Source organism: Rhipicephalus sanguineus, chromosome 7, assembly GCF_013339695.2.
Source record: "Rhipicephalus sanguineus isolate Rsan-2018 chromosome 7, BIME_Rsan_1.4, whole genome shotgun sequence".
Taxonomy (NCBI): domain Eukaryota; kingdom Metazoa; phylum Arthropoda; class Arachnida; order Ixodida; family Ixodidae; genus Rhipicephalus; species Rhipicephalus sanguineus.
Window position 1 is genome coordinate 78,508,211 of NC_051182.1, and position 72,089 is coordinate 78,580,299.

At 46.1% G+C, this 72,089-nt stretch overlaps 2 long non-coding RNA genes across 2 annotated transcripts; one reads left to right on the plus strand and one right to left on the minus strand.

The window, feature by feature from the left end:
- Positions 1 to 12,063: 12,063 nt before the first annotated feature.
- Positions 12,064 to 12,419, minus strand: LOC119400737 (uncharacterized). The gene is made up of 2 exons (XR_005185195.1): positions 12,275 to 12,419; positions 12,064 to 12,244 (listed from the first exon to the last, which is right to left on the minus strand). It is a non-coding gene; the product is annotated as an uncharacterized LOC119400737 (long non-coding RNA).
- Positions 12,420 to 14,188: 1,769 nt separating this feature from the next.
- On the plus strand, positions 14,189 to 27,855 carry LOC119399546 (uncharacterized). Its single transcript, XR_005184885.2, has 5 exons — positions 14,189 to 14,940; positions 16,856 to 16,925; positions 21,567 to 21,625; positions 26,668 to 26,743; positions 27,681 to 27,855. It is a non-coding gene; the product is annotated as an uncharacterized LOC119399546 (long non-coding RNA).
- Positions 27,856 to 72,089: the final 44,234 nt, after the last annotated feature.

The following is a 72,089-nucleotide window of genomic DNA, read 5'->3' on the forward strand; positions in this document are numbered from 1 at the left end:
TAGACTGCTCAGAACCAGTGGTTGCTGCACCGTCTTCCCTGGACAGACTAGGTGATGGCGATACGAGAGCCCTTATTCTATATTAGATGAGTGAGCCGTTCGCTCAGCACCCGCAAAAGTTCGGCCAATCTTCCTGTAAAGTCCAAAGTAGGATCTTATTCTCGTTCTCTTCGAAACACATGTAATGATACCTGCAGCAGTTTTGAATCACTCTTATGGAACTCCTTCGTGACTTAACCGCCAACGACAGCAGGATCGTTTGCAAATACCTGTGCGTTAATGCTCTCCTGTCGAAAAGTAATACTGTCGCGTCCAGTAAATTTCTCGAAGTTTTTTTTCAGTTTGGATCGGGATCCGTGTGGTAACGACTTCCCGGGACATTGCCGAATATGACGCCGTACAGGCGGTTCTCCAAACATTTACCAATGACGTGACCACTAATGTATGGTAAAGAGATGGTAACCTCCCCCTCTGTAGCTTCAATGGGACTCTCATCCGCGAGCAGCAGCTTTGCTTTGGTGCCGAACAAAGCTCTATCGTAAACCAAAGACCTGCGTACGACCAGATTGTTGCTACCCATGTCAAGTAGCACCCTAACCTTCTCTCTGTAGTATAAACCTGGTAAAACCAGGCACGTTGTAGACTTCAGTGGCTTGACTCCCAGACGTTTGCCCCGTGTTTTCACCGCACCACGTCGACCTCTCTTTTCCTGAAACATCTGCTGGTGACGAACGACACGCTGTCACTTCTTTCCCACTACCACTTTTCCGTCTGCGCGCCTGAGTGGCATGCCCCACTTTCCGGCGGTAGCCAAAATAGGCTTGATTGAACTTCGTTTGACAGTCTGACGATTGGCGTCCTGATTTGCCAAAAACGAAACAATTGGCTGGAGACTTGCCAAGTTCACCATGCTCTCTCTGACTGATTTCTTATTTGTCTCCGAAAACCAAGAAGGTTATTTTGCCGTTGGGCGCCATGAACTGGTCAGCCACTTCCTTTATTTGTTGAACCGTTTTGCAATTATTTTGTGGCGGTACAGTTAAAGGTGACTATGACAATTGTTCAGAAGCTACTTCGCGACCATCAAATCATGCACTGCTTCAAAAGTCTGATCATACTCGGCCCTCTCTAGTCATCGAAACAGCGTAGCCGTGTACGGCTTCGCGGCCCCATCCTTGTAGGGGTTACTGCGACGGACACCCTGGAGCGAAGTCCTTTTCGAGTTCTCATAGTTTAACGAGTCCTGAGGCGACAAGCGGCCAAACACCTTTAGTGATTCAACATCCGGCCACAATATTTGGGCAGTTGCGTATTTTTGGGGGTCTTGCTGACAAATAGCAACAAGCTCAAATTGATTTAAATAAGCGCCGTAGTCATCCCGGTTCTTACTGAACTTGGGAATTAGACTGTGAGCGTTTACGAATGATGGATGTGTTCCATCTGATTCGCGGACTGCAGTTGTTAACACTGTGGAACCTCCAGCCTCAACTATCTTAGGCCTGGTTCCAGTGAAGCTCTTGTTAAGGCGGACCTTCATTGACAAAACATCGAATAAAAGAAAGCAAGTGAATGCTGACGCGCGTTGAGAAACTATTAATAGAGGCGAAGCATGTTAATTAAGGCAAGTTGCGCTGAACGTTCCAAAAAAAATAAAAGTTGTTCCGATGCGTGTGTTGACCGCAGCAGCGGATTCGTTGTTCGAGGGTGGACTCTTTGGTGGCAGGTGGCGCTTCTGGAGTGGACGAGGAGCCCAGTCTGCCCAGATGTCGTAGGCAGGTGCGCGTTCAGTCACAGTTGGCAGATGACCCCGAAATGCGAACAGACAGATCTACCTCTGTATGTACCTTGGTGACTGGCGGTAGACCCTTGTTCTGGTCCCGCGGCTGGCAACCGGCGCCAGGAAACGCGTTCGTCAGCCTGAATGGCGAAGACTGCCCTCCACGGGGTGTTTCAAACGAGGATCAGCAGCCAGAACAAAGAGAACGCCTCGAATATGCCAACACCCGGTTCTGAGAACATCTGGGGACGCTTTCTCGCTGTCGGGATCTTCGTGCTGTAGCCCGTAGAACAACAACACGACCCCTGACAAAAGCGTGCTCTCGCTCCGGGTTCTCCGAGTCAGCCCCATCACGTTCCAGCCTTTCGTCTTCCTCTTCTCTCATTCGCCTCTACCACCAGCCATGCCATCTTCCAGTTCATCATGGCTCTTTTTCTCCCTCGTCGCTAACACGTGCCATCCTTCGCCAACGTCGTCCTTTTCTGTCGGACACACGTGTCTGTTGCGTGGGGCTGCTGTCCTGTCCACATCACCGCGTTTCGCTCCACTCGCGACACTAGAACACTGCACTAAGAGGTTGTCCAAAGCGTCACAAGGTGTCACTCCTTCACGTATACCGGAAGGCAGTAAACTCTGAACTTTTCTAATACAGGGAGCATGGTCCAAGCGTGCGTTCCCAGGCACCTCCTCGTCGCAGCTTCGAAAGACGTCAATTTCTCAATCACTGCTTAGCAAAGGGTTCAAACTAAAATGATCCGCGGCGTCGCGAATCGCGGCGATCCTTTAATCGACGCTGTTGTCGACACTGTTCTCGGCGACGACGGCGATGCTAGGGACAACGACATGACTCTATGTGTGCGCCTGGTAAACGTAATGTCCAGATTAGCCTCCCATCACTTCTTTCTGTGGCCTCGCGATTAGCTAGGCCGTGGTCTGGAGGTGACCGCTAGGCAGCAGTGCCAGTGCTACAAATTGACGACCTTGGCACCCGTTTTCACTTGTGCTCAATACTCGTCGTAATATTATGTATTACACTACTTATTTGTCCATCCGTTGCAGCTGGAGTCACGAATCGCTATGTGGAGGTCAGCAAGCACTCGTGGACGCAAAAATATTGGCATGCGTAAATTTCAACCCTACTCACTGATTTTGCACACTTTCATGCAGTACTCATTTTACAGCGAAAGCTGTTATGAGATCATTTCACCGGCCGTTTTACAGCGAAAGCTGTTATGAGATCATTTCACCGGCCGTTTTTGGCGCCGTAGTTGTCCGCCGCCGCCGCCGCCGCCGCCGCCGCCGCCGCCGCCGCCGCCGCTGCCGCCGCCGCCGCCGCCGCCGCCGCCGGTGTCCGTAACCAGTATCGCTCGAAATAAGAAAAAAAAAACGAAATAAGAAAAAATTCTAGGATGGAAGGAGGTTCGAACCTGGGCCCTCTGCGTGTGAGCCCAGTATTCAACCTCTGAGCCATGCCGGTGGTTGAAACTGCTTTGCAAAAAGGTCCTATACAGGCTTCGTGTCGGGAACGAACCACATAAGCATATGCAATATAGCGTGGTAGAAGAGTAAAATAAGCACCAAGCGTCGCACAACGCGAATTCTATAACCAGGCGTCACACAATGCGAATTGCGCAACGAGTACGTTGTTGATTGCTTCCAACCCATTACAAAGGTCTCTGCCATAATTCTTCGTCGTCATCAGGCACAGCATCAACAAAGTGCGCATAATGCCTTGCATGAGTTTAGCAGATAGCACGGCTCTCCGTAGAATGACGAAAAGTGGCACAGTGCCTGCTGCCCTACTTCTCAAAAATTACAATGATTTATAGCGTAGCGGGTTCCTCGCAAGTGCACTTGTATTGGTTGCCAAGGAAGCCCATAAGCGCATGATCCATTTCCTCGGGGTCTCAGTAAAGTTCTTCGCACCCCTCCCCCGTCTCTCTCCCGCGTCAGCGTATGTTATACAGCATGACGGCATAGGGAAATAGCGACCGGGCGTCACGCAGTGCAAATTACATAACTGGTGGGCCGTTTAAAGCTTCCAACCCATTACAAAGGGCTGAGCCGTAATTCTTCATCGTCATCAGTCGTCGCGTCAACAAAAGTGCACATAATCCCTTACAGACGTGTAGCTGGTGCCTCGCTTCTCCGCAGAATGACGAATAATGGCTTAGTAGGCGCTTCCCAACTTCACGAAAATTTGATTTATGGCGTAGTGGGTACCTTTCTAGTGTACTTGTATTGTAGCCCCAAGAGAACTTACAACGGGCTCTTGAAACGCCGCTCTTCCAGCTTTCGCTGTGACTGTGCTGCGGTTTCAGCGCAGGCCTGGCGTTTTTTTTGGTGCCGTAGTTGTCCGCCGCCGCCGCCGCCGCCGCCGGTGTCCGTAACCAGTATCGCTCGAAATAAGAAAAAAAAAGCCGGCAGATCCCACTCGTTCTGGGAATCGATGTAATGCGAAGCAGCCAGCCAAGAGCTGCATATATCGTCTTGTATGTCCTGGTTTTCATGTTAACTCCTATTATTTATGTCCGTCACACAGTAACGTCGCGCAATACCAACTTCGGGGTCGATCAAGCTAGAGAAACGGCCGCCAGCACCCCATAAGCGTGGCACGTAAGTCATGCTGTACATGACATGCGTGTCATGATTTTCAAGTTAACTCGTGTTTTTATGTTCGTCACACAGTCACGTAGCGCAAAACCAATTCCGGGGTAGATCAAGCTAGCGAAACGGCCGCCAGCGTGCCATGATCGTGGCACGTAAGTCATGCTGTACATGACATGCGTGTCATGGTTTTCATGTTAACTCGTGTTTTTATGTTCCCCACACAGTCACGTCGCGCAACACCAATTTCGGGGTAGATCAAGCTAGCGAAATGGCCGCCAGCGCTCCATGAGCGTGGCACGTAAGTCATGCTGTACATGACATGCGTGTCATGATTTTCATGTTAACTCGAGTTATTTATGTTCGTTACACAGTCACGTCACAAGATACCAATTTTGGTGTATATAAATCTAGCGAAACCGCCGCCAGCGCCCCATGAGCGTGGCACGTAAGTCATGCTGTACATGACATGCGTGTCATGATTGTCATGTTAACTCGTGTTTTTATGTTCGTCACACAGTCACGTCACAAGATACTAATTTTGATGTATATAAATTTAGCGAAACGGCCGCCAGCGTGCCATGATCGTGGCACGTAAGTCATGCTGTACATGACATGCGTGTCATGGTTTTCATGTTAACTCGTGTTTTTATGTTCGCCACACAGTCACGTCGCGCAACACCAATTTCGGGGTAGATCAAGCTAGCGAAATGGCCGCCAGCGCTCCATGAGCGTGGCACGTAAGTCATGCTGTACATGACATGCGTGTCATGATTTTCATGTTAACTCGAGTTATTTATGTTCGTTACACAGTCACGTCACAAGATACCAATTCTGGTGTATATAAATCTAGCGAAACCGCCGCCAGCGCCCCATGAGCGTGGCACGTAAGTCATGCTGTACATGACATGCGTGTCATGATTGTCATGTTAACTCGTGTTTCTATGTTCGTCACACAGTCACGTCACAAGATACCAATTTTGATGTATATAAATCTAGCGAAACCGCCGCCAGCGCCCCATGAGCGTGGCACGTAAGTCATGCTGTACATGACATGCGTGTCATGATTTTCATGTTAACTCGTGTTTTTATGTTCGTCACACAGTCACGTCGCGCAATACCGATTTCGGGGTAGATCAAGCTGGCGAAACTGCCGCCAGCGCTCCATGAGCGTGGCACGTAAGTCATGCTGTACATGACATGCGTGTCATGATTTTCATGTTAACTCGTGTTATTTATGTTCGTTACACAGTCACGTCGCAAGATACCAATTTTGGTGTATGTAAAGCTAGCGAAACGGCCGCCAGCGCACCATGAGCGTGGCACGTAAGTCATGCTGTACATGACATGCGTGTCATGATTGTCATGTTAACTCATGTTATTTATGTTCGTCACACAGTCATGTCGCAAGATACCAATTTTGGTGTATATCAAACTAGCGAAACAGCCACCAGCGCAGCATGAGCGTAGCATGTAAATCATGCTGTACATGACATGCGTGTCATGATTTTCATGTTATGACTTGTCATTTATGTTCGTCATACAGTCATGTTACGCCATACCAGTTTTGGTGCACATTCGATGAACCAAGCGACCAGGAGAGCACAAAGTCGTAGGCGGCTAGATAGATAGATAGATAGATAGATAGATACGCTCAAAGTCGCAGAAGTTCGCTAAGAAATGCTTCGCATTTAAAACGAAACAAGAAAAAATTCCAGGATGGAACGAGGTTCGAACCTGGGCCCTCTGCGTGGGAGCCCAGTATTCAACCTCTGAGCCATGCCGGTGCTTGAAACTGCTTTGCAAAAAGGTGCTATACAGCCTTCATGTCGGGAACGAACCACATTAGCATATGCAATATGGCGTGGTAGAAGAGTAAAATAAGCACCAAGCGTCGCACAACGCGATTTCTGTAACCAGGCGTCAAACAATGCGAATTGCGCAACGAGTAGGTTGTTGAATGCTTCTAACCCATTACAAAGAGCTCTGCCATAATTCTTCATCGTCATCAGGCACAGCATCAACAAAGTGCGCATAATGCCTTACATGCGTTTAGCAGGTACCACGGCTCTCTGTAGAATGACGAAAAATGGCACAGTGCCTGGTGCCCTACTTCTAAAAAATTACAATGATTTATAGCGTAGTGGGTTCCTCGCAAGTGCACTTGTATTGGTTGCCAAGGAAGCCCATAAGCGCATGATCCATTTCCTCGGGGTCTCAGTAAAATTGCAATGATTTATAGCGTAGTGGGTTCTTCGCAAGTGCACTTGTATTGGTTGCCAAGGAAGCCCATAAGCGCATGATCCATTTCCTCGGGGTCTCAGTAAAGTTCTTCCCCCCCCCCTCCGTCTCTCTCCCACGTCAACGTATGTTATACAGCATGACGGGCGAGGGAAATAGCGACCGGGCGTCACCGAATGCAAATTACATAACTGGTAGGCCGTTTAAACCTTCCAACCCATTACACAGGGCTGAGCCATAATTCTTCATCGTCGTCAGTCGTCGCGTCAACAAAGTGCACATAATGCCTTACAGACCTGTAGCTGGTGCCTCGCTTCTCCGCCGGATGACGAATAATGGCTTAGTAGGTGCTTCCCATCTTCACAAAAATTGTGATTTATCGCGTAGTGGGTACCGTTCTAGTGTACTTGTATTGTAGCCCCAAGAGAGCTTACAACGGGCACTAGAAACGCCGCTCTTCCAGCTTTCGCTGTGACTGTGCTGCGGTATCAGCGCAGGCCTGGCGTTTTTTGTTGTCGTCATAAGACTGGTACTTGTAGTCCTTCTTTAAAACGTCAAGCAGCACGCGTGAAGAGTGTAATTTCTGCAATATCGTAAGAAACTTCGTAATCCTGCCTGCAAAGGGTGTCAGCAATTTATGCTTAAATATCAGCAATTATAACTTTGAAGGATTCTTGGAGTACTTGCTTACATTTCCACCAAAAGTTTTTCGGATTCAGTAATTTAAACACAAATTTCGCACTCGTTCTTGTGGATGCGTTGATACTCTTGGCTGCTCTCAGTGCCCTTGCAACATGCTGGCTCCATGGGCTAGTTTTTCAAAATTCTAAGATATATTTTCTCTCTTCGACTGGCAACCCTGTATCGCACGGGCTCATGGCAGTAATATATGCTGGAATTTCTAGTGCCGAAACGATGGTATGAATATGCAGCACGCCGCAGTGGAGGACTGCGGATAATTTTGACAACTCGACGTCTTTATTGTGTGCTCTCATCGCACAATATAACGGTCTCAGCACTCAGCCTCTATCGAAATGCGACTGCCGCTGGCGGGGTCGAACCCGCGTCTCTTGCGTCGGAAGCGGTGTACCGTGACTACTAAGCCACCGCGACGTCAGAAGACAAGGTTATAGTATAGCCTAGAAGTAATTAGCAATAAGCTACTTCCCCATTCCAAAAACGATCAAACATAATAGAGGTATCGGCAATTGGAAGTTCGGAAAACTGCAAATGAGAAAACAAATTTGAATGAGGAAGTATGAAATTGAATAAGGAAGAATGAAGAATTCAATGGGTAGTATACTGCCATTACACTATGCAACTTTATTGATCACAACTTTCCCATGATATTAGTTCCTTAGAACGGTTCCTTACTGGCAGCCACTGCAACAGCTTTGATCTTGGTGTAAAATTAAGGAGACCATGTTGAAGATGACGTACAGCTGACATTTTAACAATAGCATTATATCAACGGGCATACGGCAACGCTTTCTGATGAAATGTTGTACGGCTGCTGACAGCACTGTTCAATTATGAAGGCACAGCGCCATGACAGCTTGGCAGAGTCACTTTCTGGCAACCACACCATACAAGGCGTTTTTGCTGAAAAGAACAAAAAGAAGTTGCTTTCTTCCGGCGAAAATATGGTTAGCTTTATACAGGGCGTACGAAGCACGTCAACCTGCATGTCACCGTATCTCATCGATGGCATAGAGAGTTACAGGACACATGCCATTTAATGTACACTGCTCATGCTCTCAATAATTCACAAAACGGCGAGCTGTTTTGTTGCATGTACACCCATGAGCAAAAGTATACGGATCACCGGAATGCGTGCAAAAATGTATCGACGCAACATCTGCCGGCGCGGCGCCTGTTATCGAGAGCAGCGCTAATTAAGCGGTGCGCATGCGCGTCCCGTCATGTATGCTGGCTTGTCTAGTGACTGCCTGGCATAGTCACGGTGCTCCTCAGCGTAAACTTGGTATCACCGTAATCATCCTATCATGAGTACTGGGACTCTGTGGCCATCAATGGACTTTGAGCCCCAAATCTCCCTATATCATCAAACTTTGTGTCGCTTTCTCTGCTCCGACGCATCTGCAATGGTTTTACGTTGCGGCTGCTCTGGTTCGCGCGTCAAGCAAGCACCGCTTTCTTTCTTTCATATTTTTTGTTTCGCTGATGGCGCAGCGAGCCACTTTCTTTCAATACTTAAGATGATTCGCGCAAAATGACTCAATTCTTTCTGAGGCGCTGTTTTCTCGCAAACGCTTCCCGTGATTTATTATTTTTTTTGCAGTGTATCGAAGCACCGCATGTCGATGTGCGATAAATAAAAAAAGCGATGCCCAGCTGCAGCCAGCCCAGCTGCAGCCGCTACGAATAACAGCGGCACAGATCTGACGCAGCAGAAAAAGCGGCACCTACTAGATGGTGAATAAACGAGCACCATAACTACGTAAGGCAAAGCTACATCACAGCAAGCAGATGTGATGGCACGCGCATGCGCACCGCGCCGACATTCTTGGGGCCCTCTCGACAACAGTCATCGCGCCGCCAGATAGCGCGTCGACGGCATTTAGCACGCGACAAATGTGTGCGTAACGACAACTAAATGTTTCACGTCCTCAGCGCACGTCACTGCATTTGCGTATTTCAGTACTTTGTTATGCGGCTGCTTACAGTGGCTGACATGGTCTGCCCACGTCAAGGGACTGAGACAGAGGTCTAGCCAAGGGGGGGGGGGGGTCCAACCTCCCCCAAATTTTTCAATTTTGCTTGCGTATATATGCACGCACACATACAAACGCACGCACGAACATATATAAAGTATGGTTGAACCCCTCCCCCCCCCCCCGAAAAAAATTTCTCGCTATTAATAATAAAAATTAATCGCAAAATACATTCTTGATAGCTGGTGGCATCTTTCCACTTCCGCGCCTAACTTGTGAATATAGTAGGGTCCGTCTAGCAAAAGCTCATACCAGCAAAAAATATATCGCAAGAAGGAAGCTTATCAGCCCACAGTCGACGGGGATCATGCTCGGGCTTAAGACTTGTAGACATGCCTGAAATGTATCGGCAGCATCGTATGTATGCATACTTCAACGATGCACGTATTATACCGGCGTCACATTGGCACTTTTGATCGCGAATGGGACCGATCCACGTCAAACTTGTTGATCACGGTAACAAGAACTTGAAAACGGGGGTTCCGGTTATTATTAATTATGCTTGCAATCTCCTACTAAACGATCTCGACAAGGTATCTGAGACGGGCAGAAAGTGGCGCATCCTTATTCACTACAAAAAACTGTGCATATGTGCTTTTCGAGGAAGAGAACACCTCTTGACTTCTTCTACCCTGTTAATTCAATCAGACTAATTCATCTTAAAAATAATGTCATGTTCTATGCTTTATGTGCAGAAATTCAAATGCTCATGATCCACACAGGCTGAAATACAGCTGTGTAAAGCTAACGTGCGATCTGTACTAGATTACGCGTGTGCTGTGTGGGAACCGTGCTGAACCTGCTATGTGGTCAGTCGAGGAAAAATTCAAAATTTAGCGATTCGTTTCGTGTCTTGAGATTATACGAGATATTTCGGTGTTTCAACACCTACAGGAAGCCTGAATTCAAAACCTCCGGAAAAACGTTGTGAATTTATTAAAACCAGTTTTCTTTTGCAACACTTTTCAGTCGCGCACATTCATCGACCCTGGAGTTATTTGTCTTTAACGTAATTACGTTTCGCGACGGCTGGACTACCAAAACAATGTAAAGGAAATCACCCGCAAAACTGAACATTTAAAACATCGTTCTTCCTGAGAACTACAAGACTGTGGAATTGCTTGCCATCAAAATTATAAATAATTTGTAGGGAGAAAGCCTTACATCAAACGCGACCCTATTGAAAATCCCAGCATTGCCCATCATAAAATTTATGATGGAAATGGTGGAAATTCTGGTGGGTATGATGGACAACGTGGTGTACATGGTGGGAGTAATGGTGGACATCGTGGGACCCTTGGTGGGCGTGCTGGGAAAGTTGGTGGTTTGGTGGACACTCGGTGGGCATAATGGGTGGGTGGTGGAGACACAAAGTTGGTGGGCGGTGGAACAATTGGTGGGTGTGCTGGGTGGATGCAGGGATGCTTCGTGTTTGGTGGGAGACCCGGTGGGCAAAGTGGGTGGGTGGTGGCGTACGTGGTGAGGTGCCGGGTGGATGCTGGGTGCAATAGATGTGATAATAGAAACATGAGGAGCCTCTGTCGATGGGCACGTACGTTGCTGATTATGGATGCTTCGTGATCAGCTGCATTTATAATGCATAGAAGTACTCATCCGAGAAAACTGCCGAATTGTTGTGATACAATTTTGAACTCTAGGGCATTGTGCATCAACTGTCAACGTGCATCTCTAGGTGTTTCCTTGCAGGGGCGTAGCCAAGGGGTGGGGGGTTGAGGGGTTCAACCCCGGCCCTCCCGAAATTTTTCAATTTTGCATGTGTATATATACACGCACACATACAAACGCACGCACGAACATATATAAAGTATGGTTGAACCCCCCCCCCCCCCCCCCCGAAAAAATTTCTGGCTACGCCCCTGTTTCCTTGCATTGAAAATGGAAGTGAGAAGAGTTTACTTCTGAACCAACGAGCGAGAGGCAAGCGCTGCACATGACAATTAACTGACGAAAGCCCTAACTAATTGGAGAAAGCATAAGCGACAAAGTGCAACACTTCTAAAATTACATTTTGCGTCGCCTACATGCTTGGCCTAATTTCGCATAGACACGATGTCCGTTGTCAAAGATTGTTGTACGCGACGGTTACAAGCAACTCGATCGACCGCTAGCGTATTGGTTCGTATTGTTAGCTCGGCGGTGCACTTGCACGAGTACATCTTTATTACTTGCCCGGCTCCTTACCGTGTTTCAAGAAAACACTTTATCGTCAGCAGCCCCCTTTAGACAACTTTACGAAAAGGAAGCCTCCGTAAGGTAGCTTTCGAAGTACCTAGGGCTTATGCTATCCAGCATGGCGATATGTGTGTATTTGCGTACAAAGCACGACATCCGCAACAATAAAAAGAAAAAAAAAAAGCTTCGAAGCAATGTGCGAGCAATCACACGTGTCGTATTTCATCGAGGATACATATCACGCGTGGAAAGGCGATGAAGCTGGCACGATTGAGCCACAATTTGAACAAACATCAGGAGCCTCAGTATTGGCAAAATGCTGCTGTCTTCGCTCCTCGAAAGTAGCAAGATGCGAAAACGGAGCTCACCTGTCGTAAACGCTTCTTCCGTGTGGTCAGCCTTTCGACTTCTTTGGAATAATCCCAACTAGTCCGCTGGTAGTCCTCGGTGCGTAAACCTAACGACAAAAGTGCTAACACCGACCGAAATAAATAAACACAAGTAAGGCAATGAGAAAACCTTACCCATTTATTAGCATAAAGCTGAATTAGAACACATTCAGAAGGAGGTAATATTCACCACACAGGCACATCGTTCACGCGCATTCACTTCGGTTCGCACAGACCGTCCGTTTCTCTACCGCTGTCACTGACGGCCGCGAGAACGGCCAGAACACGGCCACACAACACGTCTCTTCCTCCACATAAGCACAAACAACAACAACACGGGGACATTACGGGAATTCAGCCTTGAGACATCCCCCTTTCCCTTGAGGACGCAAGCCGAATGGAGGGAAACAGGCGGGAGCCTGGGCTCAACGAGGGGACCGCACACAACGCCGTGCAACCACCAGCACACACACGTGCATTGAACGTACACAAATACACAAATGAAACGACGGGAAATTTAGCAAACGCGTTATTGTGACGGCTAGTGTTTAGCCAAAAAGAAAGTTTAGCCAACAAGAGTCAGCGAGTCAGCAACGCTAGCAACGCTCAAAATGCCCGTCTAACACTAGCGGTATTTGCTTTCAGTAGCTTAAATGCACACTTGATTTAACCTTTTGTTGTAGGATTAAGTTATACGCGCATGAATGGATGATTTCAAGCGTAAAAACGTGCATAGCTTCGCTCCCATAACAGTCACTCATACGGATAAAGGCGTCTTTGGTTAGGTGCCCTTAAATTGTCCTAAGGTGGGTCTTTGAAAGGTCGCTCTACCTTTCCTTCCACTTTACCTGAAGTTCTCCTTCGAAAGGCCGCCTTTACGCGTAAGAAAAGAAACGTTTGTGATTACGAGTGGGAGCTGCAAGTATAACCACTAGCAGCTCACGCTTGACGACTATGAAGTCTAAGCTAACAGTTCGAAATAAGGCAACAATTTCGCGCAGTGCGTTCACATTCTTCCAATATTAGGATTTCCCACGGCTCTGATGTCATCAAAAAGTTGTTGGAGTAACATGTGCCCTTCGCGCGACGGGCACGTGACGGCACTGGTGAAACAGTGAGAGCGCCCAAGGCACAACGCGAAGCGGCAGACATATGCTGTTTTACCCATGCATTTACAGCGGACACAATTCTTCATAACTTACTTCCGGCAGCTGTGTCACAATTTCCAAATGCATGTTGCACGAACGGTGTGATTTCGTGCATTAAGAAACGGCACAAAAATACATCGCACAGCGCATTTGCACTGCGTACTACGTGCACCCGTGGGCACCGAGATGAAAACGTTTCCGTGTATTTTGAACCACGTATACAACACGCGAAAAACGCAATCACGGTTAGTTATCTTTTCTATTGTGTTTCCGCGTGATGGGTATGCTATATCAACGCCCCGCTATAGCCCCGCGATGAAGCAAAACGCGTTGAGCTGTACCAAGCGAGAAGCAATGCATAGTGCAATAGCGCAACAAACAGGGACACAGGCAAGAGAGACGATACAGGCGCTAACTTTCAACTGACGTTTATTTTTTTCGGAAACGCTCATGTATATATATATACAAACAAACAATTGGTCATGCGCAGTGACTTCGTCCGACAGCAAAAAAAAAAAAAATCTCACTATCCCTGTCACAGCCCTGAGACCAGGAAATCTATTTCTTTATCCGACAGGGATAACGATGGGTGGCTTATGCACTTATCTTTGAACCGTGCAATGAAAAACGCTTCGGCTACCTCTCTAGCTGTTTCATCGCCGTTCTGAAATAATATGCTTGTGTCATCAAAACACGGTGTACATTTGCACACTGCGCAGTGAAGGGACAGGTGGCTACTTGGCCTGCATTTCAACGAAGAATGGTGTTCACGAAGGCGAACGTTTACGGAACGTCCAGATTGCCCGACATACGTGCGACTACATGACATTGGTAATCGATTACCAATGTCAGTTGAAAGTTAGCGCCTGTATCGTCTCTCTTGCCTGTGTCCCTGTGTTTGTTACGCTATTGCACTATGAATTCGTACCAACTAGCTCGGCTTTCCATACTACTGCGAGAAGCAATGAACCACATGGTTCAGAGCAGACTCGCTTTTGTATTAATAAATGAAGTTAAGGCTGAAGGTAAGTATTCATTAAGCTGCGGATGTAATTACATGACAAAATGTTCTTGAATACATGATGTGCATTTTCACATCGCAGTCAAAGGCCGACCTCCCCTGAACAACTTCACTAACTATTCCGCTACATCTGCATAACTTGCTGTAAATTTCAACGACAGATTGATGAGACAAATATATAAGATAGCGCATTTCCTTCTTGCAGCGTTAGCACTCGTGTTTGAGCTATTTGTAGCAACGTACACACGATTTTTCTGTTCATATGTCGATACCGAAACTGAAACTGAGGTGGTGGTGGCGCTAGTGTCGCCAACATCGCCCTGTCGCTTTTTTTTTTTTCTTCGCAGACATGGCGGCGTCCTGCATTTCGTGTGTGCGTCGTAGTGTCGAGTTTTGTTCATGCGGTCGACCTTTACTGCGTTACCTCGCATTGTGTGTTCTGTGTTGCGGTTACTGATGTAAGCGCAAGTTCTTCACTGAGTATGATCCGCGGCACCGTGCAAATAGTCACCAGATGCCGGCCGTGCGACTCCGTTCTCTGCGACTCCTTTGTTCGGTGTGATGGAGGGACGTGATTCATAGCTTTGGAGACCCTCTTTGCACCGTGCCCTCTTCAAACGTTTCCACGCATCAGTGAGTAACAGCACCGCAATCTTTACTCGACGGCACGCTCTGTGGGCCCAGAAAATGCCTTGACGTTCGAGCAGTTCGGGAGCTATACCGGCGGACAGCCGGATGCGGGTAGCTTGGCCGTTCCTTGCTCTGCGCATCGCTTGAAAACCGGCGGTCATCCTGCAGTGTACGCTGCCAGCGTGCTTTCTTGCCAGAGGTAAGTGATTTTGAATGTTACGCTTCGTACGTTGTCAGTCGTTCTTATTCTGGTATGCGTTGTCGCTGAAGGAAATCGCATAACTTGTTGGTACCACATATCGTTGTTGTGTGCATGGTGCTCGCGCACGACGTTTGTCCAAGAGCGTAATCAGTAGCTATATAAAGTTTTGGTAATTAGCTCGTGCGCACGCACTGCGCTATGTTAAAATTTGCTGAAAGGAGACATTTTTCTCAGACACACCATCGTCATGTGTTTTATGCGTGCATTTTACACTTGTCAACTTACTTGAGGTAAAGCAATGAAATCGAAGCTTGATTTATTTTTTTCTTTTGAACGAACTCCAAAGGAATGATCTCCAGCCACCGTGTTGAGCGATGAGCCGTGAATCAGTACAGTGGGAGAAGTAAAGTGTATGTAGGGATATTTTCTTTAGGCGTGCATTTTGTGCGTCCTTAAGGAACGTGACCGTCAAAAGCGTTTAGGTTAGCACTCTTGGACATTGTTTGTCGTCTTTTAAGCAATAGCTAAGGTAGATTTGCTAAAAATGCAATTTTTGCAGCATGACACCGTATTTAGTTTAGTCAGTTTGACCCATTTTTATGCGTGTTGACCTAATTTGGCAAGGCGTACTCTCATCTGAATTTGCTATTGCTTTCGGCACTGTATGTGCGTTCGTGCATTGCAGTTACCTGTGACAGTGGTATTACGTGCAAAATTCGTGAACACGGGGTGTTGCTGGCACCCCGTGTTCACGAATTTTTCATTTCAAGCTCCCATCTTACCCTCAACTTCTGCCTTTATTGGATTGGTATTACTTGTTTCCTAACTTCTGCAGTTATATAGCTTGTGGTAAGCACTCATCACTGTGTTTATGTGCTAGTGCGTTTATGTAAAACCATTCATACGCTATTCGCGGTCTACTGGTGGAGTGATAGGTGGACTGCAGTTTTCCATGACGCTGGCAAGTATCATAAAGCACCACTTAAACAGCGCTGTAATCGTACCCATGAACTGGAGCTCAGGCTCTGTTACGGCACCATAAATCTTATTTGCTAAAGTATGCTAAATTGCATAAAGTATGCTATAAATGTGGTTGCACATTGTGTATGTTGCTAAGGGCACAAACAAGCCACCCTGCATCTAAGGTAGATAATATGGCACTCACATGGCTTGTTTCGTTGAACGTGCAACGTGGCATAGACCAGGAATGAAGCGCCGTGTCATCCAATTCTTCCCTCACCTATGCCGCGCTACACGTTCAGCTGAATATGATAACATACCAACTCGCCCAACTTCCCGTGCTAATGCACTGACATGGCACAGTGAAACACTGGCATGCGGAGCTTTGTTGGATGTAAAAAGACATGTAGACCACAGAAATTCTGCAAAAACTCGGCAATTTTGGTCAAGCACAAAGTGTATTTCTCATAAATTATGTTGAAGGCAGCAAAGCACATGCTGTCGACATTCATTCAGTAGAATCCATGGGAAAGTGTATTGAGCAATAATCACATGTACGATGAGGCTTTGAAAATTTCAGATAACATTTATTCACATTTTCTTAGATGGGTAATTGTTGAATGCCCATTATAGCATGTGGCTGACAAGGATGTGTGTTATTAGTGAAATATATTGACCTCCCTCATGTTATTTTCTGTCTAACACATAAGCTAATCAGTGCATAATGTGTTAGTTCCACGATGAACAAAGTTAAAAATATTCCTGTATTTGTCAGTCCCATTTATTATTCCGTGTATGGTTTGCGTGAGACCATGCCTGCTTGGCATAACCTCTGAGTTGACTGGTAACAGCCTTATTACACAACTTTCTCTCAAAGCCTGACCTACCAGATTTCTTTGACAACAAACCAGACCAAATTCTCGGCAATGCTTTAACAAAGAAATTGTTGCAGCCACCTCCCCTGCTGGTGATGACCATATGCAGCCAATGCTGATGTGAACCCGAGTGATGAACAAATGCAGGTAGGCCACAGCTCTGTTGTAAACAATTTTGACATTATTGTTGTCACAGATCAAACTTGCGATTTATGTGTGGCTACACACATGTGGTGAGGTTCAATAAGTTTCATCTGCTACGCGCAAACATAGGAACATGTAGGAGTGCTAATGTGGAGTAGGAATCTTCTACAATACGTAGGACATATGTGCCACACATCAACATCAAATTTAAAATGCATTTAGATCTGAAGCTGCTCAATACTAAAGTGTGGCGTTTCATTTCTAGGTCTAGTTTATTCTATAACAACAACCCATATCAGGCACCAAAACAGCCAAATTTGTCAAGTCTAGAAACCGATTACAGTGTTGTGTTGCTGTTCCGTGTGTCCCTGTGTATCAAGGATTATTCCTGTTTCCATTTGCATGTTTAGTAGCCCACAATTCCTGCATTGATTCAAGGAAATAGGGCCACATTCAGGAAATTTGGCTTTCATGTATACACCCTTGTACAGCAAAGAGATTTGTGTGTTATTGCTACAGGGTCATAATGAAGATAGCCCAGAATACCACACACAAACACACACCATGCAGGGGCCTAGCCAGAAAATTTGTTAATGATAGCGGTCTTGCTATACTTCATGTTTTTTTGTGCATGTGTTCGTATGTGTGTGTGCGTTTATATGAACATGCAGCATTTCAAAATTTTGAGGGAGCTTGAAATCCCTCCTCCAGTTATGACAATCACGCCATGACTTGTGATGTTTTGTGCAATATTTCATTATTTTTTGCTGTTTTCATTTCAACATGTGTGAACGTTCCTGGAGCACCATTTTGAAGCTTTCCTACATATTCAAAGTTAGATGGTGTTCTCACGGCGCTCTCTTTTTTATAATGCTGCAGCACATTTGGGCAATACAAGAAGCACAATTACAGACACTATTGACCCTTTAGCATTTTCCATCTCATTGTGAACCAAGTAGGCTTGCAGTCAATCCTTGCTTTTGTTGTTGCATTGAACGTTACACATGACTCAGAACATTCTCTCCTAGAGTTGAATTTTCGTGGTACTTTGGCGACACCTCATGCCAGCGCAGAGATACCCGTGGCATAAATGCATTTGTTGCAGATAGGCACACAAAAGCAATGCTTCCTGAGGCGTACAGTGCCTATCCATACTTTGTACACACATCTTCAAAGCCATATGATTTTGGTCACGAATGCCAAGTGGAACACGACAAAGAGATTCCTCCTATTGCGGTCTCCCTGGTACCAGCGAGTGGCACCATGGTGAATCTCTACCATACTATGAACTCCTTTAGCGCCGAAATTCAATCAAGGATGGAGATACCCTGTTGGAATCTATACCAGCCAGGCTAAACTTTTTATAATGCATTGAGTCACACGTGCCAAGGGATGCGGATTTGTTGAGTTTGACATCCCAGAAATTAACAGTAGCACATTTGTTCTTATAAAATAGTATTTTCGGTGGCCTCGAACCAAGCATTGGTGAGAAAACACATTCCACAAATACACAGCAGCAATGCACAGCAGGGTGATTCCACGAGAGATCAAACATGCCTATCCGGTCGATATTTTTATTTTGCCTGGGTTTTTGATGTGTAATGTGGGCACACTCAAAGTGCAGTGAACCGAAAATTTTATTTCCAGGAAACTCTCCCAGCGCGGCAAAAAATATTTGAAGGTGGTGGTGCGGCCCTCCTGTTTTTGCTCACTGCAATGTTTTCGGATTTCACGGCAGAATTTAACGTGAACTATAAATGACGTGTTGAAAATTTCTTTTCCTGGTTTTAAAACGCAATACTGTGAATTACATCCATGCATATTTTATGCCGTTCTCAAAAGGAAGAAAATTTGAAAAAATGGCAAACACGGTCGAAATGAAAAAAAGTGTGCTAAGCTTGAGGCACCTTGGCGCCTTTCCTATTTCAAACAGAAATTTCAAAACAGTGTAAATATAGAAAAGAACCTTTGCAACATTTATACGGAAGATCATTTTCCTACGGGCAATGCAAAAAAAGAAAAAATAGTTAAAGAAGCGAGTTTTTTCAAAAAGTTCATTTTCAAAAATTAAAAAATCCGGTCTCAATTTTGACGACAATTTTTTATTGAAGAGCGCTTCTGTCAATGAACACACGGATTTAATATCATATGTCCTCATTTGCTTTGTTCACGAGATATAACGGTCCAAAATGACCTTTGCTGTGTGTGGTCACTTTAGTGCGACTGATGGTTATCAGCTTGCATTGTGCGTAAATTTCAGTTTTAATTATTCTGATGCAGCAAAACCATGCTCTGGTGGCTGTTCGTCAAGAAGAATATGTTCTCAGATTTTATTGGTGCCTAGCGTATGCGAAAGTGGGCTGCTGCTGCCGTCTAGAAGGTGAATAGGACTCTCTGTGGAACAATTTGCAGTCAATAACTATCAGTTTTTAAGTAGTGTCAAAACAATGCAACAATTCCAGCTTTATGAGAATGCACATTCAGGCACTGCAGGAATGACCATTGTTTTAAGATATGGTGTCATTCTTTATAGGTTAAGCGATGAGTCACTCACACACATTGCCTTGTGCCATATGGTGCATCACTACAATTTTCCTTCTTTGGTTCTTGTATTTTTTAGAAATTTGCTACAAGGAGAGGGCAAGCAAACTTCTTACGATGAGCAACAGCTGTAACCTTCTTTTACACTCTTTTTATGAAACTCGCTCTGTTATTGAAATGTTGCATTAATTGAATAGCTACTCAGCCAGACATGATGAATGCACATTAGCTTGTGTGCTTATTAGTGTCTGGTTTCTTCAAAATCTAAAAACAAAAAAACAAAGATGTATATTCTACAGAAAAGGCCGTCAATAGGTGCATCACATATACTTCATTTTGCCCATCAAAACAACATATCTTTTGCGACTCACTTCTGCGGAATCTGTGTGGAAGAAGCGTAATAATGAAAGACAGTTTTCTCATTCAAAAAAAGTCATGTTTGTCTAGATAATTGTGCCTTGCATTTTATTTTGCTCATATTTGTTAACCACATTTGCATGCTTGAAATGCACAACTCAATCAGTAGTGTGCTTGATTGGGACTGCACTGGTTGGTGCAATATAAAAGGCAATAAAACAGCATTAGACAAGAAGATGTGAAGATGACACACACGCCACTAGGAAACAAGGCAGTCAGAGCCAATGTGAACTTTTCTAGGTCTTTGGCCTAAAATGAAGTATATGCAATAGCAACCTCCTATCTACTAATACATATAAGCCAACGCAAAGAAAACTGGTGGTGTGGCCGACGTATCATTTTATTTTGCGCTTCTCTGTTGACTGTCATTGCAATGTCGTAAGCAACTATCTTGGCAATGGGGTTTAATAAACTGTTCACCATGCTCATCAACTTTGTCTCGGGTATTTAGCTGGGAGAGAGCGATAGCTTGAGCCATTTTCACAGCTGATTGGGGAAGTCATGTATGTACTGTTGATCATTATTCAAAGCCGCATAACATTTCTATGTCATCGACGTTCGTAAATATTAATCGTCTCACAGTTCCAGATGAAGTGCATTTATAAAGTTTTTTGCCCAGGTATTGTTCTAAAAGTTGCACGCAGATAACCTAGTAGGTAACAGCCAAAATGCATTCTCACACACTGACGATGCATCTTGTCAAATTTACTTATGTTTAGAGGTGTGCGAATATTCGAGTTTCGAATTCGAATCGAATAATACCGTAACGAATAATTCGATTCGACTTTCGAATAGCTAGTATTCGAAGTTTCGAATAATTCGAGACCGCGAATATCTAAAACGCGACGAAGGCCAATGGTGCAACTTGGTTAGGGTGGGGTGGATAAAGCTAACGCTGACGTCGTTACTGTAGGTCTTTCAATAAAACTTTCAACGAAATCCTGGTTCAAAGCGAGCGGATGTTTATTTTAAAGGAGATTGTGTCATTTCCGCGCTTCATGGCTCCAGCAAAATAGGCCAGGGAGGTCTGGGAGACTGTGGAACTGCTAGCGCCAAAAAATAACCAACACACTGAGCTACAGTCAAGAGGTTAAAAAATACTTCATTCAGTCCCTGATCCCAAGAAAGGATGATCATGGGAAATACTGGAAAGAGCATGGGGCTGCACTTTATCCAGGTATCGTCAAAATTGCTTCGCGATACATTCCCATGCCTGCTACAGAGGTGCCCAGTGAGGGCATATTTTCAACTGCAGGAAACACCAACCCATCACGGTGAGAGAACCTCAAGCCAGGTCGTGTGGAGCAGCTTGTGGTGCTGCATGAAAATTTGTAGCATTTCAGTAGCAGCAACTCACCGCATTAGGTGCTCGATGACATGAGCAGATTTCACTTCCTTGTTCTTTCTTTCAATTTGCAATAAAATCTTTTGTATTCGATATTCCATATTTTTGTCCACTATTCGGCACTATTCGATTCGAATTCGATTCGAGATGAAATTCCACTATTCGCACACCCCTACTTATGTTTGTAGCTTGTGGATGCTTCGAGAATTTTTTCTTGGAAACTTTTTAAAATATGTGACTAGCAGCTTATACGAGCTCGTGCTTTTTAACCTATATGCATTTTTACAGTAAAAACATTTGTATTGTTTTGTTGAATATTTTGTATTGCGTTTTTGCTCTAGATCTGCAAAGGAGCTGTCCTGAGGCACCATGCTTACTCAAGTCATGCAGCGAGAGTCAGGTAAGTGTTATGTTTCACCTTCCTGCAGCTGTGTTCGTTGTTCACTTGCAAAACTGTCATATTTTCATGAATTGGCAATGTGGGGACATTTTCTTCAAGACTGCGGTTGAGCAGCAAACGGTCGTGCCACTCTTCACCATCCTAAATGAAGGTAGGCATGCAAACACAGGCACAAGAGAGAAATCGGGACAACTGAATTGCTGACTAACAGCTGAAGAAATGCAGAGCGGCTGAAAAGAAGGTAGACACAAACACTTACCTGCACACTGGTATGGGGTGACACTTATTAATCTGGCAGATGTGGGGCTTTACCTGAGAGAAATGTGTAGGCATTTGATTCATTCTTTATACAAATTATTCGACGGCTGCCTCAAGCATGCGCTTCCACTGCTATTAATATGCCAGGCATATCGATACTAGGTAATAGTACCTTGCATTCATCGAATTTTGGTGTGCATATACACCCTCGACAATGCAAAAATAAACTAGTGTGTTAGCCACTGGTTTACGACCTCTTACGTTCCGTTAATCTCTGAATAACACAGCAGCCCATCTGTCCTATGAAGAAACAGCCACAGCTACAAAGAACTGTATAAACCAGAGCTACACAGCAATCAGTAAACTAGTGGGTGTCTTGGAAAAAATATTTGAGTCTGCCTTTGTCTATTCCCTGCTCATTATTTCTCAGTACAGTGGCGCAAATCTTACCTGGCCCATTGGCAGCCATAAGGGCAACATTAATGCCTTATCTACTTCCCACTTAGCCTATGAGATAATCACTGAATGTAAGGAACACATAAGACACGCTTGTTACTATTGCTTTCTGCAACCACGTTCAGACGTAACAAAATGTGCTTTAAACATTGAGCTACCGAGGCTATTACAACGCAAGAATGACCTACATCTAATAGATGCCTAACCAGTTCATTAAAGCTGGTGCTCATTGTGTTCACGCAGCACTTGGTGAGAAAATACTTATGGCATGACACAGCAAAGCCAGTACTATTCCTTAGAAATTTAGAATGCTTGGACGAGAAGTTGAACAGTAGTTTTGAAGATCTAGGAGCATACTGCCATCACACGTGGTTCCACAGAAACACTAAGGTAATGTCCTGAAATTGTACTATTCTGTCATTCTGAGCCAGTTATTTAGTAAGGTTCAGCCCTCGTTCAATTACATCAAATTGTCTATTCACTCAGGTAACCGCGGTTTCAAGTTTATCACCGCTACAAAAAAATCAATCATGTAATTGTACACGTAATGAAAAACCTCAATAATATCTTTGCCTAAGGCCTCCTCTAAGCGTTTGTCAACTGTGTTAAGGTATAAATCACTGAGCATTGGGGCATCTTTAAACCAATGCGTGTTCAATTCTGCGCATGTTATGCTTACTTGATATTTTGTTGTGGTTACCAATTTGAATCCATGGTTACCTCAATGATTGAACAATTTGAGTTAAATGGAGGATGGCCGAAGTTTACTGAAGCATTGCTTCAGAATGATAGTATACAAACTTTAGGCATTAACTTAACATTTCAGGAAAACCAAGTTTGCTAGCAGTATTCTTCTGGATCTTCAATACTGTTGTCAGACTTCAACTCCAAGCATTCTAAGCCTAGAAAAAAACGCTATTTTCATGTCATGCTTAAACTCATCTCTCACCAGTCTGTACACAAAATGAAGGCCAGCTTTAACGCACAGGTTACGCGTCCATTAGATGCAGGTTATCCTTGTTTTGCAGTAGCCACTGTCACTGAACGTTCAAGAAGCCGACTGTGTCACGTGCAAACATGGATGCAAAAATTAACAGTAACAAGCGTGCCGTAGGTATTCTTTACACTCATTGCTTATCTCACAGGCTAAAGAAAGTGGGAAGTGCATACAGTGTCAATGCTGCCTTTACGGCTACGTAAGATTTGTGCCACCTTGCAGAGAAAGAATAAACAGATAATAGACAACAAGTGCACTAACATTTGTTTCGTAGAACACACCAGCAACTTTACCGATTGCCGTACAGGTGTGGTATAATGTTTCTCTTCGCTGTTGCTGCTTCTCCAAAGAGCAAATGGGCCGCTATGTTTACCAGAGATTAACGAAACATCAGGAGTCATAAACTGGAGGTTTACCATCTTATATAACCTTGCATTGTCGAGAGTGTAAATGCACGCCAAAATTCGATGAATGCGTAGTTTCATACAAGAGTGGAAATGTAAAAACCTGTAATGGTAGAAGCCTGGCATATCGATAGTAGTGGAACTGCATGTGTGAGCCAGCTGTCAGCTGACTTGCATGAAGAAGAAATCAGATTCCTGAAGTGCTATCTCTCACGTAAAGCTCCAAGTGTGCCGGATTGATTAGGTGTCTCCCTATCCCTGCAGATGCGTGTAAAGGTATTTGTGTCCACTTTCTTTTCCACCACTGTATGCCTCTTCATTTGTTTGTTGGTGTTTGTGTTGACCCCACTTCTTTCTTGTGTCTGCGTTTGCATGCCTACCTTCATTTCAAGATGAATCATTACCAATTTTTTCAGCTTTCTGTCATTCTAAATATTCTTCACCAGCTTTGAATAGGTTAACATGAGTCCAGTATTGCCGTACGAACTGCAGAAATGATGCTGAGCACATGTGGTAGCCTTTGAACTGCATATGAAAGCCCAAGATTTCTGTGTCATCATTGCATGGCACTTATATTCATAAGTTCTAGCCAGCACATCAGCCCTCGTCAAAAAGAGCACAGGACAAATCTACCTATATACCTTCTAATTGCAAAATAATCCAGATCTCGGAGTTCGTTTATAGTTCACAGTCAATCTATTCGAAATGAATGGCACGGTTGACATGACCTCGGAACTTATACATTTGTGTGACATTTGTGTGAAGACATCATCCAGCCATCACGTCACTGTAGATCCACAGTAAACAGGCAAAAATTCAGCAAATGCACCTGTAAAGATCTGAAAGGTGTTCTGAAAAACACAGTAATGCCGAGGCTTTTTGTAAGAAATGTCTGTATACATATCACTGATATTAAATGAAAGGGTGGCAGGATTGCATTGTCACACAAAAGTATGGCATATGTATGGGTTCTAATGTTGTGTAAACTTGGTGATGTTTAAGAATGGTCGACAAAGTATACTTTCTCGTTGATCACTTAATACACTAGACAAGAACGAAGAAGAGACCAAAGCAACACCGGCAAAATTTCAATGATGAATCACTACCACCTTGCCCAACTGTCAGTTCTGATGGTGCCCTGATTAGAATCTTTAGGTCAGTAGATGATTACCTTTTCTTTATTGAGTGCTGATGGTTCGAGGCTGCGGCAAATGCGCTCACTTTCTACGAAAAAAGTGATGCTAGTTTGAATGTCACGTCTGCTGTTCTGAGCAATGAATGCATTCAAATTGGGTACCCTAGCATATAGGTCAGTGGCTGCTACACATGTTGGACATAAGCAGTCTGTTAGGCCAATTATATACTTCAATTTGACCCATTCAGTGCTGGTGACAAATGGCATCAATGTTTGTTCCCTAAGACCTGTGTTGAATATTGAACAAATATGCTGTGTCCATTTTGCATATCTGCCATTTCTCAGACTGATTTTGTCACATTTTTCTCTAGTTGCCATTATTTTTATTGCACTCAGCGAGTAATGCTGCTATTGTTTGGACGAAGAGGATGAAAAGCAATAGGCGAGCCCAGTTTTCGTTTAACACTACCATATGAAAAAACTAGTAATGGATTCAAAGAAAGCATGGGGAAAAACAATTTAAACCTTTTTAATTGCGCTTTATGGCCATTTGATTTCATTCTTATGCTGCAGCATTCACAGCCATACAGTTAAACAGGACACTTATGATTAATGAAATTTGTAAGATATGGCCTGCCAGAGTAATCTATTTACTTAAGTATAAGTACTCTGTAGTAATCGCATTGTGTTTGAGCACAGGAATATGAACAAAAAATATAAACAATTAAGACCATTCACCTTACTAGGATGACGTGGTTAGCTGTGCCTGTCCTCCACAAAGTTTTCTATAAACTTCATGCCTTCCCATAGTGCCAAAAAAGGAAAGTTCTGCACGCAGCACATTCACGGCACACTAACGCAACATGCTCACACCATCGTGGACATGAAGGGCGTTAGCATACATTGTACCATCTTTTTCTGTGCTGTTTCACTTAGATTTGCGAACTCAAGTGCCAGTGCACTTGTATTGGCACAAACAATCTGTAGTGAATTGCATCTGATGCCAGCATATGTGTATGTGTATTTGTGTATGTGTATTTTTAAGTCTATTACAAGAAATGAAAAAGAAGTTATTTCGAGGAGTGTCTCCCCTAAAGGACACTAAAGTGAAACCTTAGATCAGTTTAGACAAATAAATTATTCTTTAAGATCTGTAATGTCATTCATTTTACCTTCATAGGTAAATTAGTAGAAGAGGAAATGAAGGCCAGTGTTTAACTTGTTGAATTTCATGCTAAAACTGATCACATACATATCAACATGACGTTGCAAATATCACGTCTTTTATCGTATTTCGGCCACATTGGTTCGCTAAAATTTTGTGAAACTTATGTTAAGATTTAGGTATGTAGGAACACAACGTAAAAAATATTGCCCGTAGCAGGTGCTGGCAAAATCTGATGTCACGGAGAGCTGGTGTGGGAACGTCTGTGCAGCGTCGCCTCGTCTCTTTTTTTTTTTTGCGCATTGTCTTGCTTACCAATGCCCGAAAGCAGAGCTAGTTGGTAGGAATACATGATAAAAGATGGTAGGCATACAACACGGACACAAGAGAGAAGTTGGGACAACACAAACGCCGACTAACCTTATTCGGCTAGTCGGTTAGTCAGCATTTGTGTTGTCCCGACTTCTCTCTTGTGTTCATGTTTGCATGCCTACCGTCTTTCATGAATCGCCTACCAAGTACCTTCTCGTGTGAAGAGTGGTGTCTTTGGTACTCTGAAGTTGTTTGCACTAAATGACAGAAATTGTTTTTCTCTTTAAAATCCTTTTAACCCGTTTCCTACCACAGACGATCTGAGTTCGTACACAGTTTGTACTGCTCCTACCGAAGAACTGGGCTCGTCCATGCTGAAAGAAGCGTTTGGGTGCGCTGCAATTAAGATACTCTGATTCAGTTTGCTGTGTTGTCTTTGACTTACACAGATAGTGCAGTAAAAAATATAAAAACACGGTCAAAGCATGCATTTTATTGAGGACGGGCGAGATTCTGGCAACTTGAATTAGAAAAGGGTGTACGTGCGCGAGTGCTGGCAACAGCTTTGTTCAGTTTGTTCGCTTAAGTTTTGTGGAACGAAGAATATCAGTGCCCCGGAAAGTGTGGCAGCGATACAGAGAATATTTTTTTTCTGAATCCTCAGATTCGGATGAGCACCGAATCTCAACGTATCGACAGTGCACGGCAATAGTTGTAAAGAAACCCCCAACGTCACGACGTGTTCACGGCTTTTTTTACGGGCTCCTTCTCCCCGCAAATTATTATTTTTTTCATTCCAGACATTTTCTGCACCAAAGACTGAATAAAAATTAGGGCACCTTCTGTGTTGCAGGGCAGTGAAGCCAATCTTCCGGATACTTTCAAAAAATATTTTTCTTTTATCTTGCGAGTAAAGTGCCTTTAAATAGTTTTTTAGTTGTTTCGGGATACATGAAATCGAATGGGCAAATAAAAAAATTGTATTTTTATAGTTTTTTAACAAAAAACTCTGTAGGGAAAGAGTTGAAGTTGTTGCTTGCATATTTTTGTCAAAGATGGCTGGCATAAGAAATAGCAATATGGAGTCTCAAAGCGCACAGCAAGGACATCCCTTGACGTACTTTGTAGCTAATGGGGTTTGCACACCAGCCTTGGCAATGAACAACGTACTAGAACGTTACGGACATGTGGACTGATTACGTGCTGCCTTTTATTTGACTTGATATGGTTTAAGCTTTTGGTCAAAGCGATTGCAACTGGTTTCATTGATGTTATTGCTCCAAATTTAGTGAAAGCAGTTTATTTGTTTTTATTCAATTCTGTTGTAGCATGCCTGGAAAAGTACATCAAAGCACACCCCATCTGGCTGACTGCACTACCTCAAGGAAACTGCCTTTCTCCCATCTGCAAGTTCCTAAGAAGTTACTAATGAAGCAAGCCAGCAGGGCGTACGTGTTAGGCATGGCAGCATGGAGAACAAATAAACATGAGTATTTGGTGCAAGATGCATTCATTGATTCCGTGCTGCATCAACATGTGGCTGCATGCTTGGCCACGTGTAGACACAGCAAGTAAACTCGTTAACCTCAATGGTAAAAGGTTGTCTATAATCACGTTAAGAAGCACGATGTCTTATTTTTGTAAAAAAATTGCATGGCTCGACTTTGCGTCCAACACCCATCGTTATCTACCCATTATCTGCCCATCACCCAGCATACACCCGGTATGTCCATCACCCACCGTCCACCCATCATCTGTCCATCACCCAATATCCACCCACCATCCGTCCATCATCCACCATCTGTCCACCATCCGTCCATCATCCACCATCTGTCCACCATCCGTCCATCACCCACCATCTGTCCACCATGCGTCCATCATTACCCAGTACCATAATCCACCAAGATGATGGGTAGTGGGTCCCATCATGCCCACCATTGGGCAAATTTTCAATAGGGGAAAATTGACCATCTGCATCCTACGGCGTCGGCGTCAACACAAGTGATGCGAAACATGTAGTGACATCATTATGTGACGCCAACATGACAACAAATATCGACAAAATTTGCCACTATGGCTTGACGTCGCTATGGCGTCACGTAAAGCGACGTCACATGAGGACGTCGTCATATGAGACCACGGCTCAGTCAAAGGTGGGCCGATCACAGAGGGTGTGTAAATCCACATTTGCGCAGAGATTTAGGAGGGTGGCGTGGGAGAATCAATAAATTGACTGACAAGAAAAAGAAGAATGCATTCGCCTTCCATGCGACTCAGGCGAATACATCAAAGTATTTTCAGACTTGGTAAATTTACTACATCAGCGTTTTTTTTTGTTTTAGTGTGAAAGTGCTTGGGAATTTAATTCTTCCTGCGTGCCCTGTGTACTATCCCCTGCGTTCTTTTTGTTTTCTTTTCAGCCCCTCCCCATTGTATTGGCCAAAGGCGCCGTGGGTACTCCGATAATCAAATAAATAAATAAAAAGCACTAAAAATTACAGATAAACTTGGGCGATACCCCGGAGGTTGATATACACGAAGTGCATATACACGAAGATATACACGAAGTGCAGCATAAGGTCTACACGTTCAATTGTGGGAAGCATTGCCAGCTATACCGTGCATTTTACAGCATTTTCATTGGAGCATAATTTAGCAAAATCTCTTTGGATAAAAAGAGCTTGGCGAGTAAGGCAGAATTGCTGTATTGTTGTAGTGTGCGTTTAGCAGCATGGCGCAGTGCCCCCCAACATATTGTCATTGATTCTGTGCTCTTCGGCACGATACACTAGGCAAAAAGCGCAGGTACGAAGTCACAATCGTGCACATATAGGCTTCCCAAGCAACGCTTAGTGGCGCTGCTGCTCTTGACAGGCAGCGCCATCTCTGGCAAAAAAAGAGAAACTGGGGTGTAAGCAGCGCGCGTTTTCCCTTATCTCCACCGCGTTTCCGCTCGATTTTGTGCACGTGCAGAGCTCTCGCGGTGCACTTGCGGCGCCTCACAATGTACCGCTTGCAGTGCGGCTTCAAAAGGATTTTCAAGCTTGACTGGCACTTCCGAAAAGCGAACTTGATAAAATGAGAAAGGCTCGTGAATCACGTTAACGGTGAAGAGCAGACTATCGACGACAACGACGCCCGACTCAAAGCGAAATGCATTTCCCAAGTCACGATTACACCGTGTAGGACGTACACCTCGAGGTAAGTCTCATTCTGTCACTTTAAAGATTAATAATGGTCCACGTGCACTCCGAAATGAAGCCGTACACGCTACCGATGTTCTGCGGCGTGGACTACGAATCATATGATTGTTGTTTTTATGTGGCATGCTTGCAGTAGCAGCCGTGTACTTTCGTGAACAAACGTTTGCGGCGTGTGAAAAAAAGATTATACGGCCATGGCACTGCTTCCTGAGAAGGTTAGAGTCAAGTCCTTCGTGCCCCTGGAGAATCACCCGCCGATTAAGACGCGAGGCAGCTAGCTGAGCTTTAACCACTGTGAAGCAAGATGAACTGCTCGCCTCGTTTTCTCGGCTCTCGCGTCATGCTTGCAGTCTCTTTCTATGATATCGACTTGACAGGCGTATAAAACCTGCTGCGTGAACGCGGCGAGAAAATCGCACAAAGTCAGAAGGTGGTTACTTCAAGGTTGCAATTGCAAAGCATGTATTAAGTGCCAGTTATATTTAGCGGCTTAAATATATATCACCCTAATAAAGTGACAAAAACAAAGCAAACCTACAGAACGATGTCAAAGCTTGCTGAAAATGCACATACGTCCGTTCCGGCGTGATAAAGCAGCCTTCCCGACGCGTGAAATGCAGGCGCCGAACATCTAACAATGTGCCGAGTTCAGTTGAATTCAACCAACCGCGCAATGCTAACGGTATAACGCGAATGTGAACGTTCAACAACGGCGGGTAGGTCTCAGGAACACGGGGAATCAAAACACAAAGCTGTTTCACCTACAACTGTAACTGGACTTTAACATTACGAGAAGACAGCGACTAATCATTAATGTAGTCGCTGCGTGCATGCGTCGCGTTACTTACCGATTCAGGTAGTCGGAACGAACGAAAGCGATGAACTCAGACAGCCAAAATAGAAGGCGAGACTGCGCTGTCAGCTATCCACGCTTGCCGTCTTTATTTCTCGTACGACACGCCCGGGAACCGATACAGTTTAACGCGTGAATCGTGTGCCTTGGAGTTGTCTGCACTGTTGTGGCTGGCCACTAAACCGCAATACTTCGGACCACGCTTGCGCTTCCGCGGGGTCGCTTCTGCTATCGTGGAAATGCGCAGCTTTGCACAGCAAGCCTCTTGGTTCAACGTAGCCAGCTGACGGCCCCCCAGTTACCCGCACCGAGAGAAGAACGTGTGGGCACGTGCGCTACCGCTACCGTGAAAGGGGCTGAGTCGGCCGTGCATAAGGTTCAGAGCTTTCCGACAGAGCCGCAGCGCGGCTGGCACGGCACTGTCGTCGCGCCGCGAACTTGAGCTTGGGTTCCCTATATGCGATGAACGAAACACGTGTAGGACAGAGGCAAAGAGAACCACCTCACCGACAGCTATTGAACCATTGGGTCCTTTCGAAGCAATACTTCGCAAGCCGTGAAGGCACATTACGCATCGCTTCCAGGCATTTCCACCGTTGGAACAACCATGAGTCACGGAGAAGGACACCAGTACCTATCCTTCTTAAACCGGCGAGTGCCGGCGGTGGCTTTGAAACATCTACCTACCGTTGCCGAGGCGGACACCCAATCTACTAGGCCACGACTATGGTGAAAGCCAGGCTACTTATCGTAGCTGTCTGCAGCGATACATCAGAAACACCTGCCTTCACCTTGCCAATAAACCCCGCTCCTCCTAAAAAAGTTTCCTTGTAAGGGTGAAGCAATGAATGCGATAGCAACAAACTAGAATGTCACGCGAAGAACAATAAGCAACTCGAAAGTTGCAGCGCGCTGCTCAAGCACACAGAATACCAGAGAAGACGACACACAGGACGAGCGTGAACTACCAATGGATGTGAGGTGTAAGCATGAACGTGAGTGACTGCCTATGAGTATGAGTAGGCGTGAGTATGAACGTGAGTGGGTGGGTGTGGGCGTGAGCTGGCGTAAGCATGAACGCGAGTGGGCGCTTATAAGTGTGAGTAGGTGTGAGTATAAACATGAGTGATGTCTATGAGTGTGAGTAAGCGTGAGTATGAACGTGAGTGAGAGTTTATGAGTGTGAGTAGGCGTGAGTATGAACGTGAGTGAGTGTCTATGAGTGTGAGTAGGCGTGAGTATGAACGTGAGTGAATGTCAATGAGTGTGAGTAGGCGTGAGTATGAACGTGAGTGAAAGCCTATGAGGGTGAGTAAGCGCCAGTACGAACGTGAGTGAGTGCTCATGAGTGTGAGTAGGCGTGAGTATGAGCGTGAGTGAGTGCGAAGGGGGGAAAAAGCTGGGGTGAGTGAGTATGAGTGAGCATTCTCGTAGAGTATCGACGTATGGATTTTGTGACTGGCTTCAGTATCGTTGGTCATTTATTGCAAAATATTGTATGGTCATCGAGAAAAATTCATCACGTCAGTATAATTATCGCTTGTGGTTTGAATCCAGGAACGTTAATTGCTCTTCTACTAACGCATCATTTTACACCTACATTACACTTGGAAACACTTTTCGTGCTGTTTCAGTCAAATATTTATATTCCCAACAATGGACAGGATCAAACGGCACGAGAAGGCTACAGAGAAAGCATTAGGAAACTGTCGCCATAGTGGATGTCGCATACAGCTTCACGTAAGCATTCTTTCAATGTGACATATTTCCAAGTGCTGTGTATTTCTTTATCAGGTAGCGATGACTAGTAGGCATGGGCGAAGACAGACTATCACGATGTATTAGCACAGTTAGCAGCGATAACTGCTCTCGCTTCCACCGTAGCGGTGGCCTAGTGGATTGTGCGTCCGCCTCGGCTACGGCAGGTGGCTGGTTCGAAACCCACCGCGCCAACATCCAGCGGGTTCAGAAAAATGATTACAGGTATCTTCCTACCCAACGCCCGGTTGTCACAGGGGTAGTAATGCCTGGAAGTGTTGCGTAAAATCCCTTCCCGCCTTGCACCGCCATTGCTTCGAACTTGCCGGAATGTGCCCGGGTTTAATGTTTGTAGTTGTGCCTGTACTATATGTGTTTCCCTGCTGACACCTGTCTCGGGAATGTTCCGTGGTGTCCGCGAACGTTCCATACAGTGCTAATTGCAAAAGCACAAAGTCCATGGCAGCACGTAAGACGGGCACTGCTCCATGTTTTTACTCGCACATTTTTTTTTTCGTCACCAAATCATTATGAACGAACACTTCAATGACCAAGCAACATATGTTGCAACATTTTGGCCAAAAACTTCTATATTCCTGATTTCATTGAATGACTTTTACGAAGGTTAGGATACAGGGTAGGTGTTGGGAAAGGCATTCGATGACAAGTTTTAATACCCAAGTTTTGAGCAATTATTCTCACAGTACAGGTTTTTACATATCTGAGCCGAACTTCCTGCTTACTGCAAATTCACATCTCTGAATTGGAAAGCTTTCACGCTCCTCATCAGCTTACAGCTCTTCGAGTACTTAGCAGCCAGGATTGCACAGCAATGGTAAACATATTTACTATAGGTTACATAGCCAACAATTTTTGGGAATGGTTTTTAAGGACTTTAGAAAGAGTTGCCAGTTGCCAAATTAACTTTTTTTGAATTTTATTATTCCCTCAAAAATATCTCCACTTTTGCAAATGGATAAAAGTTGTTTTGGTGTGGCCGCCAAGAGCTCGTGAGTGAGCAGCGTGAGCGCCTCAGCTTCCAAATCAGGAGCACCGATAACATCTCTCATCTAAAAGGAATTTTTCCATGACTGGCAGCAAAGATTTAAAATTTTGCGAAAGGATCAAAGCACGTAAAAACGACCTTGTCAGTGTCTGTCATAGTATTTTATTGCGGTCTTTTGATGCCCGTAACTCAATTTATTCTTGTTTCTAGGTTGCAAGAATAAAAAGTTTCACCATACTTTTAAGTTAAAATACATGGTGATATATTATGCGCAAGCCGCATTTTACCTTTCTCGGCGATACTTTTGGGAGAACAAGTAAATTCGTCTATTTTCAGTGCGCCCATAAAGTGACACAGCTCTTCCTAAGGGTGCTGTAGTAATTCATGCTAGAAACCTCATCATGAATCATGAACAGAGACTGTTGAAAACATAGGGCAGATATACTAATGCCGATAGACCATGTTTACTCGAATGTAACGCGAGTTTTTTCTTTCAGATTTTCGCTACCTAAAGTCCACCCTCGCGTTACAATCCAAACCGAAAAATCTATTTTTTTTTCCTGGACACAATCAAAAAGTCACAGTTTCGCCGCAACGGCGAAGCAATGAATGCGATAAGCAACAAATTGGAATGTAACGCGAAGAGCGGAAAGCAGCTCGAAATTGCCAGCGCGTCGCTCGAGCCAAAAGGACGAACTAAACGTCGCAGTTGTTACTTATTTCTGTTTGAACAGTGCGCTTCTTTCGCAAACGCGGCCGCTGCAGCGAGCAAAGTTACCTTCGTACGCTCTGTGACTTCAGCACGGACATCGCGGGGAAAGCGCAAGACATACAACCCCCCTTGTTCTACCCCACGCCCGCCCCCCTTCTTTCCTTGAGATAAGCGCACGAAGACAACCACGGCCTTTAGGGCAAAGAGCATCGGCGTTCGCAGGAGCGGGTCGGCGACCTTAAATGCCCAGCACCCAGCGCGCTCCTCGCGCCATCTCGCTGATAATGAAGAAATGCCTATAACCGCCTGCCGTCTCTCAGTCCGGCCAGCGGTAAAGGGTGTGTATATAACGCTCGCCGTTAGCTACGTGGACGATCTGCGTTTCGTGGCGTAGTGGCGAGCGCCACGCGCTGCCGAGCGAGAGGTCCCTGATTCTATTTCGCGCTTCGGAAGCATTTTTCTGAATCATTTTTCTTTGGGGCCTTTATATATATATATATATATATATATATATATATATATATATATATATATATATATACTGTCATGACGATGAGCAGCGGCCTAGCTTGGGCCCTCGTGCTGGACCAGCACGAGGAAGAGAAAGAGGAAGTCAGAATAGCACAGCCGGCCTAGTGAATAGGCGTTGTCTCTGTTTCTCTCGTCACAATGGCGCAGTCGTCGAAAGGCTTCGGCGAACCCCAGCTGTTAGCTTGAGGCAACGCGTCTTCCAGAGGATCGCCGTCACGCTTCCTCGCTGACGGAACCTGCAAGTATGCCACCGCGGCAAGCATCCATCGGACCACCAGCGGACGGCGTCCAGGCCTCCATTGTGGTTCCGGGGAACTACTTGTCCGGTGACGTGCTACTTCGCGGCAACAATGCGCACGGGCTCCTCTCGCCCAGGGACGGCGTACATGCCTCCTCGCCACCACCTGCCAATCTGTCGGCGCTTCAGGCACCGTCCGTAGACGGCGTCCAGGCCTCCTCGGCGGCTCAAGCCTCCTTCATCGACGCCGCTGTACCAGTTCACGACAAGCCATCGCACGGGTACCGGTTACCTCGGAACGCAGTTGACGCTTCCAACGGTAAGGACCCCGGGAATGCCGTCCACGCTTCCCGCAGCAACAACGGCTTACTGAGTACTCCATCGGCACCCGAGCCGCTTAAGGGTGCTGTCCAAGCTCCCTCGGACAAGGGTCCCTCCTCTGTGAGTACGCTGATCGTGTCATACTCCCCGGACGTCACCACAGGCACCACGCGCGGATCGCCCGAGATCGCCGCCGAACTTTCCGCCACCATCGCGCGACTCCGAGTCACGGTGAACGCCTTGGCATCGTCAATCTCCGTGCTGTGTCCTGCCGCCTTGCCAGCACTGCACTCGCTCAATGCCGCGTTGGCCGCCGCCGCCTCGCAAGACCATGAAGAGAGCTGACCCGAGAGCCGCAAGGAGCTGCGGTGTGCCCTCACGGAGCTCTCATACCAACTCGACTGGTTGGCGTCGTCATGCCCCGGAGTTTCGCCTACCGTAGCACCATCACCGGCTGCCTGCGAACTACCGGAATTCCGTGGCTTCCAGGACGACGTTTTCCTTTGGATTGACACCATCAACTCGCTCGGCACCCGCCACTCCTGGATGGACCATCAAAAATGGATGATTGCCATCGACAGCCTTCGCGATGCCGCTAAGGCATGGCATGCCTACGAGGGCGTCAGGCAGCCATCCTGGTCGGCATGGTGTGCAAACATCACAAATCTTTTCGTCCTCTTTCACATGCCTGTGACCCTACCTCCCCAGACCCACTCTCGACCGTGCATGGGGCCTGTGAGGCACGCCACCTCGAAGGCGCGGCTCGGGCGTGCACAAACCTGCCCGCCGGGCTGCCCTCGGGCTGCCCTGAAACTGACGTCGGACGCCGGTCCTGCACTCCGTAGCTGGTCTCCGCCTCTGCGCCGGTACACGACATCTCAACATCACTGAGAGAGGGCGAGACCACTCCTCGTCCAGCCCCAGATTCGCCTTCGCTGGGCCACATACAGACACCAGCTCCTGTCGTGCTTGACACGCCTACAGTACAGGCGCCAGAAGAGGCCAAGGTATTCATCTCTGTGCTAGACGACGAATTTCATGAGGGACACAACCTCGGCGCTGAAGACACTCGCAGCAGCCTCTCGAGCGAGAGCAACGCAGAAGGCCGCGGGGCAGACACCGACACCGGCCGCGAGCAGAGATTTCCGCCGAGTATCTCGAATTCCGCGACGTTGCCAGAGACCACGACCACCTTCGCGCAGCTACGAGCACCTCTCGTGTCTTGCCCACCTTTCGCGAAGGTACCGGAAGAGACCATGACACACACCAGTGACACCACTGTGCTCTCAGACCCACCGGAGCCGCTTCGACTGCTTCGAGAGCATTCCTTGACCGAATGCGCACCCAGTCACCACATGTTAAGTGACAGGGTTCTCCGGGACAAGCGCAAGAATGTTGCACTGTCGATAACCCCAGAGGCCATTGAAATATTATCTTCTATCCCGAATAAGCCTGCTGTAGAACCCCCAGCCAAGGCACCCGGCGTGTCTTCTCAGATGCTGTTCCGGCAAGCTTCTTTGGCCGTGCCGCGTCTGCCGCTTTCTCCACGACCCAGCCGAAGCCCGCCGCCAGATGTATCTATGGCAGCTGTCCACAAAAAGTCCCTGAGTGGCCGAGACCGATCACAACGATGTAGCCAGTCTCGTCCTCCAGATACGCGCCTGGCAGATCCCCAAACAAAATCGCAGCGTGGTCGGGACAGACCACCGAGGTGCAGTCAATGCCGCCCACCAGAAGCGTCATCGGCAAACTCCAAGCCAAGTTCCAGGAATGTAGTGAACAAACACAGTGACACAGCCAGCATCTGCCACCAGAGACATTATCGGTGGCTTTGCTCTTGGCAGTCATGGCCGAGTGTCATGACGATGAGCAGCGGCCTAGCTTGGGCCCTCGTGCTGGACCAGCACGAGGTAGAGAAACAGGAAGTCAGAATAGAACAGCTGGCCTAGTGAAGAGGCGTTGTCTCTGTTTCTCTCGTCACAATACATACTTATACATATACGGTGCATGACGGCGGCGGCGACGGGTACGGACAATAACCAGCCGAGAATGTCCACATAATTGCTATCGCAATAAACCTCATCCCTCGCGTTACAGTTGTGCTCGCCTTACAATCGAGTAAGTACGGCAGTAGTCAGCCTGACCATCCTGATTGTAGTCGTCTCATCACTATGGCGCAAGACATCTCATTAGACCATATGACACGTCACAGCTGTAGTAGCCCCAATTAGTCAATGGGTAAACCATCTAATAATAATATCTGGGGTTTAACGTCCCAAAACCACGATATGATTATGAGAGACGCCGTAGTGGAGGGCTCCGGAAATTTCGACCACCTGGGGTTCTTTAACGCGCACCTAAATCTAAGTACACGGGCCTCAAACATTTCCGCCTCCATCGAAAATGCAGCCGCCGCGGCCGGGATTCGATCCCGCGACCTACGGGCCAGCAGTTGAGCGCCATAACCACTAGACCACCGTGGCGGGGCGATGGGTAAACCATCAGCGACTGCAGTCACGGCCACCACAGCCTCTTCTTATTACTTTTTGACCGCTAATACCGCACATGGCTAACGATACTTCTCGATGCTATCAATTTTCAACCGCCTTCAAGGCGACCATCCTAAAGCCATGTCATCCGCTTCCTGCAGCCATTCTGTCCGTTTACAAACACTCATTAGAGCATCACGTGTGTACGTCATACCTCCGAGTACATGCTTCCACATAAATTCTGCTAATCCGCAACAATGCCTAACGTTGCGGCACACGTATCGCACAATATACAGAGTGTTTCATTCCATTATCAATTATATTCATCCTAATAACGTGCCTGCCAACCGCGCCGGCTTTTGCCTCAAGGTTACTCGAAGGCGGCGCACCACTCGTTTCACATTCGCGCTGTGACCGATAGCTATGAAACAGGGACGAACGATAATGTTTCTTTACTATAAAGAAGCGAACACCATGACCTCAAGTAAATTGTCCATCATGACACGTTATTCAGGTGCATGCCAGTCGTAGCCATTCGTTTTCATTGTCACGCATGCAGAGGTGACCTCAGAAGCCGGGGACGACCGATGTGCTTGCGATGATGCGCTCTAAATTGTGCATTTCTAGGCCGTAAAACCTAAAGGTGCCCCTCCTATGTTTGTCCTGTAAACATCCATACAGCTGAGGCAAGAGATGCCGTGACAAAATTTCAGTGGTAATCTGATCATTTTTCCGCCTACACTAATATTTGTAAACACGGATGCACCTCAAGTTTACTTTCCGATATCATTTCTTTGTAAATCAGGTGCAAGCAGGCTCTTCGCCACTCCTTGATGTCCCTCTTTTCTTGTCCTGCCTTCCTCTTCTATGAAATTCAAAACATTACACAAATTTTGCTTTCCAATCGATTCACATCACGGCGCCTGCACATGCATGCTCCTGCTTAGCATTTGCCGATGGGTCGATTCTAACGCGCAGATCTTTCTTTATTATTTTAGAGAAATGTCCGCAGAGCGGTTTCTCTGCTGTATTCTTAATGAAGTGCACATAGACCTATACGCAGCTATAAATGTGCGCGAGTGTACGATTTATGGCAACGTGAACCTCTGCAAGCAAACTGCTCATTGCCATGCTACTTGCGCTATATGCTTATATTTTTGTTTCAATGCGCTATATGTTTATATTTTTGTTGCTAAAACTTTATTTTGGAAAATCCTTTTTTTCTGTTTCAGCTGCAGAACTTGTACAAATGGAGTAGCCGAGGTAATATAAACCTCGACCTCTCCTCAGCAAGCCAGGTAAAACATAACAAAAGAGAACAGTGTGGCTGCCACAACGCCATTTGGAATGTCAATGGAATTGCTCGGCTACCTCGATGAGTTTGAAGTGCCTCTGACTTTTTTATCCAGCCCTCTGTCACCGTTCATTCAACGCTTTCCGACGTCCGCAGTTGAACGTCATCAGGCGCTGGATACAGTCGAAAACGTCCAGAGAAAAAGTTCCTACGGTCACTGACAGTGGTACAAACGATCTAAAGACGTGAGCTGGGCTCATTAAAAGGTATACGCCGAGGTTGATACTTGCTTTTGTCGTTAGTTGATTATTCGAAACAGCTGGACACGCACCAAATCTCAAGCCGCAGTGGGCGTACATATTTAACGCGCACTAAACAACCACCACATACGCTCACTACCAAAGACGCCGCCGCCGACACCGCGACTGCACCGATGCGAGCATATTTCGCAGGTAAACAGCGACACCCGCCATCTCGTCGAAGCGTCGCATCCAGCTTTGCTCTTCACCTCGCGAAGATATAGAAGACCAGTTGCTGATATTAGTGCATGACATTTATTACAAATTTTACTCCTCTCCGCGATAATTAGCACCGCATAAGTGCTCGAACTAGACGGCCAAAGGCATTGATCCAGTCGCCGGCCTAGCTTGACCTACCAAGCCAACCGCCAGAGCCGTCACTGAGTACGAGCAGTTGTGTCGTGCTAGTCAGTTAAGAATAAGGGATGGGATGTTTTATTGACCATGACCTTAAAAACATGACAGTATTGCGTATTTTATATACGCGCTGTCTCATATATATATATATATATATATATATATATATATATATATATATATATATATATATATATATATATATATATATATATATATATATATATATATACATATATATATGTGTGTGTGTGTGTGTGTGTGTGTGTGTGTGTGTGTGTGTGTGTGTGTGTGTGTGTGTGTGTGTGTGTGTGTGTGTGCATCTGTGTGAAGGAATATCTCACGCAGATATGCATGAAGCATGAACTGATGTTAAATGCCAAGCAATCACGGAGACATCACTTTAAAGAAGTTTTTGTCGAGTCAATATTTGTCCTACCTGTGCGACCATAAAGGTGCGCCACTTTTGCCGCTCTCCCCCTTTACGCTTTTCGGGCGGTATTGCCAACACTACATAGCAATGTAACTTATCAAGGCGGACTCCTCTAAAAATAGTGCGCTCTGGTACTTTGCGAATTACCCACCACTCGGGCGCTACTAAATTTACTCTATATATTCCGTAAATATTTTCACGGGGTCGTGACGTCGACGAAGGCAGCAATCGGCGTGTCAAAGATGAAGCTCCTTATTGGGCCGAACTTGTGGCCGAAAAACGGAAAGTTAATTTACAGCAATACACACTGTATGCACTGATAACGGCGAGCAGAGCGTCGGCTGTCGACAAAACTGCTCACGCATCGAACTTTCCAGCCTTATAGTGGTGGTATAGCGCAAGCTCTAAAATAATCTAGACTATTCGCGTCCTGGACGCATATCTTAACAAAGTGATCTACTATAATAGGGAAGCATCTCGAACACTGCTGCACGGTCAGCGTCGAGCGTTGCTAACCGTCCTCGCTGGTCAAACCCGAATACATCAAATGGAAACAAGAAGCAGGCGTGGCAATATGCATCATCCAGTTTTCATCTCTTTCGTGATGGTGCTGGGTCTACTTCACGCACGACGGAGCCCCGCAGTGGACGCCGCCAGTACTTGTCTCCGGAATGGCGACTCCGAACGGCAATGCCAAATCTTAGGCAAGCATGGCAACAACCGCCATCATTGAGCGAGTGGGTCGTTACGGCGTCTCTGTGGGGACTGTGCTCGTGTACTGACGCGAACAGTGACGGTTTCGACGCAAGCGAAATGCTAGAGGCCCGTGTACTGTGCATTGTAAGTCCACCTTAACGTGTTCCTGGTGGCCGAACTTATACGAAGCCCTCCTTTATGGCGGCTGTCAGTGCCTGAGTCGCCTTCGGTCGTTAAACCCCATAAACCTTCAAACCCAGTATTCAGAAGGCACTGCACCCCGGTAAATGTTTCGGCACCCACGTTATTGACGTAAATGAATGGCTACAAATTCACGACCGCGTGAGCTTGCGTAACAGATAAGGCCAAGGATTAGAATAATTGCCATTTCGGCATCTTGGTATAAATTCACGCTCGGAAAATGCACCTACATTGGAGAAATAGCAAGAAGACAGGGCAAAGCACAAATTGAAAGTGAACATCTTATCTAGAAAGAAAATTTCTTGTAGACGTGGCTTCAATGACGCCGCAAAGCTGTGCCTTTACAAAAAAAGAACGATTCAGCGCGTAACACTAAGAATAAAAAACAATTGCATGACTGACATGACAGGTGGTAACATGAAATGACAGGTGGTAACATAAATGACAGGTGGTAACATGAAATCATGACATGCGTATCATATACGCTATGACATACATGCCACGTTCATGGTGTGCTTGCTGCCGTTTCGCAAGCTTGACACGCACCAAATTTGGCATTGCGTGACGTGAGAGTATGGAGAAGATAAACCACAGGAGGTAACATGAAAATTATCATATGCATGTCCTGTAGAACATGATTTACATTCCACGCGTATGGTGCACTCGCGGCCATTTCGCTAGCTTGATAAACACCAAAATTGGTATTGCATGAAATGACTGTACGACAAACATAAGTGACCGGTGGTAACGTCACAATCATGAAATGCATTTCACGTGCACCATGAACTACATGACACGATCATGGGGCGTTCGCGGCCGTTTCGCTAGCTTGGTATACCCCAAAACTGGTATTTGGTGACGTGACTGTATGACGAATGTAAATGCCTGAAGGTAACATGAAAATCATGACATGCATGTCATGTAGGGCGTGATTTACCTGTCAAGCTCATGGTGCGCTCTCGGCCGTATCGTTACCTTGATATACATCAAAATTGGTATTGCATGACGTGAATGTACGACGGACATAAATGACAGGTGGTAGCATGACCATCATGACATGCATGTCGTGTAGGGCATGATTAAAATGCCAGCTCATGGTGCGCCCGCGGCCATTTCGCTAGCTTGATATACACGAAAGTTGTTATTGCATGACATGACCGTTTGACAAACATAAATTACAGGTGGTAACCTGACAATCATGACATGCATGTCGCGTAGGGCGTGATTTACATGCAACGCTCCTCGCGGCCGTTTCGCTAGCTTGACATACGCCAAAACTCGTATTGGGTGACGTGACTTCATGACGATCATAAATGACTGGCGGTAACATGACAATAATGACATGTATTGCATGCGCAGCATGATTTACATGCCACGCTCATGGTGCGCTTGCACCCGGTTCGCTAGCTTGGTATGCTCCGAAAGCGGTACTTGGACTGTATGACGCATATATATGACAGTGGACAACATGAAAATCATCATATGCACGCCGTGTAGGGCATGATTTACATGTCATGCTCATGGTGCGCTCGCGGCCCGTTTGCTAGCTTGATATATACCAAAATTGGTATTACATGACGTGACTGTACGACGGACCTAAATGACAGGCGGTAACATGTCAATCGTGTCATGCATGTGGTGTAGGGCATGATTTACATGCCACGCTCATGGGCTCCTCGCGGCCGTTTCTCTAGCTTGACATACACCAACATTGGTACTGCGCGACGGCACTGTATGATGATCACAAATGAGAGGCGGTGACATGACAATCATGGTATGCATTTCATGTACAGCACGATTCATATGCCGCCCTGATGGTGCGCTCGGGGCCGTTAACCTAGGCTTGATATACGCCACAACTCGTATTGCGCGACGCAACTGTGTGATGAACACTAACGGTGGGTGGTGACTTGACAATCATGACATGCATTTCCTGTGCAGCATGATTTACATGTCACGCTGATGGTGCGCTCCTGGCCGTTTCCCTAGTTTGATATACCCCAAAACTGGTACTGCGTGACCTGAATGTATGACAAACATAAATGGCAGTTCCTAACACGAAAGTCATAACATGCATGCCATCTACTTCACGATTTGCATGACACCGCCTTGCTGCGCATCCGGCCGTTTCGTTAACTGGATTGTGAGCATTCTTCATACTTGCCATCTTCTCACCTGTATATACTCATCATCACCACTTGGGTCTGAGTAGTGGGGCTCAGGCTCGAGGGCAATAAAGAAGAGTCTTGCGGCCTGAACGTTGTCTCAGAGGATATACACCAGAATTGGTATGGCATGACTGAGTGCATGGCGAACAAAAACGACAGGGCATGCATGGCATATACCGGAATATACGTTTCATTATATTAAAGATTATACATGCATGAATGCCTGACAAATATGCCATATACAGTGCACTAGATGTCATGACATGAATGACTTCATTTTCCTCAAAGGCAAACAGGACGTTGTATGCAGCTCTTCGCTGCCTGCTTCGCACTACATCGATTCCCACAGTGCGTGGGATCTGCCGAATTTTTCTCCTTTATGGATTGTTCATACCGCAAATCCAACAATCCGCAAAATTCAGCTCCCATTTTAAGGATTCCATCTCGTCACGTTGCTGTAACTTCGAAAAACAGGGTGATTTGAAGCATAAGCTTGAAAACAAGTTTGTTAGCTGGCTAACCATACTCCAGCAAAATCTAACACACTCACAACAATACCACAGACAACCACCTTCACGCGTTGTCGAAAATAAGTCTGTTCTGGCGAAGCATTGTTTCCCCTCTATATATGCTCCATAGAGAACACAAGCCAAAACACTGGGCCTCAGAAACATCTCATAATGCACACCTTTGTAAGCGTCGTCCAAGTCGTCTCGCTGAAATGAGCAGCAACGTTCGAGAAGAGTCGAAAACGTGAGCGCGCTCTTTACGGTGAGCTATAATATGGGCGATCCGAAATTTCACATTTGCTTGTGTCTAAATTAGTTCATTAGTAAGAGTCTAGAGTGAAACCAATTAGACAGCGAAACACGCTATTTGTGGCTTCCGTGACGGCATTACATTTTAATAAACGCCTGCCATATTGCAACCGGTGCTGATGCTCGCCGCTCAGAATTTCTTGGCGTATCAAGACATCATACCTGCCAAGTTTGGAGAGGGTGGGTACTGCGATAGCAATTATACGGACATTAGGCAGTTTTACAATAGCGTGCGCAAAGCTGTGCGCTGGCTTCTCGCGCAATTGCGCATGCGTCGTGCGCTAACCGCTTGCGGGCTCCCGTTAAGTGACGGAAATAGCGGGCCGCAAACGCTAACGCTAACTTAGCGTACGCTATTCTAAAACTACCTACTGTCACCGGGATTTTGCTGTCGCCGCTGATCTGTACAGACTCCAGACCGATAACATCGCTTACGCATCGTCAGTTTCACGTGCGAGTAAAAGCGCGCTAGCTCTAGGGACGAACGCGCTTGAAGCACAGATGAAAAGACCCGGCCGTCACCGTCGCGCGAAGGGCACATGCGATAACATCGCTCCGCGTGCGAGGCCTGTCGTCGCTTGCTTAACAGTTATTTCGTCGGGCAAGGGACCATAAGGGGCGCCGTTGAGACGGGGACGGTCGCCAGCGCTGGCGAACGCGCTATCTCGACAGACATCGGTAACGGCTACCCTTTGAAGTGTTGGGCTCTCCACTCAAAGCAGTAGTGACAAAATTCTGAAGGCGAGATAACTTGTGGGATAGATTTGTGTGTACAAAAACGCATAATCTACGAAATATTAACGGCTAATATAACCTATAACACATTTAGGATCAATTTTTAAATTGCGTGTTGCGCATTTGTACGCGGAACGTCCCACCTCGCGTCACGACATCAAACAACAGCCACCTGCATCACGAGCTTGTGTTGGTGCCATAATTCTTGCGAGCGCTCTCTCCTAGCGAAAACAGAGCGCACCTTTTTTATGTACTTATATGTACGCATCACAGGCAAGACGCGGCTGCAGCGCTATGACACGTTTGCGCTGGCAGCACTGCGGCACAAAGTGCGTAGGTACTTCATGCGCAATGCAACTGAATTGAACCTTTCTACCATCGTTAAAAAAAAGAAGAAGAATCCTTTCGTCCTTTCTACTGCGTGGCCAGACAACTTTGCTCATGTGGCCAGACAAAGCACTGGACGCGCGGGGCAAAACTGGATTTCCGGGAGATTTTCCTATGACCCGTAAAACCGGGAGAAACGTTCAAAATCCGGGAGACTTGGCAGGTGTGAGACATGGATTATCTGGCGGCGCCCCTACATCGCCCTCTTCCAAAGGCGTGGCTGAAAGTTGCGGTCCATAGTCGTCGCAGTTCCTCTATCACAGATCTGAAGGGTGTGCGTGCAGGAGATGAAATGAGGCGACACCAGGCAGCACAGCAACACAGCACACAAAATTAGATCTCACACTCAAAAGTTATAAAAGCAAACGAGAAATAGAAATTTATGCAAAATTCCTGCGAAAATAGCCCTTAACGAACCACAAAAGTTCAGCTAAAATATATATATCTCTGCTCTCGCTAGGCACTTACAGCATCAATCTCCTTATACGCGTGTCACACGGACACTAAAAAGTCTTTTAAGCACGAAGACATTTTCCGAAAAAGAGTTCCGCGCGCCTTCACACGACAGAGAGCGATCTCTATTTCAGAAGCGGTCCTTTCTGGGAACAGCGTTCGACGAACTCTTTCAAGACGGTAAAAGAGTAGTCTCGAAACCAGTAAGCGCCAGCATTTATGAAGTGGGAAAAAAAATCGGCCACTCTTTATATCGGTGTCACTTGGACTCACCATAAAAATAAATTTCATTTGTCGTCAGCAGCGTAAGAAAACCATTTAAGCTTTATTTTTTGTGTACTCTCATAAACAGGTTGGGGTTATGGCCGCCCGCATAGACGCGATTATGGACGCGAGTGAGCGCGGAAAGGCGAACGCCGGTGTGCAATCAGCCAAAGAAAAAGAATCACAGCATATCCACGGGGTGAATGATGATGAGTGGGGCGAAGCTCCGGAGGGAATCATCGGTGAAACTCTTCCGTGAAATTCGCCCAGTACATCATATAAGGAGTGTGAAACACCGTGTATATATTAAACATCAAACTTTTATTGTATTGTTGGTTTACGTGGTCCCTTGATTATCACCGCTTTGTGATCGGTGAAATGCAGGGAAAGTGTCCGCTCCCGAGCGAAAGAAAAAGCGCGCCAAGAGCGAACGCCACCCCGAGGGGAACAGAAAGCGCGCCAAGAGCGACCGTCTTCCCCGCTCGCCTTGTGAGAATTAACGGCAAGGCTAGAGGGAAGACACGACGCGCGTAGCGTTCCTCTTCGCGTTCCACGACGCGAGGTCGGTAGCATGCCCAACGAAGCCAACGGAACGCGATCGTGCAAGTGCTCCGACTTCGCGAACAATGCGCGGCGTTTACTGCACATAAAGCGTGTACATATTCCTCTTGTCGCCGTTCTCGTGCCGCCTCGGCCTCGCGCTCTAGTACGGCAGGGTCCTAGCGCCGTGGCCGTGGTGCTTGGGCATCTCGTTCTCGAACGCTGGGATCCTGGCGGCGTCGTCGCGCAGCCAGACGACACGCTTCGGCCTCCCGCTCTCGTACGGCAGGATCCTCGCGCAGCTGCCGTGCCGCTTCGGCCTCCCGCTCTCGTACGGCAGGATCTTGGCGGCGGCGTCGCGCAGCTTGACGACACGCTTCTGACAGCGCCATCTCGCATCTTTCATCATCAACTACAAGAAAACCATACCGCCATCTAGTGTTGTTATATGCAATTTTACTTGTATACTCACAGCGCCATCTATCGTAACATTCATAAACTAGTATACTCACAGGGCCATCTATTGAGCAATTCATAAACTAGAGGTGGCTACATACTACTACTACAGAGGAGGGAACGACCCACTACCTAAGGAGCTTCGCCCCTAAAAAGAAGCCCCGGGTACAGTTGTCTGAGAGGGACACCTGGACATTACTTAGCCTATGGGAGGACAACCTGCATGCGTCTCGCCGCGTCTGCCTCGTTTTCCAGAGAGAGATGGCCCGCTACAAGACTTGCAGTTGTCGCTTTTTCCTCCATGTGATCATCCGTGGCGAAGCAAACAAGAGTGCCAACAAGGAAAACAGACACCCAATGTTGCCAGAATAATATATAAAGGCCGCCAGTTGTGTAAACCCTTTTTAAGATACTACTGCGTCAACCCTTTTTTTTTAAAGGGAGTTGTTAAATGCATGTCAACAAACGGGCCATACAATAAATTTGCACATCTTCTATCGAGATACATAATTTTCTTTTCGCTGGTTCTGTTTTGAAAGCGAGCGCCACTCTTTCGGTAGCGCATTCGCAAAGAACCTCTGAAAAGAAATCGCCGGTGCCGTGTGACTGCGAGGGAACGCCTCTTCATAAAAAGTCTTTCTAGATGCTAAAAGACCGCTTACGTAAAATACTTTCTGCGCGCCCATGTGACACGGGTATTATATTTACCTAGAGTCTGGCCGCCTCGGCTTCCCTGTTGCAGCCTGAAGAGATGGCGCTTAGTTGCATACGACGTCTTTCCTGGCTGCAAGGACGGATATCACTCGCATGCCGTTCATGCTATTCAAGGCGGACTGCAGTAAGCTGTGGTGAGCACTTTTGTTCGTGTGCGTGCTCGTTACTGACCCCATTGAACTCTGTTTTATCGCTAGTGCAAGTGCTAAATCAGCGCTTGTGGAATTTAAGCACGACGACTGCCATCAATTTTTGGGTGAATCTACCATAAGGAGTCCAGCGTCCATGAAAACGTCAAGTGTCCTATGAAAAGAAATCATTTCGGGAGAGTTGAAAAAGCGAGAGAGGCTGCCATAAATGCGCTTCAATAAATTCCGGAGGAGGCTATCTAGAATACCTTCAACACCTGGAAATCCCGCCGATGGTACATCTACGAAAGCAGGGGGAGCACATTTTGAAACTCTTTTCTCTGCGGCAGCGATCTGATCGATAAGTTAAAGCCTTACTGACATTACCTTTACGGCATACCTTTTCACAAGTAGCTTCGAGAAGTGTGAGAAGGATGTTCTTATAACATCTAGGAATCCATAATAGTTGTTAAAAGGAGAGAATACCAACACTTTCATATAGTGGGGCTTGCAAAAATCGTTAAGAAAATCGCCTGAGACCCCTGAAGTTACCGCAGTTCAATAACAAACTTAAATCATTCTTCGTGATCAAAAATCTTAGTGAGTGGCTTCATTATCGTTAGTCAATATTGCAAATTATTGTGCGGTCATCGAGAAAAATTTACCATATAAGTACAATTATCGCGTGTTGCATCATTTTGCACCTAAATTACACTTGAAAACACTTTCTCCTACTGTTTAAGGCCATTTTTTATATTCGCAACAATAGGAAAGATCAAACAGTGCGAGACGACTACAGAGACACTAAAGCATCAGGGGACTGTCGCCATAGTGAATGTCGCATACAATTTCACGTAAGCAATCTTTCAATGCGACATATTTCTAATTGCTGTGCATTTCTTTATCAAGTAGCGATAGCTAGTAGACAGGGGCGAATACACGCTATCCAGATGTATCACCACAGATAGCTGCGATAAGTGCTGTTGCTTCCACCGTAGCCGTGGCCTAGTGGATTGGTCGTCCGCCTCGGCTACGGGAGGTGGCTGGTTCGAAACCCACCGCCGACATCCAGCGGTTTCACAAACTTGGGTACAGGTATCCACCTACCCGACGCCCGGGTGTCACAGGGACTTTCGACAATGGATCAACTCCATACGAAGCGACGCTTCGTCCGAAAAGTCATTACCAAGAGACTGTCACATAGTCCACAATACTTTGGGAACGTCCACAATACTTTGGGAACAGTTTTAATAGCTTTAAGAAAACAGATGCATGTTGGTCGAAAGCGATTTGTTTTTATTTTCTTATTCCATGATCAAATATCTGCATTTTTGTTAGCCGATAAAAGGGCTTTTGGTTATGTCGCTAATAGCTCGTGAGAGAGCAGCGTGAACGCCTTAGCTTCCATATATGGAGCGCCCATACGTCTGTCATCGAAAAGGAATTTTTTTCTCCCGACTGGTATTCAAGATTGTAAGTATTGGGAATCTACCAAATCGCGGGATAATGGCATTGAAAGTGTTTGTCACGATATTTTAGTGTGGTGTTTTAATGGCTATAACTCAAATATGTCTTGCTTGTTCCTAGGTAGGAAGAATAAAAATTTGCACGGTATTTTATTGAAGTTATAAAAACTCGGGGATATATTATTCGCAAGCCGTATTTTGCCCTGTTCGGCAATATTTAGGGAGAACAAGGAAATTCGTTCTTTCTCAGTGCGCCCATAAACTGATATACACATTGTTAAAGCTGCTCGAGTGATTCATGCTAAGAAACCCGAACTTCAAACGTGAACAAAGGCTGGCGCTGAGATAGGGCCCACATACTCAAGGCAATTTAGTATTCGATATGACCATTCGCACGCTTGGCGCCTCAGCAATATCACGAAATACCGCTTATTGGGCATACGACGCGTTACAGAAGTGTTTAGAAAAATTTATTGTATCACAGACGGTTAACATTAATAACAATTTAACATGACGTTTTCTTGCTATAAATACGTTCACGAGAAGGACAAAACATAATTCGGTAAATAGACATAAATAAACACATCAAATCAGCACTAAATACTCATAACCACCGTAGATTTTAGGGGAGAAGCACCTTAGGTTCGAGGCTTCTCCGTTGTTGTTCGTTGTCCGTGCTCAAGGAACAGCAACGTGCAAAATCGAAACATCAGGTTTAACAATAGACTAAAATGAAATATAACTGCGACGAAACAACATAAAATACCCACAAGCAGCAACCCTTTATACTAGTCGGCGACTTCAACGTACACATTAGGACCTCAGGACCTCGCTTCGTCGTCGACTGTCACTGTCGGCTGTCACGGTATATAAAAAAGCGTTGGTATAGTCGAAGCATATGTGTGTGTGTGTGTGAATAAAAAAAAGTTTACAATGGACGAACATGAATCATCATTGTGACCGAACATTAAGAAACGTTTGAACATACGAACAGCGCAACTGACAAGGGCAGAGGAAGGTAACAACACACAGCGCTGACTTTCAACAATGATTTAATAGCGGAGCGAAGTACATATATAGTGAAAAAATGGGCATGCGTAGAAGGATCCAGTTAACAGCCACTGCGATACAATGTCAACAAAACTCTTGTCACTTATTGAATGAGCTGGAAACCTGTACACATCTTAAAAATGGTCGAGATGCGCAATCTCTTTTTGCAATAGCGCAACTAATGGGTAACTTACACATGTACCGTCAAATTTACTTATGTGATAGGCCTCAATTATCTCACGCCCTGCCCTGCGAGTAGTGCTTGCCTATTACCTATACCTCATACCTTTACCTCATACCTCATACCTTTAGCTCATAGCTTCATTAAGAAACACCTACAAGCACAAACACTTTATACTAGTCGGCAAATTCAACGTACAGATTATGGGCCTTAGGACCTACCTTTGTTGTCGACTCTATGTCACTTTATGTGAACTCAGTTTACCATATATCGAGCAACGGTCGGGTAACGTATGGTTACTCACCCATACGATACACAAAGCTTCGCCCACTCGTCATGATTCACGTCTTGTATATGCGTGGTTCTTTTTTTTCTTCTAACGTTTAACGCGACAGCGTTAAAGACCTGGTTTCACAGAAGTTCCGGTGTCGGTGTCGGCATCGTTGGTTGCGAGCGAAACATCATCATCTTGTCCGTCACAGAAAAATCTAGAAACATGCAAATAACGTACATATAAAAAACTTAGGTCCGAGTTTGATGGAACCCAGGCCGCCTGCGTGGCAAGCAGGAGTTCAACCATATAGACACGCTATTATTGCTTGCAAATGCTTCGGAAAAAAATTGGCCGCGTATCTGCGTGCTTCGCTGCAAATGTCGTCTAAAGACGATAGAAGAGGCGCTGCGTGAGATATGGACGCCATCTGGCAATACGTCGGGAAACACGAGTGCTGTGTTGCGGGCTGGTAGTCCCGGCGCAGCGGCAGGCGAAGACCAGCGGTGACCAACGCGACCGGTGGGGACGCCGACCCGAACACGCTGTTTGGCGCGATGCGCCGAAGGAGAAGAAACGTCCGCACTCAACGAGTACTCTCCACAAGCTCTCTTACTTACACGTCGCCTGGGTAAACCAGGAATGCCAGAGCGGCGCCCCCTGTCATTCGTACAATGCAATACTGATCCGAAACCGAAACACAACATGAGCTTGTGCAGAGGGCACGGAGGAAGACAAGTTTCAGCGCAGTCGCATTTTCAGCGCACCTTAAGAAACTAGGGTTGTAACATTGTAGGGCGAGTAGGGCCAGAAGGACCGTCACGACGAAAACCTGCCTCCTCAGTCGTATTCGCCTGGAACGTTGGTGTGGCTTCGCGTTCCCTCCTCCGCTCCTGGCCTTTCCACAAAGCTACTGCCTAAGTACGAAGGCCCCTACCGCGTCCTACGTGAAGCATCCCCAGTTAACTATACGATTGAGCCTGTTCAATCATCTACGGACCGCCGTCGTCGCGGCCGCGAGACTGTTCACGTCGATCGACTGAAGCCGCATTATGACCCACCAGTTGTACCTGTTCCTTAGGTCGCCAGGATGGCTCCTTTTCCGCGGGGGCGTGATTTGTAACATGGTAGGGCGCAGACAAGAACGCCTGCGAAAGAAGAAGACGAAGACGGTTGTTGTTGGCGCTCGCGCTTGCTCGGCTTGGACCGCTGATCGCTTCAGCTGTGGCAATCTTTTAATAAACGCTTTACTGTCTCAACGTTAAACGCATACCATCAAGGTCTTTAAAATTGCGTATCTATGTATTTTCTGTTAAAGGAACACACCGCCTAATACTTACCTAGTGATGTTGCGCCTCAGATATGCGTAATCTTTGCTTTTTGATCAACAATGTACACAAGTATGAACCTAGTCAGCCGTTCACGATGGCTGGCCCTTGGGCAAGTGGTTCGACTTTGGCCGAGTGGCTGAATCGAGGGACGTGCCGACAAACAGAAAGACAGACAGAAGGACAGACAGAAAGACAGACCAAAATTTCTGCGTTTAAGCTCCCCAAGAAAGACTATCGTCTTTAAAAACACTATATGAAAACCATGTAGTGGGACTAGTCTCCTTAATGCATGTAATATTGCTTGGCAAAAGCGTAAAATCAGGCCAGGCGTCGAAACATGTGGTTTGCGCAACGAGAAGGTGTTTTAAAGACACAGCCATTACAAGGCGCTCAGACACTTTTAATCATAACTAGCTGCAAAACCATCGCCAGTGAGGAGCTGTGTATACGTTCTCGTATTGCCTTATTATGGCATAGCGGGCACTTTACACCTGTACTTGTAGTAGGTATTCTAGGATAGTATGAAACGGCATATGTTATGCGTACAGTAGTTAGTTTCCTTACGGCACGGTTGAGGCATGCACCGAGAACCGAAGCAAGGCTAGCATTTGAGAAGGCGATGCGAACGGGGTTCGATTGCGCTATCGCGTTCTACTCTTCAAGGCGAAGCTCAAGCACCCTGTAAGTTTTTTTAGCACTACTACCACACATGCGACTTCTTTCTCTTGATCTAACCAGCTTCAAACACCTTCAACCACACCATCTTAAAGCCATGCCACCCTGTTCCTGCAGCCATCCTGGCGGTTTGAGTTCATAATCAGAGTGCCGAGTGCGTTCGTCATAAATACAAAGAAATACTTCCATATATAATCTGCTTTTTCGCGCTATTCCCTAATATTATTGCGCACATTTTGAACGACATGCAACGTGTTTTACTTTGATGACAGTTGTATGAACGCGAATAACGCGCGCAGACAAGGGTGCCGGCTTTTTTCCTCAAGGTCACTCGAATGCCGCCGACAAGACGCTTCACTTTTGCGTTATCACCGATACCTATACGATACAGAGAACAAAGATGATTCTTCGACCTAGAGAAACGAGCACGATGGCGTCGTAAAATGCACTCATAACGACACAATCACCAGACGCATGTCAGCAGGTGGTTTTCATTGTCATTGTCACGGATACAGAGGTGGATTCCTCTGTATTTGAAATTATTGCACACTATTGTACGGTAATCAACAAATATTCAGCATGTCAGTACAGTTATAGCGTGTGGGTTAAATGCATCAGCGTTAATTGGTCATCTACTGACGCATCATTCTACACCTAAATTTAACTTGAAAACACTCTTTTTGCTGCTTAAGGCAATTTTTTTATCTTCCCAACAATCGACAAGATCAAACGGCGCGAGACGGTTACAGAGACGTTAAAGCATCAGGAAACTATCGCCATAGTGAATATCGCATGCGATTTCGCGTAACCAATTTTTCAGTGTGACATATTTCCAACTGCTGTGTATTTCTTTATCAAGTAGCGATACCTAGTACGAAGGGGCGAAGGCAGATTATCCCGATGTATCACCACAAAGAGCGGCGATAACTGCGCTTGCTTCCACCGTAGCCGTGGCCTAGTGGATTGGGCGTCCGCCTCGGCTACCCGACGCCCGGCAACCCGACCCCCGGTTGTCACAGGGGTTGTAATGCCTGGTGAGTGTTGCGTAAAGTCCCGTCCCGCCTTGCACGGCATTGTTTCGAACTCAGTCGATTGGCCCCGGGTATAAGTGTTTGTAGTTGTCCTTGTGTCTGTCCTATATGTGTCAACGTCACCAAATAGTAACTGAACCTACACGTGTACAGGGATCCAGCTCTTCTATATTAGACTTAATATTTCTCAGCCATGACTTCATAAGCGAAGAAACTAATTTATGTCTTCTAGATGGTATTTCCGATCACAAGATCACCTCTTGCACCATACCCCTTTATGACACTGTTACCCCTCAAGAAATAGTCGCGTACCCTGACTACAGTAAAGCTGAGGACACTAATATACTTGATCACCTTGCTGATGAGTACGAATCGTTTGTGGAACTTTCCCGTAACAGCAGTACCGACATCGATGCCTTGTGGCTCGCACTAAAAGCGATCGTATCTCATTGTATAAATAAGTACGTGCCGATCAGAAAAAAGAAATCTAATAAGCGTAATCCATGGATTACGCGCGATGTTATACACGCCAAAAGCAAAGTAAAGAGGATGAGAAAACTGCTGAAAACCAACCCATTAAAATACACACATCACGATCTCAGCATGGCTATTGAATGCATGAAATCAAAAATTAAGACAGCTAAGCAATTCTACTTCACTAATACACTCACTAACTTTTTGAAGTCAGCCCCAACGAAGTTCTGGAACTACATCAACCCAAAAACTCGCAATGATGAAGGAACGATAGATGTAGACAACCGAAGGTCTGCCAACCTGCTTAATGACTACTTCAGCTCTGTCTTCACGGAGGATGATGGCACACTACCACACGCACGTCCCTTTGAATTAAAGCCTCTCGACCAGCTATCAATAACCGAATCAGGCACACTTAACTTGCTGCTCAAACTAGACTGTAAGAAATCATCAGGACCTGACAACATATCAAATGCATTCCTTCGCAGATACGCTGCGTGGATGGCCAAGTACCTATTAATAGTCTTTGACAAATCATTGTCGTCAGGGACCCTCCCTAACGACTGGAAAACAGCTAAAGTAAAACCAATTCATAAATCGGGAAGTAAAACCGAACCCTCCAACTACAGACCCATCTCACTGACATGCACTGCCTGCAAACTGTTAGAACACATTATCCTAAAGCACATAACCAAACACCTTGAAAAGGAACAAATACTAACACCCTGTCAGCATGGATTTCGAAAAGGTGTCTCCACAGTCACGCAACTACTTGAACTTGTACACGATGTATCGCTAAGTGTCGACCTACAGAAACAAATCGATCTTATCTTTTTAGACTTTTCAAAAGCTTTCGACCGTGTATCACATCACAAACTAATTCATAAACTCGAACTAACCTTGGGTAAAGGGCCCATTGTCGATTGGATAAAAGATTACCTTAGTGACCGCACCCAGTTTGTAGAAGTCAGCAGGCAACATTCCCATAAATCTAGCGTAAGATCCGGAGTTCCACAAGGAAGCGTTCTGGCTCCAATTTTATTTCTTATATACATTAATGATCTGCCTTGTAATATTCCTGTCAGCGTCAGACTTTTCGCTGATGACTGCGTCTTATACCAAGTAATCGACTCTTATAGTGACCATCTTGAATTAAACAACTCTTTATCTTTAGTATTCAAATAGTGTAAAGAATGGCAAATGACATTGAACGTTAAAAAATCGGCTGTTCTATCAATAACGAGAAAGAAACACACATCTGATTTTAACTACACTATAGGTAGCGCCACACTCAGCGCAGTGAAAGAGTATAAATACCTTGGCCTAACACTAACCCATGACTTTAGATGGGAACGCCACGTAAACAACGTCACCTCGTCTGCACTAAAAAAATTGTTTTTTTTTAAATAGACGTCTGAGACTAGCCCCCCCTATCACAAAGCTATTAGCATACCAGACCTTTGTCAGATCAACTTTGGAGTACGCTAACGTTGTTTGGTTTCCTTCCACTAAAGAACTCATTTACAAACTCGAAGCAGTCCAAAGGAAGGCACTAAGATGCATTTACAATAAACATAGGCCAAAGGATTCACCCACAGAATTACTAAAACGGGCCGGTATCCTCACCTTACAAAACCGAGCCAAGCTTGCGTGATTAAAAATGATGTATCAGCTCATCCACAAAGACATAAAGATTGACAGTTCCAAATACTTATCTTTAACTCAAACACGACAAACGCGGCACAAACACGCATTATCATTACATGAGCAAGTCATTCATACGGACAGTCATAAATATTCATTTTTTCCTTTAATGACACGTGAATGGAACAGGCTAGATCCTAGTGTAACAACCAGCGCGACGTTATCTTCCTTTTTAGCATTGCTTGAAAATCAGCTACATGCTGCCCAGTTATGAGCTACCTGTATCATCATTACTTCTGTATATTTTTTTTTACATCAGTGTACTTTTTGTTCCAGTTTTCCCTTTGTATGCCTCTTTGATCACTTTTTTTTTACTGTTATAGTGTACCCATAATTCTGCTTATCCTACACACTGTCACTTCGTTTATTCTTCAACATTTTTATATCAGTGTATTTTTTGCTCCAGCTTTTCCTTTGTATGCCTCTTTGATCACTATTTTTTTTTTTTGGCTGTTATACTGTACCCATAATTTTGTTTATCCTAGACACTGTTACTTCGTTTATCTTTCACTATTTTTATATCAGTGTATTTTTTGCTCCAGTTTTCCCTTTGTATGCCTCTTTGATCACTTTTTTTTTTTACTGTTATACTGTACCCATAATTTTGTTTATCCACACACTGTTACTTCGTTTACTTTCACCATTTTTTCCATCAGTGTATTTCTTTACTGCAGTTTTTCTTTTTGTATGCCTCTTTGATCACCTTTTATTTTTTCTCATTAGGATGTACTATTATTATGTACTACTACGTCTTCTAGTCTGCCTTTGTTAACTGCCAATATTTTCCTTATGTGTAATTGAATTTGTACTATTTGTATTGTTGTATTGTAACAATTCAATATGCCCTTCCTGTAAAGATCCCTAATGGGATCGACAGTATGAATAAATAAATAAAATAAATATGTGTTTCCTTGCTCGCGCATGCATCCAGGAGTGTTCCTGAATCTCCGCGCCAGTTACATACAGTGCTACTTTAAGAAGCACAGAATCCATGGAAGCACGTAAGACGGGCACGGCTCCATGTTGTTGCACGCGCACTCTTTTTGTCGCCGCCAAATTACGAACCAGCGCTTGTATGACGAAGTAGCGTCCGTTTCAACAATCTGGCCAAAAGCTTCTACCTCGCGTTACAATCGATACCGAACATGTTTTTTCTTCCTGGACACATTTAAAGTCACTCCTCGTTACAATCGTGGTCGCCTTACAATCGCGCAAGTACGGTAGTAGTCAGCCTAAACATTCTGACTGTAGTCGTCTCAGCACTATGACGCAACATCTCTTTATTAGGCCATACGACACGTTACTGCTGCACTAGCGGCAATTTGTCAATGTGCCAACCGTCAGCCACCGCACCCATGGCCACCGCAGTTTTTTCTTCATACTTTTTGATTACTAATAAAATACGTGAGCAATGATATTTCTTGGAGCTTTCAAGTTTTAAACGCGTTCAAAAGACCATGTGAAGGCCATATCATACGGTTCCAGCAGCCATTCTGGCGGTTTTCATATACTCATTAGAGCACCACATGTGTACGTCATAACTCCAAATACAGTGAAACCTCGGTGATACGATCACAGCTCATACGAATTTCGGGGCGATACGAATTTTCCGTTGGTCCCGGCCCAGGCCCATAGGCCTGCAATGTAATGGAGTACGATTGTTGCGAACCGATTTTTACCCAGCGACCTTTGATACGAACGTACGTTACCGCCCAGGTGCGAAGAGGTGCTGTCCGCGCTGTCGCGGAAGACGCGCCAAGCACGTGCGAGCGCGGGAACGCAAGCGTGGGCATGCGCGCCGCACCGCCGAATCCTCAGAATCACGGTGTAAGAAAAACACTGCTAATTTTCTATGCTCTCTTCTAAACATGTTAATTTTCTATGCTCTCTTCTAAACATGCTAATTTTCTATGCTCTCTGGTGATACGAATTTCGGATGATTCGAATATTTTCGGTGCTCCCATGAGATTCGTATCACCGAGGTTTCACTGTACATGCTTGCACATAGATTCTGCTAATCCGCACCCACGTGTACCATTGCTGCGCGCGTTTCGCACAATATACAGGGTATTTGAAGTTGAAGGCGCGACGACGACAACGGACACAAGGAAGAGTACTCACAATAACGTATGCTGTCGTGCTAGTTGGTGCATAACTGGTTGGAAAATGGTTGGCGCAAATCAAGAACGTGGACGAAGAAGTAACAAGGAAAAGAGCTTGTCCATGTTACTTCTTCGTCCACGTTCTTGATTTGCGCAAACGATTTTCTAACCACACAGCACACACACACGGAGTGCCTGCGTGTGTGTGTACTCTCCCTTTCACCACTCGCGTACTCTCCTTATTGTGCGTTGTCGTCGCCGCGCCTAACACTTCAAGTATGCTGAACCAACACGCGCATTCTCTCATTCCTATATCGTATGCAGGCTGTTTCATTCCAATAACAATTATATTGCCGCGCCCGTTGTATGCAGACAACGAAGATGATGTGCGCTTTGACACTCTCGCGGAACGGGACTCTGACCGAAGAAGAAGTGTTTTTGTGTCTATGTTTTTGTCTATGCTGCTGCATAAAAACTGGCTGCTTGCTCTCCTGCTAAACGTCTTGGTTGTTCGTTTACGGTGTACCGCGACACTGGTGGAGGTGCTGGACCGCAACCCTGCCTGATGCTTCACACTCCATGAGCCGTTCATTGAGTCCTGACGTGCCGTCACCTGTTACGACTCCCGTCCACCACTTCAGTCGGCGGTTTCTAGGCCTCGTTCCAGAGTTGACCGCCTTCGAGGAATTGGCTACCAGGCATTTCGTACCTTTGCCAATGGCGAACACCAGCCCGCCACAGGTTGTACATGGCACCTCTGCTCCCAATCCGCCACAGGTAACTCTTCTCAGTCACTAGTACCTGATCGCTTCAGTGGTGCCCCACATGAAGATGTTGAAGTTTGGCTTGACCACTATGAACGCGTTGCCGACATTAGTCAGTGGAATGCTCAAAAAAAGCTTGCATATTTCATTCTCCATGACAGCGCTCACACGTGGCTTGAAAACCGAGAAGGCCGTATATTGACGTGGAATGATTTTCGACAGCAGCTCATTGACACCTTAGCTACCGTCGATGGTCGAGAGCGTGCTCAGCAGTTACTGGATTTTAGAATTCAGAAACCTAATGAAACTGTGGCAATGTTTGCCGAGGACATGGAAGGACTGTGTCGTAGTGCTGATCCTAACATGTCCAAGGATAAGAAGTTACACTACCTTTTGCGCGGAGTGAAAGAACAGCTGTTCGCCGGACTTGTGCGCCATGCCGCAAGTACTGTGGCTCATTTTATAAAGGAAGCCACTGCCATTGAGCGAGCTCTACATCAATGATCCAGGCAGTACGATCGCCTGTGCACTAGCACGCCAGTCAACGCGGCCTCCATGACTCTAGACAACCAGGGCTCCCTGCGTGACCTGACCAGATAGATTGTTCGAGAAGAACTTCAGAAGCTTTGGACTGCAACAACCGATACACCCGTGGCGGCCGTTGCCGAATTCGTTCGTGACGAACTTAGGCATGCTTTCTCCACAGTTGATCTTGGTTACGACCAGTATCAGATGAGTTACGCCGATGCTGTCCGACGTCCACCACCCGTCACAGCTATCGCCTCGTACAACCAGCCGCCTACAGCCGCACCTTCGTCACACCCTCAGCAAGAGGCCTTGAGACGTTCGCCCATGACTCGGATGCCATCCGGCCGCCAGCCATCACTTGTCGCGCCTCGGTCACCACCACAAGAGGATACCTCCGAGTACACGCTTCCACATACATTCTGCTAATCCGCAACATTGCCTAACATCGCTGCGCACGTTTCGCACAATATACAGGGTGTTTCATTCCATTATCAATTATATTCATCCTAATAACGTGCCTGCCAAGCGCGCCGGCTTTTGCCTCAAGGTTACTCGAAGGCGGCGGACCACTCGTTTCACATTTGCGCTGTGACAGATAACTATGAAACAGGGACGAACGATAATGTTTCTTTACTATAAAGAAGCGAACACCATGACGTCAAGTAAATTGTCCGTCATGACACGTTATTCAGGTGCATGCCAGTCGTAGCCATTCGTTTTCATTGTCACGCATGCAGAGGTGATTTCAGAAGCCGGGGACGACCCACGTGCTTGCGATGATGCGCTATCGCTTGTGCATTTCTATGCCGTAGAACCTAAAGGTGTCCCTCCTAAGTTTGTCCTGTAAACATCCATACAGCTGAGGCAAGGGATGCCGTGACAAAATTTCAGTGGTAATCTGATCATTTTTCCGCCTACACTAATATTTGTAAACACGGATGCACCTCAAGTTTACTTTCAGATATCATTTCTTTGTAAATCAGTTGCAAGCTGACTCTTCGCCACTCCTTGGTGTCCGTGTTTTCTTGTCCTGCCTTCCTCTTCTATGAACTTGAAAACATTACACAAATTTTGCTTTTCAATCGATTCACATTTCAAGACGCCTGCGCATGCATGCTCCTGTTTAGCATTTGCCGATGGGTCGATTCTAACGCGCAGATCTTTCTTTATTATTTTAGAGAAATGTCCGCAGAGCGGTTTCTCTGCTGTATTCTTAATGAAGTGCATATAGACCTATACGCACCTATAAATGTGCGCGCGTGGCCGATTTATGGCAACGCGAACCTCTGCAAGTAAACTGTACATTACCATGCTATTTTAACTTGTTTCAATGTGCTATATGCTTATATTTTTGTTGCTAAAATTTATTTTGGAAAATCTTTTTTTTCTTTTTCAGCTGCAGAACTTATACAAATGGAGTAGCCGAGGTAATTTAAACTTCGACCTCTCCTCAGCAAGCCAGGTAAAACATAACAAAAGAGAACAGTGTGGCTGCCACAACGCCATTTGGAATGTCAATGGAGTTGCTCGGCTACCCCGATGAGGTTGAAGTGCCTCTGACTTTTTTATCCAGCCCTCTGTCACCGTTCATTCAACGCTTTCCGACGTCCGCAGTCGGACGTCATCAGGCGCTGGATACAGTCGAAAACGTCCAGAGAAAAAGTTCCTACGGTCACTGACAGTGGTACAAACGATCTAAAGGCGTGAGCTGGGCTCATTAAAAGGTATATGTCGAGGTTGATACTTGTTTTTGTCGTTAGTTGATTATTCGAAACAGCTGGCCACGCACCAAATCTTAAACCGTAGTGGACGTACATATTTAACGCGCACGAAACAACCATCACATACGCTCACTACCAAAGACGCCGCCGCCGACACCGCGACTACTCCGATGCGAGCATATTGAGCAGGTAAACAGCGACACCGGCCATCTCAGCCACGCGTCGCATCCAGCTTTGCTCTTCAGCTCGCGAAGATTGAGAAGACTAATTGCAATTACGAACGCACGACATTATTTACAAATGTTGCTCATCTTCGCGGTCATTAGCACCTCGTGAAGAACTCGAACTAGATCGCAAATGGCATCAGTCCAGGCGCCGGCCTGGCTAGGCCTACCATGCCAACCGGCTGAGCCGTCAGTGTGTGTGCGAGCATAAGTGTCTGTGGTTGTCATTGTGTCTGTCCTATATGTGTTTTCCTACTCGCGCATGTGTCCGAGAATGTTGCCGATTCTCTGCGCCCGTTACATACAGTGCTACATTAAGCAGCACATAATCCATGGAAGCACGTGATACCGGCACGGCTCCATGTTGTCGCACGCACACTCTTCTTGTCGTCCCCAAATTATGCATCGACGCTGCTCTCACGAAGTAACATACGGTCGAAGAATCTGGCCAAGAACATCCACGTTTATTATTTTATTGAATGAGTTTTACAAAGGTTAGGCTACAGGATAAGAGTTGAGAAAGGCATGCGATGGCTGGTTATAATACCCAAATTTGCACGCAATTATTCTAACAAGACAGGTTTTTACATGTCTCAGCGAACTTCCTGCTTGCTGCCAATTCACATCTCTGATTTCGAAAGCTTTTTACGTGCTTAATGAGCTTACATTTGCAAATAAAAGAGAACGAAGGGGCGTGGAGCCACGGGCTCTGGCTCGATCAGTTGGTCCCAATTCTTCGATATAGCCAGAAGACGGCCGGACCCTGTTTTGTTCTTGGTCGCTTCGCTTCGCTCGTTCTCGTGCCAAACCCGCCCGTGAGCCTGGTCCTCGACTTTCGACAATAGATCAACTCTACACCAAGCGACGCTTCGTCCAAAAAGTCATTACGAAGGGACTGTGAACGCCCGTGCCCACGCCTGCGGAAGCGGCGGAGATACCCGTCCTTAACGAGGTCGTTGCGCGACGCAACCTGGATGATTTGGCATCGTCGTCGTCCTCGTCGAGTTAGGAAGAAGAAGAATTGCCGTCGACCTCGGAGTCTTCATCCATTTCGGATGCCCGTGCGAACCAAGCACATGCCTACCTGACACCAGAAGTAGTCAAGCGGCCAATGATCACGCAGCACATACAGCAGCTTCAGATGTAACACCATCAGCAGCTGATGAACATGACTCCCAAGGAGTACGCCCATTATCAGACAATCATGCAAATATGGAGGCGACAATATTTGAGGCCCGTGTACTTAAATTAGGTGCACGTTAAGGAACACCAGGTGGTCCAAATTTCCGGAGCCCTCCACTGCGGCGTCTCTCATAACCATATTGTGGTTTCGGGACGTTAAACCCCAGGTATTATTATTAGGAAATCATGCGAATATACGAAAACTAGTTCCAGCAAGTTCAGAACCAGCAACATCAGCAGAAAATTTTGATGTAGCGTCGCCAGCAACTTCAGCAACAGGAGCAGATACAACAGGAGAGCCTGATGCAACAGCAGTCCCATCAGCAGCTCCGACAGCCGATCGTTGAATTATCTGTCTGCCGACTACGAGAATCCAAGCCCACCTATCTATTCGGACTTCCTGCTTGGCAAATCCGCAACGTGCTTGCAAGATTTTCGCGCCGCAGTTCCTCATTCAATAAGCGTCGATCTCCGACGTCGGATGCTACATCAACAAGCGCTAACAGATAATCCGTGGAAGCGCTGATGCAAGGTCTACTTGTAACTTCTGCGTTCTGCCCACAATGAGGCTCCCAAGAGACCACCACGACTTCAAGTCGGCGACGTCGTCGTGGTGCACGACAACGTCTCGTCCCTAATTCTGTCGACACTGGGTAGAGAGGGGCGAAACTGCATAAGAACGCCGCCTCCGGATAGCTTCCTTTCCTGAAGCGTGCGCAACATTGACGGCCGCGGGAGTGTGTTGCAAATAAACGAGAACGAAGGGGCATGGGGCACGAGCAACTGTCACGGGCTTTGCTTCGTTCAATAGGTTGGAATCCTTGGATATACCCAGATGGCCGGGTCCTCTTCCCGTCTTGGTCCCTTTGCTACACTTACACCTCTTCGTGTACTTATGAAGGAGGATTGCACAGTAATGGTTCATATATTTACTGTACGTCACATAGTCCCCATAGAGCAGATATACTCAAGGTAATTTAGTTTTCGATCTGACCATTCGGACGCTAGTCATCCCAGCAATATGACGCAATCCCTCTCATTACGTCACACAACGCGTTACAGTAGTATCAGCGGCAAGTAGCCATGGCCACCGTAGATTTTAGGGGCGGAGCGCCTTAGCGTCCAGGCTACTCCTTCGTTATTCGTTGACCTTGCTCGAGGCACAGCACCATGCAAAATCGAAAGCTCAGGTTTAACAATAGACTGATATCAATCATAATTGCGACGAAACGACATAAAATGCCCACAAGCACAAACCCTTTATAGTAGTCGGCGACTTCAACCTACACAATACGGACCTTAGAACCTAGCTTTGTCGTAGACTCTCACTGTCGGCTTTCACGGTAAATAGAAAACCGTTGCCATAGTCGAAACACATATGCGTATGTGAATAAAAAAGGTATACAACAGATAAACCTCAATCATTATTGTGACAGAACAATATAAAACACCTACAAGCACAAACCTTTTATACTAGCCGGCGACTTCAACGTAGACATTTTGGACATTAGGACCTAGCTTTGTCGTCGACTCTTCATGTACCTTTATGTTACTTTATGTCACTCAATTTACATTGCATGGGGCAACGCTCGGGTAACGTATGGTTACTCACCCATACGATACCCAGATCTTCGCCCACTCGTCAAGATTCACGTCGTGTAGATGCGTGGTTTTTTTTTTCTTCTTACGTTTAAGGCGACAGCGTTAAAGGGCTCGTTTCACAGAAATTCCGGTGACGGTGTCAGCGTCGTTGGTTGCGAGCGAAAAATCATCTTTTCCGTCACCGAAAAATCTAGGAACGTGCAAATAAAATAAATACAAAAATATAAGGTCCGAGTTTCAATCAAACCCGGGCCGTCTGCGTGGCAACCAGGTGTTCTACCACAGGGACACGCTGTTGCTTGCAATTGCTGCGGGAAAAAACGCTATATGAAAATCATGTAGTGGGACGAGCCCCTTAATGCATGCAATATTGCTTTGCAAATGCGAAGAATACGCCAGGCATCAAAGCATGTGAATTGCGCAACGAGAAGCTGTTTTAAAGGCACAGCCATTAGAAGGCGCTCAGACATATTTAATCATAACCAGCTGCAAAACCATTACCAAAGTGAAAAATTGGCCGCGTATCTGCGTGCTTCGCTGCAAATGTCGTCTAAAGACGATAGAAGAGGCGCTGCGTGAGATATGGACGCCATCTGGCAGTACGTCGGGAAACATGAGTGCTGTGTTGCGGGCTGGTAGTCCCGGCGCAGCGGCAGGCGAAGACCGGCGGTGACCAACGCGACCGGTGGGGACGCCGGCCAGCCCGAACACGCTGTTTGGCGCGATGCGCTGAAGGAGAAGAAACGTCCGCACTCAACGAGTACTCTCCACAAACTCTCTTACTTACACGTCGCCTGGGTAAAACAGGAATGCCAGAGCGGCGCCCCCTGTCATTCGTACAATGCAATACCGAAACGAAACCGAAACACAACATGAGCTTGTGCAGAGGGCACGGAGGAAGACAAGTTTCAGCGCAGTCGCATTTTCAGCGCACCTTAAGAAACTAGGGTTGTAACATTGTAGGGCGAGTAGGGCCAGAAGGACCGCCACGACGAAAACCTGCCTCCTCAGTCGTATTCGCCTGGAACGTTGGTGTGGCTTCGCGTTCCCTCCTCCGCTCCTGGCCTTTCCACAAAGCTACTGCCTAAGTACGAAGGCCCCTACGGCGTCCTACGTCAAGCATCCCCAGTTAACTATATGATTGAGCCTGTTCAATCATCTACGGACCGCCGTCGTCGCGGCCGCGAGACTGTTCACGTCGATCGACTGAAGCCGTATTATGACCCACCAGTTGTACCTGTTCCTTAAGTAGCCAGGATGGCTCCTTTTCCGCGGGGGAGTAATTTGTAACATGGGAGGGCGCAGACAAGAACGCCTGCGAAAGAAGAAGACGAAGACGGTTGTTGTTGGCGCTCGCGCTTGCTCGGCTTGGACCGCTGATCGCTTCAGCTGTGACAATCTTTTAATAAACGCGTTACTGTCTCAACGTTAAACGCATACCATCAAGGTCTTTAAAATTGCGTATCTCGGTATTTTCTATTAAAGGAACACACCACCTAATACTTACCTAATGATGTTGCGCCTCAGATATGCGTAATATTTACTTTTTGATCGACAGCGTTCACAAGTATGAACAGCCGTACCAGTTCAAGATGGGTGGGCGGTAAGCAAGTGGTTCAACTTTGGCCGGTTAGCTGAATCGGGTGACGTGCCGACAAACAGAAAGACAGAAAGACAGACCAAAATTTCTGCGTTTAAATTCCCCAAGAAAGGCTATCGTCTTTAATAGCTGCGTATACGTTCGCGTGTTGCCTTACGGACGCGTAGTGGGCCCTTCGCTGATTCGCAAAAGGAAGCATTGTGCCGCAGTGGGCACTTAACAACTGTCGTTGCAGTAGGCATTCTAGGATATTTTGCAACAGCCAATGTTAAGACACGGTAGAAGTATCCCACATGGTTGAAGTATGCACCGAGAACTGAAGCTAGGCTAGCATTTGAGAAGGTGATGCGCATGGGCCCGATTACGCTGTACCCGCTATACTCTCTAAGGCGAAGCTCAAGCGCCCTCCAAGTTTTTCAAGCACTAATACCACACCTACGAATAATATCTCTTGATGCTACCAATTTTCAAACGATTTCAACCGGACCATTTTAAAGCCATCCCATCCGGTTCCTGCAACCATCCTTGCGGCGTATTTTAAATGCGAAGGCTTTCTTAGCGAACCTCAGGGACTTTGGGCGTTTCTGTCTATCTATATATCTAGCCGCCTACGTCTTCGCGCTCTCCCGGTCGTCTCCATAGGTTGCAATATACCAAAATTTGCATAGCGTAGGATTAGTGTATGACGAGCAAGATTCACCTGTGATGACATGAATAGCGCAAAATACCTGTCGCGCACGTCATGAAACCCTTTCCTTCAGTCACGTGTGGCACATACCCGCATACCAGAGTTCATGTTATGCGGGTATGTGCCACAGCTGATAACAGAGTCTCAATCAACGACGAAAACGCGAACATACACATTGACACGGAACGAAAGTGATAATAATAGTAGTAATCGGGGTTTTACGTCCCAAAACCACGATATAATTATGGGAGACGCCATAGTGAAGGGCTCCGGAAATTTTGACCAGCTGGTATTATTTAACGTGCTCTGACATCGCCCAGTACACGGGCCTCTAGCATTTCGCCTCCATCGAAATACGACCGTCGCGGCCGGGATCGAACCTGCGACCTTTGGGTCAGCAGCCGAGCACGTAAACCACTACACCACAGCGGCCGACGCAAGGAAAGTTAGGGAGCTGAAGACAGAGCACCCCTGGAAGACGCTCGGCTGCCATCCACTCGTCCACGTAGTCCACAACGTCGACCACGTGGATTACGCAAAAACGGGGGTCAATGCTTCCTGCGATAACTCTAACGAGGGGACCATGTCCGTGTTAATTACCGGTGATTCAGCATTGATTTATCAAAACCCAACAACGCCTGATTCTTAGACGACATGAAAGACGGCTTGGATATGGACAGGGCATCACAAGACCTCGGTGACACGTCCAGGACAGGAGGTATACCATAGATCAGTTCTTCGTAAAAGCCATCCGCGGTTTCCACCAGCTCTACTATACCTCGCACTTCCCTACACTTAGACCGTCCGTAGTCGCGATCACGAACGGATCCGACAACAAGTCTTGTACAGCTGCTGGTGCTCACTGATCATGGTGATGATGATGTTATTCAAGAACTGCCAAGAACCTTTTCCACACATGCACACGGGTTTGTGAACCGTGCATGCGTTCTCCATCATAACAGATAAGCTAAGCATAACAAGCGTAAAGCAACTCTAACTGCAACTGTGACTGCGCGTGCCACACGCTGTGTATGTATATCTAGGGAAACTTTTAGGGGCGAAGCTCCTTAAGGCGGCACCCGTTCGTCCCTCGTAGTCGTCGTGATCGCAGTAGTGAGTAACAAGTCTTACGCTTTGACCTCCAAGGTGGTGCCGGTGGGAGATTTCTCCTGTGCGTTGTTGAACAATAAAAAATTCGCAGCGTGCGCGTTAACTAAAAGCCGGATTCTTCTGTCTCTCGTTCCCCATTAGCAGCCATTGGCATGTTCCAGTAGGAAACGTTAGTAGAAGTAGAAGTGTAAGTGTTAGCTAAAAGCCGACTTCTTCTGTCTCTCATTGCCATTAGCAGCCATTGTTTACCTCCAAGGTAGTGCCTGGTGAGATTTCTCCTGTGCGTGATTAAACAATAAAAATTTTGTTCAAAACGCCGTTGATTGATGAAATAAACCAACGAAAGACGCCAGATGTTTTGTAAAAGCAGAACGAAAGAACGCCAGATGTTTTTCTTAAAGTGTAGTAGTAGTAGTTGTATTTAGCCACCTCGCCCGATCGTCAACGGGCGAGGTGGACCGGCAACGGCGCGAGGACCCTGCCGTACGAGAGTTAAATCACACTAAAAGACATACTTTGCGGGCGATACACACTAGTGAGCTTTCAACTTTTCGTCTTAATGTACATGATAAAGAAATTATTTCTACGAAAAACGCAAGGCACACCTTGAGCAATATGTTTGGTTTTGGGACGCTAAATGGAACCATGAGGCGATGCGAAGCCGGAGCACTTGCACGATCGCGTTCCGTTGGCTTTCGTTGGGCATGCTACCGACCTCGCGTCGTGAAACGCGCGTCCTGTCTTCCCTCTAGCCTTGCCTTTAATTCGCACAGGGCGAGCGGGGAATGCGGTCGCTCTTTCGCTCGGGAGCGGACTTCTTCCTTGCATTTCACCGATCACAAGTGATAATGAAGGGACCACGTAAACCAACAGTACAATAAAAGTTTGATGTTTAATATACACACGATGTTTCACACTCTTTATATTATGTACTGGGCGCATTTCACGGAAGAGTTTCACGGTTTACAGATGATTCCCTCCGTAGCTTCGCCCCACTCATCATCATTCACCCCGTGGATATGCTGTGATTTTTTCTAAATAAAGCTTAGTTGCGAGTAGCGCCGGTCCTGTGCATCTGTGTTCCTTCATTGTCCTATTCGAATTCGCGCTATCCTGTATTGAAAAGTATAAACACTACATATCAGCTTACTCTGTCTGGTGTTGGTAACACCTATGTTGCTGTTGGCATCGTTAAGCGACTGTAAACAACTGGTTATATAACACATGTGCGACTCTTCTAAATGTTTGCGTGCGTAGGACACTTGCACATTTATCTAGCGTCATTGCGTAACATTTCACTCAATGTGAAAAATTGCGGCACAGTCACATTCCTCCTCATGCTTCGCATAACATCGATTCCCGTGGTGCGTGGGATCTGCCGAATTTTTTAGGAACGGCTTGTAATGACTTTCAAAACAGTTGCCACTTGCCCAAATGAATTTTTTTTATTTTATTATTCCCTCAAAAATATCTTCACTTTTGCAAATCGATAAAAGTTGTTTTGGTGTGACCGCCAAGAGCTCGTGAGTGAGCAGCGTGAACGCCTCAGCTTCCAAATGAGGGGCACCGATAACATCTCTCATCTAAACGAAATTTTTTATTCATCAGAGTGCCGCGTGTGTGCGTCATAGATCCAAAGCACGTATATTCTTGCACATATATTCCGCTTTTTCGCACTATTGCCTAACGTTAATGCGCATATTTTGTACGATATGCAATGTGTTTTATTCTGATAACAGTCGTACGAACCCAGATAATGTGCGCAGGCAAGGCCGCCGGCTTTTTGCCTCAAGGTGACTCGAATTCGGACGACAAGACGCTTATCTTTTGCGTTATGACCGTTAACTATACGATACAGAGATCAACTATAATGCTTCCTTAGACCTAGAGAAACGAGCACGATGACGCCGTGAAATTTACGCATAACGACACAATCACCGGATGCATGTCAGCAGGTGGTTTTCATTGTCACTGTCACGGATACAAAGGTAGATTCCTCTGTATTTGCAATTACTGCAAATTATCAGTTCATCTGTACTTGTAACATTGAAAATTATTGTGCGGTCATCAAGAAAAATTCAGCATGTCAATACAGTTATAGCGTGCGGGTCGAATACATCAGCGTTAATTGGTTATCTACTGACGTATCATTTTACACCTAAATTACACTTCAAAAAACTCTTTTTTTTTTGCTGCTTAAGGCAATTCTTTTATATTCCCAACAAACGACAAGATCAAACAGCGCGAGGCGACTACAGAGACACTAAAGCATCAGGAAACTATCAACATAGTGAATATCGCATGCGACTGTTCCAACAGTTGGAACATTGTCTCAATGCCACAATGTTCCAACTGTTGTGTATTTCTTTATCAAGTAGCCATAGCTAGTACGCAGGGGCGAAGGCAGACTAGACTATCCCGATGTATCACCCCAGATAGCTGCGATTACTGCGCTTGCTTCCACCGTAGCCGTGGCCTAGTGGATTGGGCGTCCGCCTCGGCTACGGGAGGTGGCTGGTTCGAAACCCACCGCCGACACCCAGCGGTTTCAGAAATATGGGTACAGGTATCCCCCTACCCGACGCCCGGTTGTCACAGGGGTAGTAATGCCTGGGAGTGTTGCGTAAAGGCCCGTCCCGCCTTGCACGGCGTTGTTTCGAACTCAGCCGATTGGGTCCGGTATAAGTGTTCGTGGTTGTCCTTGTGTCTGTCCTATATGTGTTTCCCTGCTCGAGCATGCATCCAGGAATGTTCCTGAATCTCCGCGCCAGTTACATACAGTGCTACTTTAAGAAGCAAAGAATTCATGGAAGCACGTAAGACGGGCACGGCTCCATGTTGTCGTACGCACACTCTTTTTTTCGCCGCCAAATTAATAACCAACGCCTCTATGACGAAGTAACGTCCGTTCCAACAATCTGGCCAAAAACTTCCACGCGTTACAATCGAAACCGAAAATGTTTTTTTCTTCCTGAACACATTAAAAACTCACTTCTCGTTACAATCGTGGTCGCCTTACAATCGCGTAAGTACGATAGTAGTCAGCCTGAACATTAGGACTGTAGTCGCCTCAGCAATATGACGCAACATCTCTCATTAGGCCATACGACACGTTACTGCTGCACTAGCGGCAATCGGTCAACGTGTCAGCTGTCAGCCACTGCAGCCACGGGCAACGCAGCTTTTTCTGCGTAGGTTTTGAGTACTAATACGATAATTGGGCAAGGATATTTATTGGTGCTTTCAATTTTTAAACGCCTTCAAAAGACCACCTGAAGGCCATGTCATCCGGTTACTGCAGTCATTCTGGTGGTTTACATATGCTCATTAGAGCACCACGTGTGTACTTCATAGCTCCAAGTACATGCTTGCCCATAGATTCTGCTAATCCGCACCCATGCCTAACATTGCTGCGCACGTTTCGCACAATATACAGGGTATTTGAAGTTGAAGGCGCGACCACGACAACAGACACACGGAAGAGCGCGCACATTAACGTATGATGTCGTGCTAGTTAGTGCGTAGCTGGTTACTGCGCTTGTCCGTGTTACTTCTTCGACCACTTTCCTTTTTGCGCTAACGATTTTCTAACCAAGGAGTACACACACACGGAGTGCCTGTGTGTGTGTACTCTCCCTTTCACCCCTCGCGTACTCTCTCTAGGGTCCGTTGTCGTCGTCGGGCCTTACACTTCAAGATACTTAGAAATACGAGCACGTCATTTATACAGGGACTTAGGAAGACAAGGGCAAGCGCATTTGAACACCTCCAGACACAGTTCCTACGGCCACTTACTGGTCGCTTGTCTTTGTCTCCCTAAGCCCCTGTATAAATTACGCGCTTGTATTTCTATGTATCATGAATCACCAACACGCCCAATAAGCCAGTTTAGGAACTTACTCTTCAAATATGCTGAACCAACACGCCGAGTCTGCCATTCTTATATCATACACAGGGGGTTTTATTCCAATAACAATTATATTCATCCGAATAATGTGCCCGGTCAACTGCGCCGGCATTTGCCTCAAGGTTACTCGAAGGCCGCCGACAACAAGTTTCACATTTGCGGTGTGAGTGATAACTATGAAACGGGAATGAACGACAGTGTTTCTTTTGGGCTAAACAAGCAATGACCATGACTTCATGTAAATTACGCATCATGACATATTAACCAGACATAGGCCATTCGTTGGCATTTGTTGTCATTGTCAGGGATACAGAGGTGACTTCAGATGCCGGGGACAACCCATGTGTTCGCGATGATGCACTCCTGCTTGTGCACTTATACGCCGTGGAACGTAAAGGTGCCCGTCCTAAGTTTGTCCTGTAAACATCCATCCAGCTGAGGCAACGGATGCCGAGAGAAATTGTCAGCGGCCTTCTGGTCCCTTTTCCGCTTCCACAAATCATTGTGAACACGCGTGCACTCAAGTTTACTTTCACATACGTTTTCTTTGTATATCAATTGCAAGCTGGCAATTGGCCAGTCCTTCATGTCCCTGTTTTCTTGTCGTGCCTCCCTTTTCCATGAACCTGAAGACATTACACAGTTTTGCTTTTCAATCAATTTACATTTCCAGACGCACATGCATGCATGCTCATATTATAGCATTTGCTGATGGGTCGATTCTATCGCGCAGACCTGTCTTTATTCTTTTTACAGAAATGTCCACAGAGCGGTTTCTCTGTTCAAGTCTTAACGAAGAGCGTATAGACCTATAGGCTGAAGAGAGCGGATAGTGCGACGCGATTTCGAACGTCAATGACATAATTCAGCTAGCCACCATAGTTCAGCTACCTCAATGAGTTTTAGGTGCCTCTAACATTTATCTAGGCATCGCTCACCGTTCACTGAAAGCTTTCCGACGTCCACTGTCGGACGTTATCAGGCGATCTATACAGTCGAACACCTCCAGACATACAGTTCCTGCGGCCACCAACCCTGCTATAAATGTAAACACGTGAGCTGCGCTTATGAA